Raw genomic sequence first — 72,089 nt, 5'->3', positions numbered from 1 at the left:
CAGTTAGAATGGGCATCATCAGAAAATCTACAAACAACAAATGCTGGAGAGGGTGTGGAGAAAAGGGAACCCTCTTGCACTGTTGGTGGGAATGTAAATTGATACAGCCACTATGGAGAACAGTATGGAGGTTCCTTCAAAAACTAAAAATAGAATTACCATATGATCCAGCAATCCCACTACTGGGCATATACCCAGAGAAAGCCATAATTCAAAAAGACACATGCACCCCAATGTTCATTGCAGCACTATTTACAACAGCCAGGTCATGGAAGCAACCTAAATGCCCATCGACAGACGAATGGATAAAGAAGATGTGGCACATATATACAATGGAATATTACTCAGTTATAAAAAGGAACAAAATTGGGTTATTTGTAGAGACGTGGATGGATCTAGAGACTGTCATACAGAGTGAAGTAAGTCAGAAAGAGAAAAACAAATGTCGTATATTAATGCATATATGCGGAACCTAGAAAAATGGTACAGATGAACTGGTTTGCAGGGCAGAAATAGAGACACTGATGTAGAGAACAAACGTATGGACACCAAGGGGGGAAAGCGGAGGGGGGGTGGTGGTGATGGTGTGCTGAATTGGGCAATTGGGATTGACATGTATACACTGATGTGTATAAAATTGATTACTAATATGGACCTGCTGTATAAAAAAATAAATAAAATTAAATTAAAAAAAAGAATTGGATAAAATGACAAAAGGAGAATTGTTCTGGAATTCAATGGCAGAACTTCAATTTCCTTTGAATAGACCCCTTATTGAGTTAAAAGAAATCAGAATAATGCCAGAGGATTATTACAAGAGCAGATAGTTTTCCCCTGGGAGTGAGAAGAAGAACTATCTAAAATAATTTAAAAGTCCGAAATGTCCAAGCAGCAAAACAGCAGGAAATAAAGTAAGGGATTGAGTAAACTAATATTAATAATAAAGGTATTAAAAATTATAATGGATTCTAGATATGAAGATCAAGATTAAATATCCATAAAAAAGCAATAAAATTCCTTTGCAAAACTTAATAAATCAAATTACAAAATGACAAAAAAAATGGCTACAATAGTAAATTTTATGTTATCACACAGACACACACAAAAGTTGGAAAAAAGTGGGGGGAGTACGGGGTAGGAAGAAGTGAGGTGAGGGGAGAGAAATTCAGACTTCCAAAGGAGCTGTTCTCACAGTGGGTCCATCATGTTCAAGGTGGGGTTGCCTGGCATGGAGTCAGCAAACTCTGCCTGAGTTACTGTGTGTGAAAGAGCTTAGTCAGTCAAATTCTATACACATGTAATATTTTTTGGTACGTGTGGCCGTCTGAGGCAGCATGGCCTCGTGAAAAGAAAATGGGTGTGGGCATATATATATATGTATATACACAATGGAATAGTACTCAGCCATAAAAAAGAATGAAATAATGCCGTCTGCAGCCACATGGATGGACCTAGAGATTGTCATACTGAGTGAAGTAAGTCAGAGAAAGATAAATATCATATGATATCGTTTATATGTGGAATCTAAAAAAATGGCACAAATGAACCTATTTACAAAACAGAAATAGAGTCACAGATGTAGAAAACAAACTTAGGTTACCAAGGGCGAGAAGGGGGGGGTGGGAGGGATAAATTGGGAGATTGGGATTGATATATACACACTACTATATATAAAATAGATAACTAATGAGAACCTACTGTATAGCACAGGGAACTCTATTCAGTACTCTGTAATGACCTATATGGGACTAGAATCTAAGAAAGAGTGGATATATGTATATGGATAACTGATTCACTTTGCTGCACAGCAGAAACTAACACCACATTGTAAATCAACTATACTCCAATAAAAATTAATTTAAAAAATAAAAAATTAAAAATAAATAAAATTGACATTGTAGACTAAATTCTGTGCTGAAAGGAAAAGGTAATTCAACTCCAGTTTTTATCCAGAGGTCTTAATTTGTAACTGATTTCCCAGAGCAATATGTCATTTTTTTTTTAACAAGCAAAACACCCAGTAAGCCATGTAAGTATCATGTTGATATTTATTAGTCTAATTAGCTGCGTTTCCTACATCCATTTAATATTCAATATTAAAAATTCCAGGATCCTCTAAGGAAGAAATATCATCGCCTATCATGAAATTAAGCAGAGCTTTTACAAAATCACATAGTTTTTATGTTTTAATATGCATAATGCATATTAGGTATTAAAGGGATTTGCATATAAGTGATGTTTAGAGCTTGCATCTTGTACCTTAAGACATAACCATTATAGCTTTCATGGAGAATGTCTAACTTATTGTTTTTCTCTCTCAACACAATGAAGGGCTTTGGATCATTAAAACTCTTCATATGCCCCACTGTCTGCATGCACGCATGCCTTTTGACTGTAGTGTGTTATTCAGTGTTCTCCACGGGCCTGAATAGAAGGTCACTTTGACCTGCTGCACATTTTTACTTAAGAACTGCTTTTAACAATAGGCCACTAGTGTACTTGTTTCTGGAGTGACTTGAGTTTTTGGCACAATATGAAAAGCATTTGGAAAGTGTAAGTAAAAGCCTTCCGTTTCAGAAGAAATAATGGCCCCATTTGCCATGGAAACCGGAGGACTTCATGAAATTGCACTCAACTGTTTTCTGTACTGAGCCTAAAATTATTCTAAAAATAAGTTGTATTCCTGGCATCTGCTAGCCAAGGCACCAAGATTTCATCTCAGAAGGCTTTCCCTTTCAGAGAAAAATGCTATGCCATCTGAATATTTCACTTTTCCTATTGTTCAGAAGGTATAGGGAAATATATGTGATACACACAGTAGGGAATCAATAATGAGTTTTTAATTAAATTAAACAAAATGTCTTGAAAGGCATGAGATGAACATTTGAGTACTGCCTCTGAACACAGACCATAATTAAAGAGACCAAATATAGGATTTTTCATAGAATAAGTCGTACTTACATTTTTTTCCCTTTTTGTACAGATTATTTTTTTATTAATGTCATGGGAAACAAACAAAATGAGATGCTAAATGATTATCCAAATTTGAGCAGACAAATATGAGTGAATAGAAACAGAGGACCATGGTCTCTGACCTAAAATCTCATCCATAGATCTTGTCATTGAATCTGAGTGCTTTAGTCATTTATGTGGGCAGAGCAGCTGTGAGGGGCAGAAGTCACATTTCTGATCAGTTGCAGATGTCCAGGATATTTGCAAGGGGATCTATCAGTTAATTAAAGTCTAAAGAGGCCTCATGCTAAGAGGTAAGATGCTGTTTGTTACCTAGAAAGCCAAGGTGGCAGGCTGAAAGCGTGAAAGGGCAGAGCAAATAAAACCCTCAAAATAAGATGCCCCAAGAGACAAATAAAGTCCAGACAGGCAAGAATTCACATTTATATCCACATGTCCTCACCGTCCTAAGAATATGTTCATAAAGTCACAGAACCACACTGGACAGATTAGGTCACTGATGAACAGAAATATTAACTCAGTTTTCACTCGATTAATATGTATTGAGTGCCTATAAGTTTCAGGCACCCGGTGAGCTGCTAGGAATAAAGTAATGACTGATCGTGGCCCTCACCTATGTATCGTTCTGTGATGGCAAAGGTGCCTAAGGACTCAGCAGATGTTATTACAAGAAGGGGAGAAAAGTGCCTTCCTAAACCAGCTTGAGAGGTGACCAAGGAATTTTACTGTGGACAGACAGGGCATGGTTGTAGAGATTTGGTTCCATTGTTCATAACTCAGGGGCCATGAACATAGAGTTTACCGTCCGTACCAGGATGCTTCCAGAGTGATCAGGGTCCCAGGTGTGAACTGGGACTCCTTGGTAGGTCAGCAAGTATAATTAATCTCTATTTAGACCCGGTGTATATTTTGCGAGGAACAAAACAGTTACTTTTCTGTAAAATTTAACATAATTTAATTGGCGGGGGTTCTTACTGTCCTTTATTTACAATTTGATTGGCGATGAATCAATTACTAAAATAGCATGCGATTAAAAACCTGGTGGTGAAACTTGCTCACTCAACTCCAGAGGCTGATGTCAGAGGTTCACCCTGGCAGGCAAGCTTGTGTGCCAGGAATATGACTCTGCTTTGGTCAACATTTTTATGACAAGGTAGGTGAAATTATGGCAGACCTGCTTGTCATATGTGCAAACAACCCAATGTTGGGAGAGTTAATGAATACCCTGGCTCCAGAAAGTTCTTAATAAGCTAGAGCAATGGAATGATATTTTTCAAGTTGGTACTTAATGTGGATAGATGCAAGATAGTGCACTTAATTTTATACAAACAAAATCTACTGCATACATAGGACAAGGAAAAAATGTGGTTTAGAAGCAGTATTTGTCAAAACCAAATACATCTTAGCTATGAATGCTAACTCTGGGGTGGCAAAGATTTTGGCAAAGATCTAAACTTTGGCAAAGATTTTGTAGAAGAGCTTCATCTTAGCTGGATAATTGGGCAAGAATGTGCTTTCTAGTCCTGAGATTCTATATTCTGGAACTGATCAAGCAGAAACTGTATCTTATCACATCTGTCCCCTAGCTATAGAAGGCACCAAAATGTATTAGTTGAACAAATCAGTAGATGCATTATGAACTATAAGAGCTTAAACAAGGGGGGTGACAGATGTTGTACACGTCTGCAGCATCAAATGTCACCCTTCTCCTTCCTTCCCTGAGGTCTTCATATCCAATCTCCCACCCCCTCATGGCCTGATCTCATTGCCTTCCTTTATAAATACAATTAGAAGATTGACTCTCAGCCTAAGGAACTGAGAAGGCCTAATAATTTTGTGAAGGCAGTTCTCGTAAATCAGTAGTAAGATATTTTTTTCTCTCGGTCAAAGCATTATTGACATAAGCGTTATCAAGCACATCTAGAAGATAACCAGTGGCCTCACAGCCCGTGAACAGACAGGTTTGAACAATGTATTCCTGAAATATCTTGTTATCCACACCCATATTTACTTTTGTTTTTCCTGGAGGCAGAAGGTTTCTCACAGATACAGGCTGAAGGTTGACTTGTGTTTTTGCACATCCAGGAGAAAAAACACTGTGCGTATGCTTCTAACCCCTGCTTTCCCATCCCCTCATGAAACTGAGAGTCGCTGTTTTATCTCCTTTTGCCCATCATAATTCCTCTTTCAATGAACCAGTTGGTTGAGTAACATGCAGATGACTAGGGTTTGAATTACCTTGACTGCCCAGTTCCACGTCTTAATTCCACAGGATAATTATGGATTGTTCATTGCATTTCACACGCTGCCCAGTTGGACCTGGCTTAAGAGCAGTCACTTCCCCTTTTTTAGAGTTATTTAAAGATAGAGTATCAAAAGCCTATTTTTCAAAGTGGTTTAAAACTCTTGTACATCTATCTATTAAAAACTGGAAGCACCATTCTATCTGTAGACTATACATTGGATTATTATAAACTATGAATCATTTAATCTGTAAATTAGGTTTTCTAATTCTAGAGATAGAACTCATGTGAGAGGTATTCTTACTGAAATAGTTTAATTTAAACATTTTAAGCTATTTCTTAAGGAAATAATTTGCAGTGGAGTCTGAGGCAAAGTCAACTTCTGTCAAGCAGACCTATTGCACCCAAGATTTTTATTCTTTAATGTCAACTGGTTTTGTTTTTTCAAGTTTTAAAATTTTTAAGGTAGACATGGTTTTGAAGAAATTATACAATTTCGTCACTACATAGACAACCTTATTTTTATTTATTTATTTATCTATTTATTTATTTTTATTGGAGTATAGTTGATTTACAATGTTGTGTTAGTTTCAGGCATACAGCAAAGTGATTCAGTTATACATACGTATATATCTATTTTTTCAAATTACTTACTCTTATAGCTTACTACAAGATACTGAGTATAGGTCCCTGTGCTATACAGTAGGCCTTTGTTCATTATCTATTTTGTATATAGTAGTGTGTATAGGTTAATCCTAAACTCCTAATTTTTCCCTCCTCCCTCTCTCCCCTTTGGTAAACATAACACAGACATAGAAGACAACCCTATTTAAAAAGGGCTTTAGACAGGTTTTAAACAATGGCAATCTCTCCAGACTGTACATCTATGATAAATACGTGTGTATATGTGTGTGTGTGTGTGTGTGTGTGCACGCACCTGTGCATACTGGTCACATTGCTAGATGTTGAGGCTGCTTTCTATACAGCTCTGCCAGAGAATATCCTTTCACTTGGCAACAGTCATTTTAGACAATGGGAGAGAGCAGTTCATGAAGCTCTGAAATATCCATTCTTGCTTATGAATGCAGATTCATCCCACCATTTTCTGGAATAACAAATTTGGATACAGGCTTTGGCAAACTATTGAATGTAACTGCTCCTGAAACAAATAATTTTTTTGTTTGTTCAATGACAAGTAAACTTACTGGGCATGGACGACATGTTAATAAAGGGGAATTTAGCAAGACGCTGGCCATTTCTAAGTAAGTTTGATGTCTTGAGCTTGGAAGTGCACACTGGCACTTTTAAATCTATAGGACCAGTGTTCCTCAAGTAAGAGACATTTGCATTTGAAATTTTGCTAAATTAGGACTCTTCAAGAAATCAAGATGGATACAGGCATTTTGTTGGAATGTAGACCCAATGCAAGTTCGCAGTGGGTAGGTGACCACCAGGTGGGGATACGATAGAAGAAATTCAAGTGCAGTACACAGTAGGTGCACAACAATCACTTGCAAAAATTGTTTACTATGTCCTAATTGATTGTTCTTTTCTGATAGGTCTTATTTTTTACCACTCTCCCTTGAAAGATACAACAAATCGATGAGTAGAATAATTTCTGTCTTCAGAGAAAACAAACACATATTTAAACAATTCAAGAGGCAGTCGCCAACTAAACCACACATTATAAACATTTAGATTTAAATTCGCATAGGGTTTAAAGCAAAAAACCTGGTACTGAATTTCCATTGAAGACGAGAGAATTTTCAGAAACTTCAAAACACTGTATTATAGGGTCAGCTGTGTGACTTTGGAAAAATTATTTAATCTCTCTGTGCATTCTTTTCTCATTTTAAAATGAGGCAAATGATAGGCAAATGATAACCTAATGCATAAGGTTATTTTGAAGGTTAAATAAGTTCATGTAAGAAAAGTGCTTTGAACAGTGGCAAATACACATTATATGCATGTTTCTATTATCAATATGAATATATGTTAAAATATCGAGATTTCAGATGTTTTCTGTTACCACTCTTGACTGGAGCAGCATGGATGAGAGTTCTAAAGAGTGACTTGATCTGTGAGAAAATAGTAGTAGCGTTTTATTGAATCACGGCGATGGCAAATGAGATCTCAATTATGCAGTATCATCAATTTTGTTTTCTTAATTTGAAGATATTATTGCCAAGTGATCTCCCCTGAAGTGTCAAAACCTATGTAAGAAAATTGATGGTCATCTTCCTAAGTGGATTATTTATTTCACTGACTTGATACTGTGATACATATTTTGATAGACTAAGGTTACTTTATAAACATCAAGTATTTTATCATACTCTTCCAGTGCTGGTATGAATTGGTGAAGCTCTTTGCTCCTACACAAAATGGCCAATGACGCTGTAATTTTAGGTTGTTCTTCTCCTCCTTCCTCTCCTCCTCCCTCTCCTTCTTCCTCTCTCTCCTCTTGTTCTCTCCTTGGGACTAATACTTACTGTCTAATGCTGTCTCAGTGACATTATATTTCCAGACTTTTCCAGTACGTACCAGAGAATTAAATGGGCTCTCAAATGGCTCTTAAATTTAAGTTTTAAAGCAAGTAGTGTTAGTTTTACCCACAATTCTAAGTCAACGGCTCCTTCCTGAGGACATAAAGGACTCTATTTCTCCACTTTCAAAGAGGATACACTCCATGACTGTTATTTCTACCCATTTATAAAACTTTTCCCAGTTCTCTCATGAGGACTTATGAGTCCATGGCTTTCTTTTGGGTGGTAGACATTTGTGAATATGTTTATTGCTAGATACATGGAGGAAAGAGCTTCTGGATTTTATTTTTTAAATGCTGGTGACAAACAAAAAACAAACAGTTCACAAAATATGTGATCATCAAAGATTTGGAAACCAGTATTGTCTCTTTACACCAGCGATATAATGTTTGCCATGAATAGACTGTTCCAATAAATGCTTATTTATTTTATAAAGACATCACTGAAAGATCTGCCAACATTTTCTGGGCGCCAGGCTTCAGGCAGCACAGTGCAGCAGTTACACGGGAGACAAAAAGACTCAAGCTCTGCAGTGATGATCACAGCTAGGTGGAAGGGTCCCTGAAAGGCAACCAAGACTGAGGAAGATACTAAGGGGGAAATCTAGCTTTTTCTGTTGGACTTGTGCATCGTCACGGAATTAAAAGACTGTTGCCAAGAAAATTCTTTCCTAAACAGCTTTTCAAACCCAGGCTTAATTCAGTAGTTTGTTTTCCTTCGGTCCATTGCTAGCTTGAGCACCGGCGCATAGCTCCACGGTGCTCCATTAAACGGTTCTTTTGCATGAACAAAACTGGGAAATCATTCTCAGTCGTTCTCCCCTCAATGGGACTTTTCAGAGGGGTGCTGGGTATAATTATCTTGTAATTTCTGGTCACAGGTCATTGGAGCCTGCAATCGGGGTTTGTAAGGTGAACCCTAATTTTTTCCATCTAAGCAGGTATCACGTGGGAAGATGGTGGTTTCAGCATAAAAAGGATGAAGTTTATGCTTCGGCCCAAGACTCACTGAGGTTTGGCACAGTCTGGGGGTTGGCAAGCGAGATTCAGGAGAGACCGGAGTGAAAATGAGTCAGAACAGGTCAATGCTGCCTTAAGCCCTGGAGGGCTGAGAGTCCCAGAAAAAACAGCTCCTGAGCATAAAAGTGCTAAATCTCAAGGCCCTGGACTCCTTGCAAACCATTGATAAAGGTGATTTGTTACTAGAAAACTGGGTTACAAGAAACACAATCTTGAAATGTTTTAAAGGCAGGCAATCTAAATGTCTGCATAATAAAATGATTTTAGGAAAATATTTTCTATGTGAAATAGCAAAAATAATTTAGCTGGTATGCTTCTTCCACTTCACTTTAATTTAAACTATGTGAACCCTAGATTGTTCTAATTAAAGTCTGTCATTAAGTTTGAAATTTCAACTTGGCATTCAAAATCTGGCAAAAAGTGACATTAAATGTTTGTACCTAGTCATAAACTGTCAAATTACTTCATGAGATGTTTCTCATGAAAAACAAGATGAACTCAGACATTGGATTAAGTCATCTTTATGATTTGGGGTAAGTATATTATGCAACTGCAAAGGGAAATTTGTGTCATTTATTTTTTAACGGGGAAAGAAAGCAAAACATTTCTGTAGTTTCTAGATGCAGAGAGGATTCTAGAACCTCTGCCACTGGCAGAGGAGGAAGCATGGGACAGATGCTCATAGTTGTGAAAATACTGAAGTAGCATCAAATGTCCAAATGTAAGGGCCCATCTCCCTCTTACCTCGAGGCCTTGAGCAAGCGTACGGGCTGCACTAGCTTTCTTAACTTGAATAACTGTCCTCAGCACTTTTATTGATAAACATGTATTGAATATTTCCATATACAAGGTCACTTGAGAAACATAAAGGTTACTAGGTCGTGTTACATTACCCAGGTGGTGTGCAGGGTAGTTGAGGTGAAAAGACATAGGAATGATACAAATGAACTTATTTACAAAACAGAAATAGACCCACAGACATACAAAGCTAATTTATGGTTACCAAAGGGGAAAGGGGGAGGGACAAATTAGGAGATTGGGATTAACAGGTACACACTACTATATATAAAATAGATAGGGGCTTCCCTGGTGGTGCAGTGGTTGAGAATCTGCCTGCCAATGCAGGGGACACGGGTTCGAGCCCTGGTCTGGGAAGATCCCACATGCCGTGGAGCAACTGGCCCCGTGAGCCACAACTACTGATCCAGAGCGTCTGGAGCCTGTGCTCCGCAACAAGAGAGGCCGCGATAGTGAGAGGCCCACGCACCGCGATTAAGAGTGGCCCCCGCTTGCCACAACTAGAGAAAGCCCTCGCACAGAAACGAAGACCCAACACAGCCATAAATTAATTAATTAATTAATTAATTAAAAAAATAAATAAAATAAAATAGATAAACAGCAAGGACCTACTGTATAGCACAGGGAAACATATTCAATATCGTGTAATAACCTATAATGGAAAAGAATCTGAAAAAGAATATGGATATGTATAAACGAATCACTTTGCTGTATACCTGAAACTAACACATTATAAATCAAGTATACTTCAAATAAAAAAAGAAAGGAAAAACATAGGTGCATGAACAACAGCTCTAAAGAACAGAGAGCGTACGTGTCCAGTTCAGACAATAAGGACCATACGTGCTCTGAGCACTGGGGAAGGTGACCCTCACTCAGCCGCATAAGGTGGCCTGGAACACTTCTTCACCAAGAGCTAAAGAGCCCTCTCAGTCTGGGCTGGGCTGATGGCCTCGCAAGGGAATATCTTTCTCTGCTCTGTTCTCCTGTGTTCTGCTGAAGTGCAGGTGTCCACGGCCCTTAGACACGTCCCCAGCTTGCTGTGTGTCAGATCCCACGAGGAGAGGGACGGGGTCCTTCCACCGCAGCAGGAAGTGGGTGGTGTGGGCTTCTGTGGAGTGGATTAGAGGGCCTGGCCCTGGGCGAGCAACACAGTGTGCAAAGGGCTGAAAACAAACTCTGCACCGGGACTTCCCTGGTGGCGCAGTGGTTAAGAATCCGTCTGCCAATGCAGGGGACACGGGCTCAAGCCCTGGTCCGGGAAGATCCCACATGCTGCGGAGCAAAAAAGCCCGTGAGCCACAACTACTGAGCCCACATGCCACAACTACTGAAGCCCACCCGCCTAGAGCCCGTGCTCTGCAACAAGAGAAGCCACCACAATGAGAAGCCCGCACACTGCAGTGAAGAGTAGCCCTCGCTCAACGCAATTAGAGAAAGCCCGTGCGCAGCAATGAAGACCCAATGCAGCCAATAAATAAATAAATAAATAAATTTATAAAAAATAAAAATAAACTCTGAACCAGTCACTTGATCCTGGTGCAGATGTCTCTTCCCAGCCATCTCCAATCCTGTCCTGGTCTCTTCCCTATGTGGCATTTACCTGCCTTTCAACCTTGGCCTCATCCATGTGGAATTCTACCCCAGGGCACAGCCGGACCACCCCATGAGCAGTGGAACAATTAGAGTTGAGGAGAAGGATAGCATTCAGTACCAATAGTCTAGTAAGATTCGTTGAGGAAGTCGGCTTTGAGCTGGACATTGAGAATGGATTGGATTTTGATAAATATATCCCCAGAGGCCCCTCCAGTTGCGTGTTTGGCACCTGGAAATGTATGGAGAGTGGAAATCAGAGTGTGCTCAGAGAGTGGAGGCTGGTCTGACTGGAGGGGAGAATTTCTGTAGCAAAATAGAGAGCAGAAAGGTTGGAAGAGTAGACCAGAGCTGAGATGGTGACTACATCAGCATCTTGAAATCATGCCCTCGATCAGCAAATTACAGTAGAGAAAATGTACCAGGGAATCATTTTCAGAAGACATTTGCCCAATGGCTGCATGAGAATTTTAGCTGGAGTATATAAGTTTAGTTTGAAAAAGCTCCCGAAGATGGATGTTGACGCACTCCAGTGATACTTAAAATACTTAAGCGCTGGTAAGGGATGTGCCCTGACCCATCAGAGGGGGGCAAATCAGAAAATGAGCCCTGCCCCAACCCTGGGTAAGGCAGTGGGGGTCCCTTTAGGACCTTTGAGCTGTGGAATGATTCAACCAATGTGCTCCTTAGACAAGCTGATAACCCCCAGTGGAAGGATAAAAAAGAATAAAGCGCACAATGTAATTTGCCTGCTTTTTGCAACCATGATGAATCCAGAGACTCTTCAAGTGAAGGGAGACACATGAATGAATTGGAAGATGCATTTATGTTAGAGAGATAGAGGAGATAAAGGTCTTTCTAGGGACCGGAGCCTATTTATGAGGAAAGTCCATGCTACTCCTAACAGAAAGAGCAATCATGTTTTAGGTGTGTTCAGGGAAAGGAAAAAAGGCTATATAAGGGTAAAGATATAGTGTCACACAGACCTGCATTTGAATCTTGGTTCAGCCTCTTTCTAAGTCATCCTTGGACAGGTTACTGGACCAATTCAATTTTTTCACCTGAAGAATGTAAATAGAATAGTATGTCTCCCATAGTGTTATGAGATTGTATTAGTCAGGGTTCCCCAGAGAAATAGAACCAAAAGGATGTATATATATAATGTATATAACATAACACTATAGGAAACCTATTACTATATATGTATGTGTACACACACACACACACACACACACACACGCACTCACTCACTCACACACATGTCTACTTCCAATCTGAATCCAAAGGCCTGAAATCTTGGAAACCTGATGGTGTAAGTGCCAGTCCAAAAGCCATCAAGCTTATGACCCAAGAAAAGCTAAGGTTTCAGTTCAAGTCGGAAGGCAGGAAGGGACCAATATCCCATTTCAAGATGGTCAGGCAGGAGGAAATTCCCTTTTATCAGGCGGGGGGTTAGCCATTTTTTTCCTATTCAGTGTTCACCTGATTGGCTGAGGACCACTCACATCAAAGAGGGCAATCTGCCTTAGTCTACTGATTCCAATGTTCATCTCATCCAGAAACACCCTCACAGGCACATGGAGAATCATGTTTGACAGATGTCTGGGGACCCCATAAAGCAGTCAGGTTGATGCACAAAATAGACTCTCACAGAGGCAGGGTAATAACATGCACGTAAAAGCAGCGAACCGTGTTGCATCTGTGGTATGTTTCATACAGTAAACGCTCAGGAAGGTTCTGGTACTGCTGATGATGATCGTGACAGCCCTGAGAGAAAGATCCTGAAATATCTGCTGGTTGGTTTAGGGTTTGAGAGGGAAGCAGTTTGAATCACTCCATCACACTAAGATGTTAGAGTCCTAAAATTAGAATAAATGGGGCTTTTAAAAATGAGCATAAAATCATTTTGTTGAATAAGAAAAGGAAGCCCAAAGTGAAAAAGCGGATGGAGATTTATTGAATTTTTAACAATCAAGAGAAGGTCCACAGTGCTGTAAAAGTTGCAGAATGAGGAAAGGACCACATTTAGAAAATTAGCTGTCGTTTATGACCTTTGAGAGTTTAGTTTCCACTGAATTAAAGAGTGGTTTTGAAATGCTTCCAAGATCAAGGGGCAGTCACATATCAAGGTGTATTCCCGCTAATAACAATGGATATTGTAAGTCACCCACCACAGACTGGGTGGCTTACACAACAGAAACTTAGTGCCTCATGATTCTGGAGGCCAGAGGTCAAGATCAAGGTGTCAGCAGGATAGCTTCCTTCGGAGGGCTGTGAAGGAGAAGCTGTTCCATGCCTCCTCTCCCATACCTTCTTCTGGTGGTTTGCGGGCCATCTTTGGGATTCCTTGTAGATGTGCTTCCTGTGCTTTCACATCACCTTCCCCCAGTACATGTAGCTTTCTCATCACATGGCATTCTTTTTATAAAGACACCAGTATGTTGGATTAGGGATCCGCCTTACCTCAGTATAACCTCAACTAATTACGTCTGGAAACACACTATTTCCAAAAAGGTCACATTCTGAGGCACTGGGTCTTAGGACTTTAACATATAAATTTTGTGGGGACACAATTCAATCCATAATAAATACGATGTTTGTCTTCAAATATTTGTAATGTTCTTTAGGAGGAAGTTGATTTTTCTGCATGTTGGTACAAAAGGTAGAAATGAGAGAGAGGAAGAAGACAGGAAGGAAGGAAGTCAGGGAGGGAGGGAGGGATGGAGAGAGGGAGGGTTGGAGGGAGGCAGGGTGGGAGGGAGGGAGGGGAGAGAGAGGGAGGGATGAAGGGAGGGAGGGAGGGAGGGAGAGAGGGAGGGTGGGAGGGATGGATGGAGGGAAGAAGGGAGAGAGAGAAAATTTCAGCCAAGCACTTTTCCTGGTGGAGAAGGAAAGCCTTTTGCAATCAGCTCGTAAACATTGTCTAAAGAAGAATGTGGTTCTGTCCTCCTATTTTTCTTGCTTAAATCGTCAGACTCCTTCTTGTGCCATTTCCCCACCCAAGCCTTCTGTGGGCTTATGTTGTGACTTGGTTTGATTTGTGTGTACTTACTCAGAGTGGAGGATGGGTCAGAAAGAACTCATAGCATGATGTCTTCAAGCGTCCTGGGCTCCCAAAAGCCAACACATTCCCTAGTAAGGACTTCTTTATTGTCACCCCCCTAGAGAACTTCAGAGTATTTCTGTCTCTGAGGGTTTATGACAGCCTGACCTCTCCTTTGCAGGTCATAGATTCAGATAGTTCAGAAAGGAACTGTACTTCAGAAGTAATACATGCTTCGCAGGTCAAACAAACATAATCACTGTGAAACTTGTATCTGGGCAAAGAAGGATTCTTATGCTATGAGCTATTCTTGTTGTTATTCAATAATTGGAAAAGAAAAGAAATGTGAAGAGTTTAGACATAATTCTAAAATAAACTTGTTTTAAACCAATATGCAAGAATGTTTGGTGTAAGTTTTTGTGGTTGTATGTGAAACTCAGAATTCAGTTTCCAGACTTTCCACCATAAGCATCAATAACTCACATCATAATGGACTCATTTATGAGTAATCAAGTGTTTGCAGTACATCTTCTCCCACTTTATGGAGGCACTGACCTTTGCTGGAGTGAGAAGGTTTTAAACAGTTTGCCCCATCCCTCCCTCAGACTCATATTAGTATCCTCTATCTGAAGTCCATTCTCTTTTCCACCGACACAGTATTCAATTTCTTAGTAATGCATAGAAACCACCACTTAATTCTGCATGGTTGGAAGTTGCTATTTTATGTTTGGAAATGCATTATGTGTCAAGAAGAGTGTGAATAACAAATATCTGTGCTATTGGCCAACTGGTATTCTGACACTCTAAAATCTGAGCAAATGTCATAAGCATTGGCACTGATTTCTCAAAAACAGAGTTAAATCCAAAATTAACACCTCTGTGGCTGTAAAATGAAGCCTTCTTGTACACTTTATCTCCTCGGTGTTTTCCTTCTAACTGGACTCTCCATCTCAAGAAAATTGGCAGGTAGCAAATAACCACAACGGGCATTCAAATAACAGATTGCTGTTTGTCCAGATTTAGAAGCAAGACCACATCTATATCAGTTCAGGAAAAAGGCTTCAGATAGTTTGGTATTAAACAGAAAAATATTGTAGGAGACATGCTGAACAGAGAGATATTATTCTAGTAATGAAACTGTAAATCCAGCTATTCAATGAAAAGTGCATAGAATTTTGGAGAAAGGGAACCTCAGAAGTTTTCTGGCCCGAACACCCCACATTACATGTGAGGTCGTGGAAGTCCAGAGATGTTAGACAACTTGCCCAAGTGGAACTGATTGCTCAACACAAATGCAAACCAAACCTCCTGACACTGTTGTGTTTTCCTTCATTGTCTTTCTTCCAACTGATTTTTCTGTGCTAGATGGTAACACAGTGAATAACTCACATCTACAAAATGCTCCTATCTGAGAAAATTTTCACTCCCAGTTAAGGAACTTGTATTTAACTGAGTTTGGAATAGTAATTTTGCTTCTGCTCTTTGTGTGTGCACATGTATGTGCATGCGTGTGTGTAAAACTCTCTTATTGAGATGTAATTCACACTACATACAATTCACCAATTTTAAGCCTACCCTTCAATGTTTTCTAGTATATTCACTAATGGTGTGCATTAATTTCAGTGTATTTTTATCATCCCTCAAAGAAACCCTATACACATACCAACTATTCTCCATTCTCCTCCTCCTCTGCAGCCCTGGGTGACAACTAATCTACTCTCTGTCTGTATATAAGTGTTTACTCTGGACTTTTCATATAAATGGAATGATATAATATTTAGTCTTTTGTGAGTGGCTTCTTTCACTTAGCATGATGTTTTCAAGGTTCATCTGTGTTATGATATGTATTTGTACTTCATTCCTTTTCATTGCTGAATAATATTTCATCCTATGGCTATGCCACATGTTAATTATCCTCACATTACTTGCTGGCCATTTGTGTTTTTTCCACCTTTTGGCTACTATGAATAATGCTTATATAAAAATTCATGTACATGCTTCTATTTGGACATAGATCTTCATTACTCTTGGGTAACATATACCTAGAAGCAGAATTGCTGGCTCCAACTCTGTTTAACATTTTGAAGAACTTCCAGACTGTTCTCCAAAGGAACTGCACCATGTTTCATTGCTGCCAGTAATGGAGGAGGGTTTCCGTTTTTCCACATCCTCGCCAACACTTGTTACTATCTGTCCATTTGATTACAGCCAGCGTACTTGTTGGAGGAGGTCATCAAGAGGATATGGTCCCAAGAAGTGGACCTGGGGAATCCCATGCTCCTCACCCACTCCCCTGTCCTTGGAATGTACATTTCAGCCATTGTTCTCACACTAAGAGTTGTTTCAAAATCGCAGTCTTGAGAGAGTAAGATGTTATTGAAACCGTCTGGACTGAACACACTGCTAAACTCCATCAAGATCTCTATATAAACTTTTATGATTCTGGTGGGTGGGTGCAGAGATCTGCTCCTCTTGCTGTCACCCAAGATAAGCTTCTTAAGTAAGTTACCTTGTAATTGAAATTGCCACCTACCAATCTGGAGTCATCTACCTCTTTCTTTGGTCTATCCTTGCCCTCCATGTATGGGGCCAATTTGAGAGCCAACAGCAGTGGATAGGAAGTGGTATCTTAGTGTGGTTTTGATTTGCATCTCCCTAATTACTAATGATAATGATCATTTGTATATCTTTTCTGGAGAAATATCTGTTCAGGTTTTTATTTTTGCCCACATTTTAAATGAGTTATTTGTCTTTTTATTATTAGTTGAAATGTATATATTCAAGATACAAGTCCCTTATCAGATATAAGATTTGCAAATATTGTCTCCCTTTCTGTAGGTTATCTTTTCACTTTCTGGTGTCCTTTGAATCTAAAAGGTTTCAGGTTTGGTGAAGTCAATTTATCTCCATTTCCTTTTGTTACTAGTGCTTTTGGTGTCATTTTTAAGGTTTGTCTTATTCAAGACCATGAAGATTTACTCATATTTTCTTGTAAGAATTTATTATTTTAGCTCTTACATCTCTGCCCATGATTTACTTTGAGTTAATTTTTTCCATATTCTGTGAAAAAGGGGTCCAAATTCATTCTTTTGCATGAGACTCTCCAGTTGTCCCAGTGTCATTTATTGAAAAGACTATTCTTTTCACATTGAATTTTATTGGCACCCTTGTGGAAAATCAATTGACCACAAAGGTAATGGTTTACTCTGGATTCTGAATTATATTCTATATTCTCTCTCCATATATATGTCTATCCTTATGCCAGTAAAACACTGTCTTGATTACTGTAGCTTTGTAGTAAGTTTTGAAATTGGGAAGTGTGAGTTCTCTGACCTTATTCTTTTTCAAAATAGTTTTGACTATCCTGGGGACTTTGCATTTCCATATTAATTGCAGGATCAGCTTGTCAATTTCTGTAAAAATTTGAGCTGGTATTTGATAAGCGTTGTGTTTACTCTGTAGGTCAATTTGGGGAGTTTTGTCTTTTTAACAATGGTAAGTCTTCTGATCCATAAACGCAAGATTTCTTTCCATTTATTTAGGTTTTCTTTAATTTCTTTCAACAATGTTTTGTAATTTTGAGAGTATAGATTTTGTACTTCTTTTGCTAACATTTTTTTTTTTTTAATTTTACACTTTATTTATTTATTTATTTTTGGCTGTGTTGGGTCTTTGTTTCTGTGTGTGGGCTTTCTCTAGTTGTGGCGAGCGGGGGCCACTCTTCATCGCGGTGCGCGGGCCTCTCACTGTCGCGGCCTCTCTTGTTGCGGAGCACAGGCTTCAGACGCGCAGGCTCAGTAGTTGTGGCTCACGGGCCCAGTTGCTCCGCGGCATGTGGGATCTTCCCAGACCAGGGCTCGAACCCGTGTCCCCTGCATTGGCAGGCAGATTCTCAACCACTGCGCCACCAGGGAAGCCCTGTTAACATTTTTTCCTAAGTATTTTATTCTACTGGATGCTATTGTCAATGGAATTGTTCTCTTAATTTTGTTTCAGGTTGCTCATTGCTAGCGTATAGAAATAAAATTGATTCTTGCATATGGATCATACACCCTGCAGCCTTGCTGACGTTGTTTATTAGTTCTAAATTTTTTTTAATAAATTCGTTAAGACTTTCTGTATGCAAGATCATGTCATCTGTAAATAAGGATAGTTTTACTACTTCCTTTCCAGTCTGGATGCTTTTATTTTATTTTCTGGCCTAATTTCTCAGGCTAGAATTTCCAGCACAATGTTGAATAGCAGTATGGTATGGGCAAGGATGGTAAAGGCAACCATCCATGTCTTGTTCCTGATTCAGCCTTTCACCATTAAGTATGATGTTAGCTGTGTTCACACACACCCTTTATCTGGTTGACAAAGTTGCCTTCTATTCCTAGTTTGTGGAGTGTTTCTATTACGAAAGGGCACTGGATTTTGTCGAATGCTTTTTCTGCCTCTAGTAAGATGACCTGGTGTTTTTTGTCCATTATTTTATTGATAAGGAGTATGAGGTTAATTGCTTTTCACATATTATACCAACCTTGTTTTTCTGAGATAAATTCCACTTGGCCATGATTCTCTTTCATTTTTTTTTTTTTAATTAATTAATTAATTTATTTTTGGCTGTGTTGGGTCTTCGTTTCTGTGCGAGGGCTCTCTCTCGTTGTGGCAAGCGGGGGCCACTCTTCATCGTGGTGCACGGGCCTCTCACTATCGTGGCCTCTCATGTTGCGGAGCACAGGCTCCAGACGCGCAGGCTCAGTAGTTGTGGCTCACGGGCCTAGTGGCTCCGCGGCATGTGGGATCTTCCCAGACCAGGGCTCAAACCTGTGTCCCCTGCATTGGCAGGCAGATTCTCAACCACTGAGCCACCAGGGAAGCCCTCTTTCATTCTTGATTTTAGTAATTTGGGTTCTCTTCTTCTCTCTCTTTCTCTCTCATTCTAGCTAAAGATTTGTCAAATATGTTGATGTTTAAGAAAAAACGTTTTGTTTCTTTGATTTTCTTTATTCTATTTCATTAATTTCTGCTCCAGTCATTATTATTTCCTGCTTTCTGCTTCTGCTTGGTTTAGGCTTAGTGCACAATTCTTTTTTCAGGGTCAAGTTTACACTATTGATTTGAAACATAGATGTTTACAACTTAAAGTTTCCTCTGCATACTACTTCAGCTGTATCCTAAAAATTTTGATATGTTGGGTCTTCATTTTTGTTCATCTCAAAGTATTTTCTAATTTTCTCTTTAGATTTGCTCTTTGACCTATGTTGATTTCAACATTTGTAAACTTTCCAATTTTCTTTCTATATTGATTTCTAATCTCATTCTATTGTGTTCAGAGAATGTACTTTGTATGACTTCAACCCTTTTAAATTTCTGGAGGTTTTTATATGGTTTAGCACAAAGTCTATCCGGGAGAATATTTCGTGTGCACTTGAGCTGATATGTATATGATTTGAGACAAATTTTTATATAATGAAATGATGAAGTGTACAGATTTCAAGTATATAATTCAATAAATTTTGATAACTGTGTACACTTGAGTAACCATCACCTAAATCAGGATATATCATCAACTTTGAAAGTTTCCTTGTGCTTTCTTCTGGGACAAATGTACCATTGATAGGTAACTATCACTCTGATTTCTACTACCATATTTTAGTTTTGCTTGTTTATATGCATTAAGTACATGAACTCATAATGTATGAACTCTTATGTGTCTGGCCTTTTTTTCTACTTAACCTAATGTTTTTGAGATTCATCCATATTGGTGTGTGAATCACGATTTTATTTCTTTTTATTGTTAAGAAGTTTTCATTGTATGAACATACCACAATTTCTCCATTCTCTTGTTAGTTTTTAGTGTTTGCTTTTATGACTAGAGCTGACATAAACATACTTGTACACATCTTTCATATACACCAATTTTTATTTCTCTTGGATAAATGTAAAGAAGGGAACTTGCTGAATCAGAGTGTAGCTGTATCTTTAGTTTCATAAGGCACTGACAAACATTCTTCTGAAGTCATTGTACTATTTTATGTTCCCACAAGGAATTGTATGAGAGTGCCATTAGCTCCATAACCTCACAACTTTAATGTGTTCATGTGTTTTTCTATTTTGTTTCAGCAATTCTAGTAGGTGAGAAATGATATCTTATTGTGGATTTAATATGTATTTCCCTGATGACTTGAGCACTTTATGTGCTTTTTTGGACATGTATCTTCTTTTTTAAAGTAACTATTCAAGTCTTTTGCCAATTGTTTATTGAGTTACTTATCTTTTGCTATTGATTTGTAGTTCTTTTTCTATTTTGGATGCAAATCTTCTGTCAGATATGTGTATATATGTATATATTAAAGGTATTTTCTGTGTCTCTGTGGCTTGTTTTTACATTTTCCTAATGTCTTCTATTTATAAACAGAGATGTTTTCTTTATTTTGATGATGTCCAATGTATCAATATTTTTTTGTCATGTTTAAAAGCATAACAACATTTAAAGATAAAAACCATACATAAACATAAAAACATTTAAAATATGTTTTGTGTCTTCGAGAAAATAGTGCCTACCCCAAAAGATATGCACATAATTTACTATGTTTTCTTCATGAAGCATCATACATTTAGTTTTTACATTTAAGTCAATGACCTATTTCAAATTATTATTTGTATTGTTGCTAGGTAGGAGCTGAGACCCATTTGTTAACATACATCTATCCAAAACAAACAAAAATATATCTATCCAGTTGTTCTAGGAAAATAACTTTTCCTTGTTGAATACCCTTGGTACCTTTGATGAAAATCAATTGAACATATTTTCATATATGTTCTGTTTTGCATCTATTCTGTTCCATTGATCTATTTCTCTATCCATGCAAAAATACCATACTCTTGATTACTGTAGCTTTATGGTAAGTCTTAGAATCAATCTTATTTGTGAGTCTTCCAATTTTGTTCTTCTAAGTCAAGATTTGTTTGGGCTAATATAGATCTCTTGCCTTCCCTTATATTTTATAGTAAACTTATTTTTTTCTTAAAAAATACAGTTGGCATTTTGATTGGAATTGCATTGACTCTACATATTTATTTGGGGAGAGTTGACATTTATTAATACTGAGTCTTCAACCCATGAACATAGTGTATTTCTCCATTTATTTAGATGCTCTGTTTCTTCATTTGTCAATTGTGATAAGTTCTGTCCTTCAAGGCATCTGTCCTTTATATCTAAGTTACACATTTAATGGCATAAAGTTAGTCATAGTGTTCTCATATTATCATTTTAATGTCTATAGGATCTGTCATCATTTTCCCCTTGTATTCTGATATTGTTATTCATGCTTTCTCTCTTTCTTCTTCTTCAATCTTGCTGACAGTGTCTCAATTTTTAAAACCTTTTTATTGAAACAACATTCAGATTTATTAATTTTCTCTTTAGCCCTCTTAATTCTTTGTCTCACCAGGAAGGATCCCAGATTAGGGATCTCTAAATTTTGGAGTAGGGGTCTACTTATCTGGGTCTAAAAGTGGTACTTCGTGTTCCCTTTGATACCATTGGAAAGATCTCACCATTGTTTATTTCAGCAATATCCATGTGGCAGGCTGTATTATTGTTTAAAAAAAAACTTATTACCTCATTAAGGGGATGGCTATATTTCTTTGCCTTATTGACCAACAGCCAGTCAAACAAATAAGCAGCAACCACAAAAACCTTTTGGGGTTATTTGGGGTTGGGTGTTGTTTGGGGTTGTTATCACAACACAATGTAATCTATCCCAACTTGTCAGAATCAGTTAATGCCCAAGAGTTTTACACAGAAATAAGGTGATGGGTCTTCTTACCAACTTAGTGCTACACTTCATTTTTCAGAGCAAGACTGTTTGGTCCATGAGACCCCACTATCTCCTGAAAATGGCCCCTGGAGCTGTTGGCATTCAGCCCTCAACTCATTGAGGTTTAAATCTAATCCAAGAGGCTGGTTGGAAGATGTATAATAGGCGTTGAAACCTTTTTGTCCTTATCCATCTGCTAAAGTGAGCAACTGAGCTTGGAAAGAATATTGCTTCTCTGCAATAATTTAGCTTTGGGTTGAAATCAAGCCTAGAAAATTAATCTAAAAGACAGCTTTTTGGGGAAAAGTTATGAATAAGTGTAAAAAGCAGAGTGTGATATGATGTGCTTTCAGGTATACCACTGTGTTTTCCTGAAAACACTCTAGTAAGAGGGGAAATATAAAATTAACAACCTTTCCAGATAATCAGCTTCATTTATAAAAGGAGCATAAATTAGTCTAAGGACAGGCTTAGTAACATCTCTTGCATGAACCAACTAGTCTCTAATATACATTTTATTAAAATAAGAATTCAGAATATGAGTTTCCCATTCATGTTTTCTTTTGAGCAGGCACTATCTGGCCTTTTTTTTTTTTTTTTTTTTTTTAATAAGGAGGAGTATGGAGAAAAACAGACTTTGTGGGGGGAAAAGTTTCAATTTTTGCTCTTCTAAATTCAATAAGAGAAAATGTATTCTTTTAAATAATGTCACTGCCTGCCAACCTGGCTGTCCGTATGGGTGTTGTACTATTGGTCAGTGTAAACTGTAAATCTGTCTTGTCATTCAATCTTTTGTACTTCTTTTACATTTATCGTAGTTTTATTTTATCATAGTATTATCATAGTTTTTTCGGTATTATTTTATCATAGTTTTTCCAAAATTTTCTTTACCTTTGCTTCTAAAATTAACCAATGATTGATAAAATCATTACTATTAAAATGTATGATACATATTAACCTACCTACCGTTTATAAAAGAAAACCCCATTAGATCTTCTTAACATTAATTTTGTTCTTTAATTTCCTTTCATAGACTCTGAAAGAACAGAGTGCTACCTAGGGAAAAGGTAACTCTTTTTGTTTTGCTTACAGTTGAAAAATCACAAAATTTGGAAACATTTTTTTCTTGTCTTGACACTATTTAAATTATAATTCTCATAATTTGATGAAAATACATGTACTCATTTCTAAATTACTAATGTCCCAGAGTATTTATGTTTAGATTGTTTTTAAATCGACAATGGGTTTTTAAAAAATCATCTAAATCAAATACATCTTGTTATATTTTCTTCAACTTCTCCAAGGCAATTTCCCTTTGGACTGAGACCAACTCTTGAAATTTAATCTGCAAAAGGATTGTGTTGTGTAAAGGCGATGAATAAGGTAAAAGAGCAGAATATGCTAAGCTTTCATGTACACCATTGTTTCCCCCTGCAAATACTACAATAAGAGGGGAAGTTCACAGAACATAAAGCAAATAATGAAAGGAAATGCAGACTGTTCCCATATCCTCATGTAACGCTAGTGACTGAAACAGGAAACGTGATGGCATATGATTACTTAACTGTATATACTGTGCGTGTTGAAGTGTGACATCACTGGCCAACAGGGATTCCCTTTGCTAATGGTTGTAAATCTGTTTTTAGCCATTTTTAGTTTTCTATTAAAAAAAAAACCTATTTCTGTAAAGTTTTTTTCAAAGTAAATTGCCTTTGGAGTAGATGAAAATATGGTTTTTTTTCTATTGTTAAATTGGTGGAATTGGTTTTAGACACTTCAGGTGCTATGGAAGCATCTATAATCAGGGTTTTTTTCTGAACAAAAGGTAGTTATTGAGCAGTTATTAATAGTATTATGAAATAATAAAGGATTTAATTCTCATTTAAATTCAAAGCCTAAATATAGCCAGCTTGTTTATTTTTACTGATTCAGATTGTCATAAGGGATCCAATCCCTTTGTGCTAATTGTCTATTCTACAGCAGGAAACCCAGAAAAGATGAAAAATTGCTTGGGCTGTGACCTCAGCAGCAAAGCCAGGGCAACGTATAAATATCTGTCTTTATCTGAAGGGATTCCAAGGAATACAGTCCCTCCCTTCCCCCTCATGAACACTAGATGCTCAGCCTCCTTAAATATAGCTTTTGGGGAAGCCATTCAGGTAGATTCCAGAAATTCACATGGGCACTTGCATAGCCTGTAATATTCCCCACAGGATCACGCCTGTGTCTTACAGTCAAATATTATGAATTTGGGAATTGCTTGAGGCCAGAGCAGATTGTTTGAAGAAGGAGAGAAGATAGCTTTTGTCTGATGGAGAGAGCAGGCGATGCAAGGTCCAGAAGCTTCTAAAGATGGTATGTATCTAGGGAAACTGTATCATCCGTTTGGAAATGAAGGACAGTTACTGTACGATTCAGAGTTGGTACTCAGGAAATCTTCCACAGTTTTCTGCTCCTTTTTCTATGCTCTTGTTATTTAATAAAGATAGTTTGGAAAATGCCAGCCATTCTTGCAGTCCTAAGAAATCTCTTGGTCCAATTTTAGATACCAGTTTTAAAGGGGCAGAGGCATTTCACGATGAGAAAAAAATGGCTGGTGATAGCTAGGTAACTGCAATGTGAGAAACTCAGACAAAGAAGGAACCCCTAGGAGTAAACTCCAGGGCTTGCCTGAGGTACTTCTTGTCACCTTGAGAGTGCCACCTCAGAACTCTCTGCTTAGCTCTTGACCTTTTGGTTTTAAAAACAAATGCCGCTCTTTTTAAAGTTACGAACAATGGTTAAGTGGGACCTAATCTTTGGCTCAAGCCATGGAGTAAATGATTAAAAGAGACAGCATGGTATTTACTGAATTTAATTTTCAATACTGACAGTATTTACTGAATTTAATTTTCAAGAAAAGAAAAACCAATTTAACTCAGGATAACACCCCGTATCGCCTTGGGATGACTTTCAATTCCTGAGAGAGATGCCAAGTGAAGTTCTTCCCCAGCCCTAGACACAGCTGTTGATTTGCATGATTTGTCTTCAGAATCTTTGTCTTTCCTGTGTCTTCTCCCCTGGTAGTTTCCATGTGTTCTGCCATTCTCGACAGTCTCCCCTGTTCGGGTTCACCTACTTCTTTTACTCCAGGAAAAATATGGTGGTCCTATTTGCCATTTCCATTTTGCCAAGATAGTGTTACCTCATCCAAATAAGCTTTGAATTTTAAGAGAGATATTTTATGCATTCACTCAGACTGGACACTATTGCAGCATCAGTATGGAAAATCCTTTCTGGTCAGACTGACAATGATCCAGGGTTCAAAGCCAATACTGACTGACATTTCCCTGATTATCTACTAAGTTTCTGCTTGTGTGAGGCCTGTCTGAAGAGTAGACATTATCCAGAATTCCTTCTTCCCAATCCAGGACATTTTGAAATCTCTATGCATTCTAATCAAACATATGCAGATTTATCTTTTAAGAGGAATTGGGTGTAACCCACTTAAACTGAAGGTCACTTTCTGAAGAAGGATCCAATTCTCGCTCTCCTCAAATAATGCCATCACCCTAACACTCTAGACTCTTTCATGTGCCAATTCCCAAAATTCGACTGAAGATCCTTGCAGCCAGAGCTGGTTTCTATCGTTTGTGACCAGCTAAGCAGTGGTCACACTGGTATGTGGGGTGGGGTTTGACTGAAGCCACCATTTCCTATCAATCCAGCCATATTTGTTTGAGAATGTCCATTAGTTAATTTTTTTTCCCTCTCCAGTGGGAAAGTGTAGAATGTGTGTTGCATTTTATAGTCCCAGTAGTTGCTCATTTTTCTTGTAAGAGAATCAGTTTCTTCAGGGACCATTTAACTACCTGCAGTCTTTAATTAAACTTATATGTTTCTAAAAATTTTTTAAGTGTATATATACTAAGGTATTAGGGAGCTTCTTGGTAACTGACATTATGTTTGCTTTTTTAAACAAAGTATATGGATATCTGAGATTTTAAAAACCAACCTTTGATTCATCACTTAGTGAACATTGACACAGCAGGACGCTAACCTGTAAGGCTTAGAATGGCAGAGGAGTGTCCCCAGCCCATGGTACAGGTACTAACATACTGTAGATGGTCAGTCAATTCTTGTGGGATAAAAGAACGAGCGTGCAGGTGATAAGCCAAGGTCGGAAGTCTCTTTATTTCCAAAGTTGATTCTGTTGACTTGGCTGGATGGGCAGACTCATATTTGCCTCTTTGACATTGTCCCAGGTGGACCTCTGACATATTGCACAGTAAGTAGTAAGGGATGGATCTTCAGTTAAGGGCACAAGCTAGCAGACAGGTTCTATACTTTACTTGGGGTAGGACATCCCTTTGAGAAAATAAGATCAGGAAACTGATAACTTGTCTTAAGCGTAAGTGCCCCTGTTGGAACCGAATTTAAAATACTTATGCCTTGATAAGTGCCCCGAGCCAAGTTATCTTGCTAGTTATTGCTGAAACAATCTCTGAGGAAACCACGATCCAGACAGTATCGAGTGGTGTAAAGGATGATGTCAACACCTTGAATTAAACCTTGAACATATATGTGTGTATGGTCCACCATAGAGAAAGTTTTGTTTAAACATACATATAATATTATGTTTTTTTAGCCATACAGGTGAAAATAAATAGTCAAAAATCACTCCACTCTTAGATTAATGGCATTTCAGGATATGGACTTACTTCTAGCTTGTATTCATTCTGCTTTCTTTTCATACATGTGTGTAAAGTGACTGGCAGTGGACTTTTTAAATTTGTGTAGTTTCTTTGGAGAAATAGTGACCTACAGGAGAAAAGGATTATTTTTTTTTTTTTTTAATTTATTTATTTATTTATTTATTTATTTATTTTTGGCTGTGTTGGGTCTTCGTTTCTGTGCGAGGGCTTTCTCTCGTTGTGGCAAGCGGGGGCCACTCTTCATCGCGGTGCGCGGGCCTCTCACTATCGCGGCCTCTCTTGTTGCGGAGCACAGGCTCCAGGCGCGCAGGCTCAGTAGTTGTGGCTCACGGGCCCAGTTGCTCCGTGGCATGTGGGATCTTCCCAGACCAGGGCTCGAACCCGTGTCCCCTGTATTGGCAGGCGGATTCTCAACCACTGTGCCACCAGGGAAGCCCAGGATTATTATTTTTTAACTATGGAGAAACTTTTTTTATGTAAAGCCATGGAGAAATAAATTTCAATGTAATTCATAAGAGATCTTTTAGATTTTTAAAACAAGATAGCATTTATGTGAAAAACCATGATACGCCTTTTAGTGTTTTTGTGTACAATATTTAGGAAGGCCTATGATGGTAAGTGTTTCTCTTGGCTTAAAGGGGGTATCTAAATAGCTTCAGTGCCAAGAATAATTCTCAGAAATGTAAGCATTAGTCACTGCATTTAAAAATCCATATACGGTAAAATTCATTTAAGAGAGACACGTGTTTTATGAGTTATCCAAAATCAAGTGTTAAAAAGACAAACTGCCTGAAATTTTACTCTTTCTTTTGTTCTCTCTCTCTTTTTTTCTTTTGTCATCCACCTGAAAGCTGTTTACAGCAATAACTTATCTCTTTCAACATAATTTTCTCTTCTAGAAATAATATATGAAAAATTTGACTTAATTTGTAGCTTTAATTGCTCAATTTGAGTACCCCCGAACCGGGAATTCTTGGATCTGGAGTCCTTAGAGGGATGCATAGGGCTTAAATCTTCCCTGTAATTAGTCAGAAAGAATATTTATCAGTGCTCGGGAAGCAATCACAGAATGGATATTACCAACCTGTAGAATAGAAATGAAAAAATCCCTTTGTGCGCAGAGCCTGGGTAGGCTGCTTATGTGGTGGCATGATCCTAGCTACCTACTAGCAGAGGGGTCTTGATGGGTTGACTAGGAGGGAACATCAAAGTATTCGGAGAGAGAAAGCCTTAGGGGTAAACTTGAGCCAAGCCCTTGATCGTTTTGACTCCAGGGAGTCAAAACCTGGAGCAATCACATTCAAATGCCAATTTTAAAAATAAAGAATAAAGTCAATAATCCGAAGAGAACAAAGTTATAGAAGAAGCAGATTGGGAAGAAATAAACAAGAGTTGAAGAAATTACAGTGAATTGCTAACTGGGGAGGGGGCCATTGAAGCAAGGGCTACCCTCATTTTTTGTAAATGTATGGAATGCAGTTTGTTGGGTTGGTAGAGCGCCATTGCTCAACCTTGGCTGCATATGGCAATGACCCAGGGAGCTTTAAAAGTGCTGCAGACCCATTCCTAGAGATTATGTCATAATTGGTCTGAGATATAACCTGGATATTGAGATTTGTGAAATTCCTCAAATGATTCCAACACAAAAACAAGGTTAAGAAACACCACCTTTCGTGATAGTCAGGGGAACTAGGAAGGAAATGGAAATCAATGTTTCAGCATGACTTGCCCCAAGAAGTCTTTCAGGAGCCACAAGCTGAGCTGGGGGTCTTTGGTGTAGACTTCCATGTACCTTCTGTATGGCTCCCTTACAACAAAACTCACACGAAAACCAATAGTTGTGAAAATGTTCAAAGTTTTACAAATGAGCCACTGCAGCCAGGTGGCATGTTTAATGGTATTTCGTGTGAAAGATCATGCCTCATGATTCATCCTGCTGGGAAAATCTATTTTTCAGTCTGGTGTCCCTAAGAGAAGCCACTCTGCCAAAAGGGTTATAATGTGTGTTATCGTAGGGTTAGTGGAACACAGTTCATGTGGCATAGGATTTCCGGATACAAGATTGCCCACTCGAATTTGAAATTCTGATGAAGAATAAATAATTTTTTTAAATAAAGTATTTCTCTTGCAATATTTGAGACATACTTATACCAGAACATTATTAGATATCTATCAGAACATCAAATTTAATTGAGCACCTAGTTTTTTCATATTTTAATTTTATTGAAGTATAGTTGATTTATAATGTTGTGTTAATTTCTGCTATACAGCAAAGTGATTAAGTTATACATATATGTATTTTCCATTATAGTTTATCACAGGATATTAAATATAGTTCCTGGTGCTGTACAGTAGGACCTTATTGTTTATCTGGGCACCCAATGTTTTTGTCTTTCTAAGTCTGGCATCCCAATGTGGGAAGAATCAACAGCCAGCTGAATAAGTGACCTTCAGAGATAAAGCTGATGCGGACCATTTATAAAGTCTTTATTGAATTTGTTACAATATTGCTTCTGCTTTATGTTTTGGTTTTTTGGCTGTGAGGCATGTGGGACCTTAGCTCCCCGACCAGGGATCGAACCCGCATCCCCTGCATTGGAAGGCAAAGTCTTAACCACTGGACCACCAGAAAGCTGAGAGATGGATATGCATTCATAGATAACAAAACCCCATTGCTGGAACAGTAACTAATGGGTAGTAGGTATTTTGTAGATTGTGTTCAATAAATCCAAGCTCAAACCAACTGTCAACACCACAATTTGGTATTAAAACGATTTTTAAAAAGTTTATTTTATTAAAGTATAATTGATTTACAATGTTGTGTTAGTTTCCAGTGTACAGCAAAGTGATTCAGTTACACATATATATATACATTCTTTTACATATTATTTTCCATTATGGTTTATCACAGGATATTAAATATAGCTCCCTCTGCTATATAGTGGGACCTTGTTGTTTATCCATTCTGTATATAATAGTTTGCATCTGCTAATCCCAAACTCCCACTCCATTCCTCTCACACCCCCTCTCCCTTGTCAACCACCAGTCTGTTCTCTATGTCTGTGAGCCTGTTTCTGTTTTGTAGATAAAGTCATTTTTTACATCCTACATATAAGTGATGTCATATGGTATTTGTCTTTCTCTGTCTTGTTTACTTCACTTAGTATGAGAATCTCTAGGTCCATCCATGTTGCTGCAAATGGCACTATTTCATTCTTTTTTATGGCTGAGTAGTATTCTGTTGTATATATATATACCACATCTTCTTTACCCATTCATCTGTTGATGGACACTTAGGTTGCTTCCATGTACTGGCTATTGTAAATAGTGCTGCAATGAACATTGGGGTGCCTGTATCTTTTTGAATTATAGTTTTCTCTAGATACATGCCCAGGAGTGGGATTGCAGGATAATATGACAACTCTATTTTTAGTTTTTTGAGGAACCTCCATACTGTTCTCCATAGTGGATGTACCAATTTACATTCCCACCAACATCATAGGTGGGTTTCCTTTTCTCCACACCCTCTCCAGATTTTATTATTTGTAGACTTTTTGAGGATGGACATTCTGACAAAGATACAAATGAAATTATTTACAAAACAGAAAGAGACTCACATACATAGAAAACAAACTTATTGTTACCAAAGGGGATAGCAGGGGAGGGAGGGATAAATTAGGAGATTGGGACTAATATATACACTCTAGAATATATAAAGTAGATAACCAGCAAGGACTTACAGTATAGTACAGGGAACTATATTTGATATTTTGTAGTAACCTATAAGGGAAAAGAATCTGAAAAAGAATACATATATACACACACACATACACACACACACATAGGTATAACTGAATCACTGTGCTGTATACCTGAAACTAACATGATATTGTAAATCAACTATACTTCAATAAAAAATATTATTCAAAAAAAAGAAAGATACCTTCATAACCTAACTGGACACGTAGAGAATGGAAGACTGTAGCTGGCCTACTGCAAAAAGAAATAGGCTGTTTTCAAAGATATCAATTAGACTGTGAGGTCCAGAAGTAATGAATAGAAGCAGCAAACACTAGCAAAAGGAAATCACTAATAGGGCTGGATATATACTGATATTTTACACACACAGACACACACACACACAGAAACAACAGAAAATTATTACCTATGAAGGATATGGTACAGAGTTGCTTCTTACAACATTTTATCTTTTCTTAAAAATTTTTATTGGAGTATAGTTGATTTACAATGTTGTGTTAGTTTCCGCTGTACAGCAAAGTGAATCAGTTATACATATACATATATCCACTCTTTTTTAGATTATTTTCCCATAGAGGTCATTAAAGAGTATTGAGTATAGTTCCCTGTGCTATACAATAGGTCCTTGTTGGTTACCTATTTTATATAAAGTAGTGTGTATATTTTAATCCCAAACTCCTAATTTATCCCTCCCCCTTTTCCCCTTTGGCAACCATAAGTTTGTTTTCTATGTCTGTGAGTCTGTTTCTGTTTTGTAAATATGTTCTTTTGTATCATATTTTAGATTCCACATATAAGCAATACCACGTGATATTTGTATTTCTCTGGCTGACTTACTTCACTTAGTATGATCATCTCTAGGTCTATCCATGTTGCTGCAAATGGCATTATTTCATTCTTTTTTTATGGCGGAATAATATTCCATTGTTGTAACAACATTTTATCTTATCATGTACATGAGGAAGGCCGAGCACAGCTCTTATCTTCAGATAGATAAAAATCTGTGAAACAGGAAGAAGGAAAGGTAGCAGTGAACTCATTTCTTGCAATCATGTTTTGAACTCAGGGAAGGTGATAAGAATATTTAGCCAGAAATAATATCTTTCATAGAACTTACCTGTTGGCTCTTCTCCTCCACCTCCTGAAACTGACAAGGAGTTTCTTTCCAGCAACGTCGACTTGTCCTTACAGGGCTTCGAATAGTTCTTGGGAGCACCTGAGAATTCCGGAGACAGTGGTAACTTCAACTGGGGGATCCATTTGGATGGTAATTACTTGGGGAGGGAGAATAAGTCTTATTTCTCCTTTATGTTTCCTCATCAAAATTTCTGATTTTAGCTACTGTGGAAAAAGACAAGAGGCTCAAGGAGTAGGGCTTGATAGATGTTATCAATGTGACATCATTAGAAAATACCAAGAAAGCTCCCAAAACTTCACAAAGAAACCTGTGTTGCATTCCCTACAAAAGAGCTGTTCAGACTGGCCTTTACGCAATTAGGAAGATTTTTTTTCTAAGTTATGGATGTTCTACCATTCACGGCATGTACAAACAGTGGTATAAACTTACTGATAAATTGTACATTTAGGAAAATGGATAGGTATGGGAGAAAATTAGTGGTTTTAGATATTGTGAGAATATCTGAAATAAATCCTCAATCATCTTCAATATGTGGTTTGCTTCCTTAATTAATGAATTAATTAGAGTTTGAGTTGTTTATACTTTATGTTATATTGCTTCAAAAAAGGAAGAACAAAGCAGCAACTAGCTCAGTCTTGATCAAATGGCTGTAATTTGGCTTAATTTGAGAGTATATGATCAGTAATTTTTTTTCATTTATTAAGAAGAACAACATTACGAGCTATTAATTCTTTTAGTCAGCAGAGGGTATTAGGAATATCAAGCCCTTGATGTAAATGGGTATTTTTGGAAGTTAATAAAGAGTGAAGAGAATCGTAATGCTCTGAAATTCTCTTCCAGTGTTTGGGAAACAAACCTCATGTTACCCTGTAGTAATAACAATATGAACTCATCCTAGCCATTAGACTTAAGAGAAGGTGAAAGAAATTTCATCAAGTTTTCTTCATGCATTTTTAAATCAAATTTGATATTTGACAAATATTTGGGAAAACTAAAATTTTAAAACATTATTCTTTTTAACAAATGTGGAAGGTGAAGAATTTTATAATAAATCGTGTGATGTTATCATATGCAGCTATTGAAATATTTTTAAATAATTTAAATAATTAAAAAATGCTTATATTATTATTTCAAGTACTTCCCATGTCAGCACTATTGACATTTTGGGCAGAGAATTACTCTTTGTGGGGAACTGTTCTGTGTATTGTAGGGTATTTGACAGCATTCCTGGCTTCTACCATTAGAGACCAGTAACATCACCAGTCTCCAGACATTGCCAAATGCCCAGAGTGGGGCAAAATGGTTTTGGCTTGAGAACCAATGTTTAAAATGAAAAAGAGAAAAAGAAAACATTTCTTTTTATGTATATTATATTTTCAAAGAAAAAGGACAAAAAGGAGATGTACAATTTCATAGATTTCTAAGTGGTAAAATTAGAAGTGTTTATATATATTTAAAAAAATATTTTCTATTGTTTCTTTACTAAGTTTTCTATTTTAGTTATTTATTCATTTTATAATAAAATTACCTTAAAAAGCAAACATGGTTTCCAAATTTAACAACTTGTAAGACATAGAAAACAAACTCATGGTTACCAAAGGGGAAGGGGGTGGAGGGATAAATTAGGAGTTTGGGATTAACAGATACACACTACTGTATCAAAAAATAACCAACAAGGACTTACTGTATAGCACAGGGAACTATATTCAATGTCTTGTAATAACCTATAAGGGAAAACAATCTGAAAAAATAGATACGTATGTGTGTATAACTGAATCACTTTGCTGTACACCTGAAACTAACACAATATTGTAAATCATCTATACTTCAATAAAAAAATCCGCGTTAAAAAATTAAAAATCATTTTAAAATGGAAGTTTTCTCTTTTTTTAATCTTATGAAATTGACAAACTACTTTTGTTTTCTGCAGCATAATCTAAAATATTATAGAAGCTTGGAAAAATCTAATGCATTTTTAAAAGTTATTCCTCCTTATTTCTGAATGTTCAGAATGCCAGTGTCATCTTAAAGCCATCCAAAGATCCATTCTCATTCACACGTTTGTATCAGAGGAACATGATGGTACATTTAAAGGATATTATTCCTGCTTCCTTTCAATCCTGTGACTGGTTTTGTCTTCAAGAGGAATAATCGATCTGACTTATTTACCATATCATGTTTGTAAAAGCTTTTTCAGATAGTCACCTCAGCTTTTCTTTACTTATGCTCTCTAGACTGAACTTGTCCAGTTTTCTAATATTTATAAAATCCCACATTATTCTAGATTTTTATCAGTTCAAATTTTCCTATGACCTCCGTTGTATTAGTTCATGGTTTAATTATACATTATGTAAAAATGAAAGCTTTAATATAAAATAGAACAAGTGGAGTAATTTCATCTTCAGTATAATATTCTGTTAAATAGCATTTCTTTAGTAAGGTAAACATCCTTTTTTACATAATAATTTTATCCTATTTACTAAATTATTTTTTATTAATATTCTTTTACCTATAATTAAAACATCTAATTATTATTCCTGTGGGACCAACTTATACTCTTCTGCTTAAGATCTTCATTCTTTCCTTTTTTCTAAACCTCTAGAGATCAACCTATAGTTCATTTTTTCCCTACAATAACAATAATAACTTCGGAATTCTCTTTCTTCCATCAGTTATAAATATTGTTTAAAATGATCTTTCCCACCTTACTATCATTAGAGATGTTAACTTTATCCATATTCTTGCCTAATTATGCAATCTGTTTTATCACTAATAAACCATTTTAATTATTTTTGTTCATGTTTCCCCCATCAGATAGTCATTTGTTCAGTTGCAATAGGATTAAAACATATATTTTCTAAAATTCCTAAACAAAATGTCATGCAGAATATCTATGGTAATTCACAGAAGTGAAAAATAACAGATTTCTGTTATTTCTTTGTCATTATTCAAATATTTACATTTGCTATAAAAAAAAAGTCCTCTTAAAATTATAGGCAGAAATGGCTATTTCAAGTATGTATGTGTTAAAGAGTATATAGCATGCAATGATGTGGAATCTTGTCCAGTCTTGCTCAGGACTGGCCAAATTGTGAAGTTACTCCTATCAGTATGTAATTCATTGTCTACATTTCTTCTATTCTATATTTGGGAGCTTCTCGTTGTTTTTTTTTTTTTAATTGAAGTATAGTTGATTTACAATATCATGTTAGTTTCAGGTGTACAGCACAGTGATTCACTTATACACACACACGCACATATATAAGTATTCTTCAGATTCTTGAACTTCCTGTTTTATTCTTCACCATCTTTTATATCTTCTTCAACTTAAAAAAAATCATTGAGTTTTATTACTAATCCTGATAAATGTTTAAATATTTGAATGGTTTGCAGTGATATCATAAATTTGTTCATTCATTTATTCAACAGACACTTTCTGAGCACAGACCGTGCCCCAGACACTGAGCTAAGCGAAGAAGTACCACAATAGCTAAACCCTCGTCTCAGATAGAAGCTGTTTGACTTTTCTCCATGTTGAAGAAGATTTTTTTCTTGCCTCTTCTGGCTGGGCACCTCATCCATTTCTCATTAACTGAGATTATATTAAATATTCTGTTATTAGCAGTTTTAATGAAGCCTAAAGTAAAGCTTCATTCCACCTATAATTTTCTCCAGTCCCCCGAAACACTGCAGTTAATCATCTAATGTACACTATTTATAACATTTTTTTCTCATTACTATTATCACCCCAGCAATGAAATTGCTTAACCATCACTTGAATAATTTTAAGTCAGTTAAACCAAGAATTACTACGAATTTGAGGAGAAAATGAATTTCAATTTCCTTATTTTCCCACCAATTTGAATTCAAAAAAGGCAAAGGAATGAGAGTATGAGTACTTTGGAGTATCTTAGTAAGTTCACATGTTTGTTTGCAAACTCCTTTCAGTTAGAAGAAACCCTGCACACATTTAATATATGCAAGTTATTTATAAATTATATAATAACATGTGCTACTATATCAATTATACATGCAGTGTAAAAATCACAAACCGAAATTAGAAAAGAATGAATTTTTAGAATATAAATAGAAAATTTGCATTTTTTAACCACACCCCTGTGCTGGTTTCACAGACCCTAGTTCCAGAGTGGACAGATTGTGCCTTTGGAAACAACTGTAGACCCTGTTTTCTGTCTACAGAAAATTCTTGTAAGTCTGCTCAATTGCAGAATCCCATAGAAATGATTGCATAAATCAACGGTAAAATTGCATCAGACATGAAAAAACAAGCAGGTATATAGGAGAGCTAAGTACATTAATATTCAGATTTTCCTTAGAAGACACTATATGGTTTCTGGTTCAAGATCAATGAGAAACCCCTTCTAACAAAAAGGTTTGCTACCAGCTTAGGTGATAGTCTAACCAACACAATTTTTAAGAACTCCAAGCAATAAAAGAGAATTCTTGGGCTTCCCTGGTGGTGCAGTGGTTAAGAATCCACCTGCCAATGCAGGGGACACAGGTTCGAGCCCTGGTCCGGGAAGATCCCACATGCCGCGGAGCAACTAAGCCCATGTGCCACAACTACTGAGCCTGTGCTCTAGAGCCCACGAGCCACAACTACTGAGCCCGCGTGCCACAACTACTGATGCCCACGTGCCTAGAGCCTGTGCTCCACCACAAGAGAAGCCACCGCAATGAGAAGCCCGCGCACCACAAGGAAGAGTAGCCCCTGCTTGCCGCAACTAGAGAAAGCCTGTGCACAGCAACGAAGACCCAGTGCAGCCAAAACTAAACTAACTAAAAAAAAAAACCAAAAAAAAACCCACCTCCAAGCAAGCAGCAGATACCTGAAAAAGGACACATACACATGTGAGGGCACACACACACACATACACACACACACACACACCCCACATCTCTGAGAATTTTAATTAGAATCCAAATCATCACAGCACAAGAGATATACTAATCCTTTGAGCAAGGTGTTAATTGTTAATCTCATTTTTCCTGTCTGGTAGCCTTGTATAACACTGTATATAATAGGCTTCCTGTGGTAGAAGAATGGGCTACTAAACCTCAACACATGCTTTCCAGTAATCATTTCAATGGCCATGGGTCCTTATAATAGAGGCTAATCTCCATAACATCACCATTACTGGATGAGGGTACCTAAAATTATAGAGACCCTTTGCTCTAATTATAGACTCTGAATTGCAAATCCATTCTTTAATCAACTGTAAATGCATTGTAAAGGGAATTGTAAGTTCTTTCCAGGGAGCAATATGCATTCAAGCTAGCAGACTAGAACTGAGCAGAGTAATGTGTTTGGGGAATAATAAAGGAATACGCTCCTCCTAGAGCCTGCATTCTAATATGGCTCCGGGATGGAGAGATTGTAGCAGTAAGTCATATGTTTCCAGTTTCCTAGTGTCATTACAAAGGCGTGGCATTCGTGTTTTACTTGTCCAGAATCCTCCATAGTAAGCAAGTCAAGTATGCTCTCAAATGTCTACTTTTTTCCATTATTGTTTATTCTGATGTTCTTAAAGAGAGATAATGTGTCTCTCAAAAATCCAGAAGCCCATGGACTCCATTCAATTCCACGTATTTTGTTGGTATAGAGATGAATTCCCATTTGCTTTAACCTCTAATAGACAAAGCCTAAAACAAATGTATTTCTTTAATCCCACAAATATTTTATCATTTACCGTGGAAAGTGAGACATACATTTTTAGTCTATTTGAGTCACAGGCAATTGCTTGATTTTAAACAAGTGCTTGGCAGTTCATGGAAATTCCAAAAAATCTTACTGTCTTAAGAGAATTTTAGCGATGAATGGGTTTGTCCAGGGACTGCTGTCTTTATTGTCTTATTGATGGAATAGAAAAACACAACGCTACAACATTCCTGTCTGAATGTAAGCAGTGCTTCTACATCAACTTCTGTCAGTAGATGAGACAAATGCAAAAAGGGAATGAAGTGTCAGGAGGCCCATTCTTAGACTCTCAAGTATTTAATATCTTCCCATATGAAAACAAACAAACTGCTCCCCCTAAACACCTTTTCAAAAAAATTTATTTTCACTGTGAGATGATCTCACGTCTCCCCTGAAGGAACCCAACCAGAAACCAAACACTTGTTCCTAACCAAACCCTTGTTTTATTGAAGTATACTACATCAAGATTGAGCTGGTTGTTCAAATAACCCAGAATTTTTCTGGAGTTTGTTTCTTTCCTTAACTGAGTTCCTTACATCTGTTCCTCTCTCCCCAAACCATCTTTCACCTGTGAAATTAAAAGAAAGACCATCATCTAACCTCCGCCCCTTTCATCTCATTCTGTCTCTGTGTTCTAATTGGTCCCTGACATTCTGGGGGAGGAAATATAATTTATTTGTAATTATATAATATTCACTCCTGCGAAGTTTTAATACCTTACTTACTGTGTGTTAATAGAAAACCCCAGCTAAGCCTCTTGCATTTGATTTTTAAAATATTATTTTCTTTTCTATATGGTAGCAATTTTTGTTTTTAAGCTTTGGTGTTGAGATGTTTTAGGTTTTTGATTGAAATAGATAATTAGACAGAAACAGTCTCCATTTTCCAGTAAGTCCAAACGACAAAGAAGAATGGCACTCAACATTAATAAAGTCTTGGGTTTAGCTTTTAGTGTTAAAGTAGAATAATATATCCTGCCAGTTTCCCGGAAAACTGAGGGATTCATTTATTACCATGACGTTCTTCTCTTTGCTTAATATGACTATGCTTTCTACAACAATTTTCCCTATACTCAAATTATTACCGAAGCTACAAAGGTTAACATTAAATATATTAACTTTTTATGTTATTCGGCTTTTCAGCCATTCGTCTTCCTCAGATGTCTGCCACTATTTACATAATATTTTGTCAATCTAGCCACAGCTTTTACCTTCAGAGTGTAATACAATGAAGTATTGATATTTCATTCTGCATAAAAAGTGTCCATTCATAAGGCTGACCTGAAACAGATCTGCAGCTTGGTGGGAAAATTGACTTTAGATCTACAGAAGAGAATATGGGGCTAGTGGGTTTTGGGAAAACATATGTCATGATAGATACAAGATTTAAATTTTTTTAAAAATGCTTATTTATTTATTTTTATTGAAGTATAGTTAATTTACAATGTTGTGTTGGTTTCAAGTGGACAGCAAAGTGATCCAGTTTTATATATATATGTGTGTATATATATATATATATATATATATATACACATACACACACATATATTCTTTTTCAGATTCTTTTCCATTATAGGTTATTATAAGATAGTGAGTTGAGTTCCCTGCGCTATACGGTAGGTCCGTGTTGTTTACCTATTTTATATATAGTAGTGTGTATCTGTGTTACTCCCAAAGGAAATGCCTACTTTAGCTCTCGTACACTAGTGAACCATATTTTTAACTTGAATAATTCAGACTTCTGTAGAAGGAAGAGCTTTTACCTTTAGTTTCCATTTTGGCTAGCCTGGATCTCTTCCGTGGCTCTCGTTCGCTCTTGCTGAGTAAATCTACCTGGTGGCACTGAGATTTAGCAAGGCGGCTAATATCCAGTTGGTACCTTCTTGACATCATTCAATCACTCTCTGTGTTTTTGGTCATTATCTGCTGAGGTTTATGTGCTCATTGAGTACAGCCAAGGGGCCACTGTGACAATGCCCTGAGCTATCTCACCCTCCCAAAGAAACAGTCTTGGAAAGGCAGACTTAGAGAGGCTTTTTAAAGCTTGGTTTCACTCTTTTATTTCTCATAGAAGTACCACAATAACAAAGGAGTCTATTTAAGTTTCAGACCCCACTGCCAATAGAAACTACTAAAACATGATGGAGTATCTTATTCCTGTCTGACTTCTAGTCTAAAATTTCCAAATGCAGATTCTAAAATGATATCTAGCCAAAGTCTGAACAAACATGGTGGATCTTAAGTTTTTCTTTCCACATGGTTTTCAATGCTTCATTTTCATTTTTAACTCACCTTCGGGAGAAGAATATAATTATGGAAAACAGTGTCTTCAGTCAGGAAACAAAAAATGTGCTTTCTTTAAGCCAGAATTCCAATCATTGTGATTTCTGTCACCACTCACATCTGCTTATCTTTCTTCTCTGAAGGATTTTGTTCAGGATCTTTGTAGCTTTAGAAAAATGTTTCTGCAGCTCATTTTAAAGTTGGTAACATTTATATTAACCAAACTAAGGAAGCTAGATTTTCCTCTGTTTTTAATTCATGAAGAAATACTATTCATTTAAAATATAATTCTTTTCACAATGAAGAAATATGGCCCTTGTATGAAATATAGGGAGAATGTAAGCTGATGACCTGATTGTATTGCTTGTGGTTACTGTTCCATTACTGCTCTATTATTTACATTAAATCCAGAAAATAATATTTACTTTAAAGTGGGAATCAAGACAATTTATTGCAATGATCTTTTCTAACACATGGCTAAATTCCATAGCCCTTCATCTTCTATCCATTTGGCCTCAACAATCTTTGTTTTACAATTTTTCCCTTAAGACCCTGTCCCTGGCTGCTACTGCCAGGACTATTTACCCTCCTCAAACTCATTCCTCATTACTTTCTTTGAACTTATTCCACCCACTTCTCATGTCTCATGAACCAATTAGAAAAACCAAAAATTCCTTGGTAAGAGCAGAATGAAGAATAACACATCCAGAAGAGAAAGTATCCATAGACAAATATTACTCAACTTTAAAAACAACACTTTGCAAAGCAGAAGTAGAGACACAGATGTAGAGAGCAAACGTATGGACAACCAAGGGGCGAAGCGGGGTGGGATGAACTGGGAGATTGGGATTGACACATATACTCACTACTATGTAATAAAATAGGTAACTATGAGAACCTACTGTAGAGCACCGGAAACTCTACTCAATGCTCTGTGGTGACCTAAATGGGAAGGAAATCCAAAAAAGAGGGAATGTATGTATACGTACAGCTGACTCACTTTGCTGTACAGCAGAAACTAACACAGGCATTGTAAAGCAACTATACGTCATAAAAATTAATAATAAAAAAGATGCCATAGATGTATATTTGATGATGCATAAGGAAGTCATGATCTACATTAAGTAACAAGGCACATATAAGTGAATTAACAAATGAGAAAAGACAAAACAAAACAAACAACAACAGAACACTTCAAATGCTTTCTGAAGCATGGCTGCGTACATTATCTCCCGGAATCCTTGTAAATATGTCTGCGGAATATTTAGGTGTGTTGGTTATTTTCCATTGGTCTTCTCCTTAGTCCATTCTGGGTAGTTTTTATCCTGGCTGCTCGGTCTACACCAGGCTTTCTTGCAGCTGGCTTTCCAGGTTTGGTCTTCAGGTATCACCAGGAGGATGTCTGAGGTGGATGGGGAGAGATAGGGCTTAGGTACCACTCTGGGCATGGCTTCTCCCCCCAACCAGGCTCCAGGTGCCAAACCACCCCTTCTCCACAGCTCCAGGGATCAGTGGGCTACCCTATAGGATTTCCCTTGTTCATCCTTTCAGTCTCAGGGTTGGCAACAACTTCCTTCTGTTAATATTCTTACCATCCCTTAAATCTGCCCACACATTTATAAGTAGTGTCTTATCCACATCGCCATTTCACTGATCTTGTGTGAATTCCATTTCCTATGTGTACTTTGACCAACCAAACTGGGCATGTTTTATTAGTTGTGAACTTTGTTGATGGGGAAATTAAAGCACAAGGAAGTAAGAGACTTCAAAGGAGTTGAGGATGGAATAAAGCCTGAAGCCAACTCTCCCAGTGATAAGTTTATGCTCAGCACCCTTTATAAAGCCTAATGATGATCTCAGTCAAATGGGGAGTAAGTAGCATTGTTCCATCTTATTCCCTCAAGTATCCCAAGACCCTAGAACAGGCTTGCCCAGCATATACTCAAGCCCCTCCAGCTTGCCTTCATGTACGACTGAGAAGGGGACGTTGAGAACATGAATTTGACCTAGTTTCTGCACCTAGATGCTGCTGGATGAGTTTGGGGTGTGGAGGTGAGAATTATAAAGCAGTGCACACATTGGGCGGGTGCTTTATTTTCAAGCTTGTGATCAAGTATCTGTTTCCTCTGCAGCACCGTCTCAAACAGCACAGTTGGTGACCAGCAGCTCACAGCACAGTGGCCTCTCCGCAAGCAAGGATCAGTCCAGGCTCAATGTCTGTGACTACAGCCAAGTCCAGTTTCCTAATCCTCCCAGAGATTTTTTGAGGCGTTGAAATTTTTTTAAAAAATAAATTCCATTATACCTGAACTAGTAAGAAAACTGGATATTCTATTGTCTACAACTAAAAATATTAGTCTATGTCTTCTGGGTGAAATGGTAGTTAGTGCTTTTTCCCTCTATTGAAAGCTTCTACCTTTATACTGAAACTTTTCCCTCCTATTTTCTATGCCTTCTTTCTTCCTTATTGTAACAGGAGATCTTACACATCCATTTTTTGAAAGAGACCTTTTGTTTATTATCAGGTTCAAGGTCCTCGCCTTTCTGTCAGCCATAATTCACCATCATTGACTCCTTTATTTCCTCCTTTCATGCAGTAAAACAGGGTTCAAAGGAAAGATCTCCTGAGTTTTTTTCTTGTGGCTGCAACTAGAGCTGGCTCTCAGGCAGTAATGCTAAATATAGAAGTTGGAAGTTGTTTGGAAATTTCATCCCTCCCCTTTCCTATTGTGGATAACATCCTGTATAACTAGACTTTGTTGACTTTTATCTCTCCCCTCTACAGGCCTCTGCCTATTTTCTTATAACTTGAGATAATAGAGCCCAAGGGGAGAATAAAGCAGAATAACAGAACACTTGGAATTTACATATGCTGAATCAACCTTGTTTTTCGAAAGAAGACCTAGAAAATAGAGATAGACTTGTACAAGTTCCACCAAGTAGCTGGAGAACCCGGAAGTATTATGAGGTTTCAAGACTAGCATTCTCTTTGTTGACAATCCCAGATGCTAAAATTATTGTTTTAAAGATATCCTTGGAAGTCATTAGGAACTGAGGCTTATGATTTCATTATGTCCCGCCCTTTGCCTGCTGTTTTCATCCATCAGCCCTCATGATGTTATATTTTTAATTTTGATTCCTTAATAATTTTATAAGTAAAATTAATATCAAGACAGTCTTGGGACTTCCCTGGTGGTCCAGTGGTTAAGACTTCGCTTTCCATTGCAGGGGGTGTGGGTTCCATCCCTGGTCGGGGAGTTAAGATCCCACATGCCTCCCGGCCAAAAAACCAAAACATAAAACAGAAGTAATATGGTAACAAACTCAATAAAGACTTTTTAAAAAAATGGTCCACATTAAAAAAAAAAATCTTAAAAAAAAAATGTCGAGGCAGTCTTGAAAGTAGCACCACCCCGACACACACGACACACACATACAATGGTAACATGTACGTGGATATGTGTATACAAGGTATCTACAGGAAGATCTCTTTCGTCTTTCTGCCGTTGACAGAGGAACAATTGTGTTTTGTGGGTGGATCATTGTATGTTTACACATAACATTCCAGGTTTCTCTTGTCAAGCTGGTGGTGTTTGTCCTTTTAACCAACAGCTGCTTCTGAGTTATTGCCCAGCTCCCAGCCCCGCTGGAACAAAAATCCTTCACTCCATCCCCATTCTCAATAAAGGGTGATCTCGACGTCTCTGCTATTGAAGGACCTACCTAGAACTAGTTAATGCTTTTAACAATTTTTAAAATTTATACGTTCATTTATTTCACAAACATTTATTTTGTGACATCTCCAAGATGCCAGGCACTTGCTGGGTGCTAGAGATATGCAACTGAACAAGAAAGATGTGGCTGGGAAAAGATGCTGATAGCCCTAGGATGGGCAACTCCACCAACTGTAAATCATCTGCTGCACGAACAATGACAAAAGGGATTGAAGGAGCAGGTTTTGCAAAATAACTGTGTACATCACGTCCTTTCCTCTTGCTGTTCTCAGTCAAAGCTGAGAGTTCTACATCTCAAATGAGGATGGATGTAAAGCACTAAAGCACTCATTTGAAGAAAAATTATTCATTAGAATTCCGTTGAGAAACACCCAAACCATACATCCTTTGAAAATGAGGACCAGACATTTATATACAATTATATTTGAAAAGAAATTGCATAAAATATTTTTTTATATTTCAGGATGGAAACAATTGTCTTTTTTTGTAAACTAATATATGTGGCTTTAGTCTTCATTTATGAGCAGAGTTAATATGACTGTCTGCAAGATGGTAATGTGCTTTATAAACTGGTTTTGTGCATTTTAGTCATTAAGATTTTGGAAGATGTGTACAGAGCCCTCCATGTGTGCTATCTTATCAGCCTTCGCATTCCTGCAGGGATGTTTTGATTATAAGCAATTAACATTCATTTTGCCAGTGTACTGAAATTAATTAATGAATATCAATATATTTATTAATATATTATTCATATATATAAAAATGTATCTCTGAAATATACATAAATACATTTCACTATATTTCTGACAGTGGCGTTCAAGATTGAATTTACTGACTAGTTTTTGATTTCAGCCTATAACCATCCAGTACTAGCTACTGATAATAACCCTAAAAGAATGCAGACATTTATAATAAGCTTAGAAATTCAGCATATTTTCTTATGATGGCAATTTTGAACTTAAGTTGTACATTCTCTTTGGTTCTTTTGCCTTAAACTTATTTTCCAACACCCACTACTCTGGTGTGTATATGAATACAAACTGTCCTTATGATTTCAGATGTGCAGGACATCAGATACTTAGGGGCAGATACGAAGTCAATCTCTGTTGCCTTGCTCAGGATGCAGTGGCGGGACCTGTCCCAACAATACTTGCTTCTGGTCTCCCGGAAGTACCTTCCTGAGTGAAATGACCCTATATTCACAGCTCCAACATTTAGTATTGCAAGTAGCTGTTCATCGTACTCTTAACCCTAATGATATAGCAACTGCACCTATTTACCTTGTATTTGTCAGCATGCCTTTCAAATTCAGACAATAGGCTATCCATCTCATTACAGGATTTTAGGAGCAGCAGGAGTGATTTGGTCAAGAACATGAGTTGGACAGATTGGTATGTAAATCCTTTTCACTCACTTGACACTTCTTCCATCTTGGCTTTAAAGGTATGAGAGGTTTGTAAAGCAACTATGCTCCAATAAAAATTAATTAAAAAATTAATACCTAAAAAAAAAAGAAAATACCAAAGTAGAAGAGTGAAATAACTTTCCCCAGGCATACAATTAAGTTGATTAGCTCACTGGCCATGAGAAAGAAATGGATAAAGATAATAAACTGTAATCTATGTTCAACAACAACAACAAAAAAAAGGTATCAGAGGTGGGTGACCTGAGTGGACCTTACACAGAGAAAGCCAGGAGGAAGAAATGCAGTGTTGGCTTCACCTAACATCAAGGTTTCTGCTGAAATGAGGCTGGTCAATCGCTATCTTTCCTGGTATTGATCAGCTATTCTTCAAACACATCAAAAGGTATTGTGATTTGCCCTTTTTTGCTTTCAACAATTTCGAAATTTGTCATTTATTTTTTTAACAGGTTAGAGGGGAAACAAAATCTATATTTAATGTTTTTAAGTACACAGAAATGAAAGTTTTACAAGTGACACTTTGTTTCCAGCAAAATAATAATGTAGTTGGTTACATCTCTAAACATATCAAACATCTCATTTTCAAAAGTATATCCCCAGGGGCTTCCCTGGTGGCGCAGTGGTTGAGAATCTGCCTGCCAATGCAGGGGACACGGGTTCGAGCCCTGGTCTGGGAAGATCCCACATGCCGCGGAGCAACTGGGCCCGTGAGCCACAGTTACTGAGCCTGCGCGTCTGGAGCCTGTGCTCCGCAACAAGAGAGGCAGCGATAATGAGAGGTCCGCGCACCGCGATGAAGAGTGGCCCCCGCTTGCCACAACTAGAGAAAGCCCTCGCACAGAAAAAAAAAAAACGAAGACCCAACACAGCCAAAAATAAAAAAAAATTAAAAAAAAAAAAATTATATCCCCATAACAAGTTTCTTTTAAAAATAAAACATTATTGAAAAGTCACTAGTACTTCTAAAGAGCAGACGAAGCCTGTGGCTTCTGTCAAAGTAAGAGAAGTATCAGCTTGGTTCTCTGCTTTGCTATTTTCTTATTGTTCATGTATGTTTGGATTAGTCGTACTACTTTAGATCTGGAGGTTGCAGGGTTTTTTGGGTTTTGTTTTGGGGTTTTTGGGGAGCATTATTTTTTTTCTATAATTTTTTTTAAAATTTATTTTATTTATTTATTTTTGGCTATGTTGGGCCTTCGTTGCTGCGCGCGGGCTTTCTCTAGTTGCGGCGAGCGGGGGCTACTCTTCGTTGCGGCGAGTGGGCTTCTCATTGCGGTGGCTTCTCTTGTTATGGAGCACAGGCCTCAGGAGCGCAGGCTCAGTAGTTGTGGCACACGGGCTTAGTTGCTCCACGGCATAGTGGGATCTTCCCAAACCAGGGCTCGAACCCGTGTCCCCTGCATTGGCAGGCAGATTCCTAACCACTGCGCCACCAGGGAAGCCCTGGGAGCATTACTGTTAAGGCGTTGTCTAATTTGTAAGGGTTAATTTATTAATACTAGATCTTATGATCTCTCAAAACTCTAACTCACAGACATGAAGAGAGCAAGGCTACCTGAGTTGATATACACTTTAGATAAAACTTATTTTTTCTTTTGTAGATTAAAAAGCATAAGTAAATGCTCTGATACTTTGTTCCCCTACTCTATGGATCCAATACCTGCAATCTGGAATGCATATACCCCACCCACCCTGGGGACCTAGGAGGCTACAATTTAGCAAGAAGTGTGGTGGGAATACAGGTAGGTGTTCAGGGCTCAAACTGAGAGCTGAGAAGTTTGTTTCAATCCACGTTGTCTTTGGCTCCAGGTTTTGTCAGAGACTTGAGCATTTCAGCCATTGGTTGGCTGGTTTGTTGGTACTGGGAGCCTGAGTCAGAACTTCACAGTGTGGCTTCAACATTTTTGAAATGGATTCTCAAATTTTCAGATATTCACGTTCAAGTGCAAGGAAAGTGATTATACATCACATAGCACTGTGGTTGCTGGAAATCCAAATTGCCCTGATGAAACTAAACCAAGTGGGCCTGGTGAATTTAAAGCTCTTTGAAAGATTCTTCCCAGCGTAGCAATGCCACTTCTGAGCTTTTGCAATTTTGCGTCAAATCATAAAACAATATAAATTCCTTTTTTGGATTGCTCATTTGGAAAATTCATTTTGGATTATACCTTGAGTCTTTCTGCATCTCTCCATTAACACAAGCCATTTATATAAATGTTGATACATCTGATTAATTCAGTGAGAGAAACAATACTCCTTCATATGTTATATTGAGTACAACCCCATCTTTTTGTTTTTCAATCAATGAACAGAATTCACATATTATTGTGCGGGGGCGGGGGGGAACAATTGTCTGATTAATAGGAAAAGATCACATAATCATTTGATTGTAGCTTAGGTTTAATGCTAAGGCTCAGCTGTGTTAATACAACTGACATTGACAAGCAGCTGGAATGATAATTGGGCTAAAAATCTTTCTCCTAACCCCCTTCCTAATGACAGGATGGCAAGAGATGGTAACATTGTCACAGTTAACTTTTCCACAAATGATAATACACCAGGGCAATCAAGTGGTACTAACCATCAAAGCTTCCTGGCTTTACAATGTAAACTCTTTTGTATTCGAAATATCTCTTACCTATGAACAGATAAAATTAAAATGGTATTTTAAAATGCCAGTGTTTAGAGCCATGAAAATTTAATTTTCTGATCATTCTGTAATAAGGTATAGAAATATTGAATCACTCTGTTGTGTACCTGGAACTAACATACTGTAGTAGGTCAATTATACTTCAATTATTAAAAAAAAAAAAAAGGCACTGGGAGGAAATGCATCAGAACACTAATGGTGGTTATCTCTGGGGGTTGGGAATTTTAGGTGATTATTATTTTTTACTTTATGCTTTTACGTATTTCTAGTTGTCGGCAATGAACATGTAAAATTTGAAAGAAAACAATAAAAGTCATTAAAATGAGGGAAAAAAAACCACTCTAGACTCAGTACAGTGGAGGCGTGTCCTTAGATTATGTTGACATGTTCTTAAGCACAGCGCACGGTTTTCCGGTTTAAAAAACCCTCGGGGTTTGATAACCCTGAAACAGACCCATTGACTGCCCTCATTTCCGAGGCTCTCTCTTTGAGCTCCCTTTCCACAAAAATACCAAACCTTTTGCTTAGGGCATGAAGGAGTGGTAGGCATGAAAGAGAAGAAGACAAGCGTGAGTTCTCATTCTCCTTCTGCCTCCTTTATTTTTCTCCCCTTTCCTTTGGCATCTCTCTTGCCCCCCTCATCTCTCTGAGGGCACGCACGGCTTCATGCAGCAGTGATTTGTTTTCCTGTCTTTTTGTGGGTCGTAATGAGCACCACTAAAGCAGGCATTGGAGGAACCCACTGGTCCTGGAGTGATCTGGAGTCCAGGTTTTGAATTTGCTGGCAGCAGGGTGAAGGTAGAAGAAGGGAAACAGAGGATCCAGCCTCTTCACCTGTAAACAGGCAGTAATACGACTTGCCTCCCAGGTTGCTGCCAGCCTTAAATAAGTGACTTTACAAGAGTTCTATTACTTGTAACTACTGGGAAAGCTAAGGCACTCTGGGAGCCTGGCGTGCAGTATATATATGGACATGGGGTGTGTGGGCTTGCTTTCGTCCTCTGGGGGGGGGCTCATGAATACTAACTAGCATGAAAATAAGAAATAAAAAAATTTTTGTAAGTTTAAAACTTTTTTGTTGATCATTTGTAAACATGATTCAATAAGTAGTGCCAACACTATTTTGGGCTGTTAATGAAACATTGTATTCCACGGTGGCCAGTCCTAGAAGACCATGCTGGGAGGATTGTAATCAATTCTCGCTGCCATATTTAAGAGGTGTATTAATGTACTAGTGTGTGTTCATAGATTATCTTTGAACACTTCTGCATTTAAGGGGACAGATTGATGACAGTTCTCAAAAACCAGCTCACCAAGAGAACAAGCAAAAGAATATGGTTTCTCTGCAGAAAAGGGATGCTTAGAGATGGTGGTGATGCGCTAAGAATGGTTCTTACATCTTTAAATCGAAAAATCTCAAAAAAAGAAGAGTATTTTGCAGAATGTGAAAATTATAAAAAATTCAAATTTCATTGTCAATAAATAGAATGTATTGGAATATCTACAGCTATGCCCATGCGTCTCCATATTTTCTATGGCTGCTTTCATGCTACAAAAGGAGATTCAGGTACTTGTGGCAGAGACTGTATGTCCTGCAAAGCTGAAATATTTGCTATCTGTCCCTTTGTGGAAAAAGTTTGCCGATCTTGTCTTAGGGGATCCAGGGTTGTGGACTTTTGACACATGAGCATTTGAAGGAGAGAGGTCTTTTGGTCTCTAGGACTTCATCCTGGTGAGCGGGCAGCCATAAGCATGAATATGGGGTCATGGGCTGTCTCTTGGGGTGTCGGAGAGACACTGGTGGACTTAAATTTTCAGAGAAGTAGACTCAGCAAAACAGTTAGGCTTAAAATTTTGAAAATTGTGGTATTACCAAGCACGGAACAGATTTCTGGACCTTCAGTTTATTTCAGGAGACCTTACGATTAGCAGATAGAATTATTCCCCTATTCTGGACACACAGAGGTTTTTGGTTGAGTTCCTTAGAAATGGCATTTCCTCTTTGGGCGATGTCCTTCTGCACGTCCCCTGTCACTAGCCTTCCTGTGTGGGAGGACATAATGATGGAATCTAGGGTCAGCTTAGTGGGGATTTACAACCTTTCTCCCCGACTCACTGTCTATACACAAATAACTTCACCTCTCTAGACCTCGACCTTCTCATCTGTAAAATGGGAAGACTGAGGGAACACGTGCATACATGCTGGGTGCATAATAGGACAACTGCACAGGGCAGACAGTTTCTTCCTCCTCTGTGTTCCCACATATACTCTGTTCTCACCTCTCTTCCTTTCCTTGAATTGTCCTGTTGTCATTTTTACCTGTGTGCGAGATTGTCCCTTCCCTCAGGCAGAGAACCCTTTGAAAGCTGGAAACTCGTCTTATGCCTTCACCCCTTCCAGAACACAACACACCGCCTTCTACAAAGTGCATCCACAGTGCATTTATTTTTTTTATGACTACGTGGATTTGTTTTAATTAGTATACGTCTATAGAGTGTTAGACTTTTTGCCCAGAGAATGTCAATCCCATGCAAAAGGCTACAGATCTTATCTGACGTAGAATAAAACTGATGAATTCCTAATTCAACAGCCTAAAAATCTACTTTGAGATTGCGTAGAAAACTTAAATAATTTCCGATTCAGCTGAAAAAGTCATTGTATTCGGCATGGCTGTGAAAATTTAAAAATGGATCTTTCTAGGCTTGAAAATTGGTCAACTGTTCTATAGTAGCACTGGCCAATAGAATCATAATATGAGCCACAATGACAAGCCACAAATATAATTTAAATTTTTCTGGTAGCCACATGAAAAATATACATACCAGTGAAATTAATTTGAATATATTTTGTGTAACCCAATCCATCCAGAGTAGAATTTTAGCATATAATTAATATAGAACTATTACTGCTATATTTTACATTCTTTGTTCATACTAACTCCCTAATTGCCTGAAGATTTGTCCCCTGCGTCTTCCTGGGGACACATGAGGCTGCTCAGAGGACCCCTTGCTGGTGAAACTCACACAGGCAGTGGCGTTACAGCGCCCCTGGGACGGCTGTTTCCTGGGAGCTGCTGATTCTGGCAGATTAGGTGAAGTGATGCTTAGGCATGTGCCTGTTCTTGATGGGTGCGTCTGGGTGCAAGTCCCAATTTGTGCTATTTGGCATCTATGCAGGCAGGCAGCAGGTTTCTGGTTAAACTAAACCAAATCCTATGGTCCCAGCTCAGTTTCATTGCCTGGGGTAAACATGACCCTAAGATATGCTTTTCTACGTAGCTAAATTTATGTTCATACTTTTCAATGCAAAACAAAGTTAATTATCATACTAAGTGAAGTAAGCCTGACAGAGAAAGACAAATATCATATGATATCACATTTATATGTGGAATCTGAAAAAAAAAGATACAAATGAACTTATTTACAAAAGAGAAATAGATCCACAGACATAGAAAACAAACTTATGGTTACCAAAGGGGAAGAGGGGGGAGGGATAAGTTAGGAGGATGGGATTAACATATATACACTACTAGATATAAAATAGATAAACAACAAGGAGCTACTGTAAAGCACAGGGAACTGTACTCAATATTTTGTAATAACCTATAAGGGTAAATAATCTGAAAAAAATAGATATATATGTATGTATAACTGAATCACTTTGCTGTACACCAGAAACTAACACAACATTGTAAATCAACTATACTTCAATAAAAAATAAATATATTAAAAAATAAAAATAAACATAAAAAAAAGAAAGAGAGGGAAAAAATAGCAAGATATGGGTCATGGTTTTTGCTGAGAAAACCAGATATTGGTGATTTAATTTACCTGTTTATTCACAAACACCTTATTAGTTACCCATAATGGGATTTTTTTATTTGGTTGTTTTGTTTTCCTTTAGAAACCATATCCATGAAATGTATGCAGCTGCTATTTACATATTTTATAAATGAATAATGGAAGCTTTTATATATTCTATTCTGCAGACTTTGAAAACCCATTTTGTTCTTGGTAGCTGTTTGGAAGGTTTTTATGGGCTGACAGCCAAGCCTAGACCTGGATTTTCTGGGAAAGCAAAGGAGCGATGAAAAAGGCCCCTTGCAGTTCCCGCTGTCTGTGATTCTTTGACTCAGAGATAAACATTTTGCGATATGATGACGTCCTAACGTGTGAAGTGAAAGTGGCTTTAGAACACCATAAAGAGAAAATATCCAGCTGCAATTTATTGCTGTCAGGTCAATTAAATAGGATCCGAGCATCATCATCTTGTTTATATCTATTATGGATCATTGGAGATGAAAAAAATGTCTCTGTGGTCTCAGCTCCTGTTTTCCCCCTTTCAGAGAAAGAGCTGTAGAGACCTATAAGTAATTGTTGGAATACATTTCAGCAGCAGGTTCTCCACATAGGCAAGCGATTACATTTAAATTGGTTAATATCCTATTGTTAATGGTCTGCCTTTTATATAGAAAGACATTCAGGAAAAGGATTGGATCACTGCATAAATAGCATGACTTGGTCTTGGCTTTGTCCTGTGAAGTTCCTGCCAAAGACGACTGGAGTCTTCACGTTTGTTCAATAGGTAAAAAAAGCTTTTGCTTGTCACAAACGGTGTCTCATTTATTTATCGAGATCCTTTTCCTTCTGTTTCTCTGCATCCTGTTCTAAAAATATAAGCATATGGACGCTGACAGTACTGGTTTCTGCCCTGCCAGGGTTCTGTTTATGCCACTTGTTTCCTTTAAAGAAAATTACCTGCCTTCAATCTGACATCTCTTGAGACTACTTTTACAATCAAAATATCGTGTTTAGATGGCCAAGTGATTAAACTGATAAGCCAGAATAATAGCTGCGGTCTTTAGAACTTCACATATTTTTCTGGTACTTCAGGAGAAGGGTTAGGAGGCTGTAATTTGAAAACAAATCCAAATATGGATGAAGAATAATTTGAAAGAAATGTGTAGCTCAGATTCCAAGTGTCTTTCAAAATTTTAACCCATTAGTTTTCAATTCTCAACTGCTACCTGTAAAAACAGGGCTTGTCATCATGAGGAAAAGTCCTTGAGATGGTGCCTGACACTGTGGTTTTATCTTTGTTTTATTAACTTTATAATTTCAGAGTTCTCTTGCCTAAAGGTGAATGTCAGAACTCTGAATCGCTATTGAGATGGCTGATTTTTTTTTTTTTTTTTAGGACCAACGCCAGCCCAGGGCAGTTGTCCTTAATACCACTTATGGACAATTTTGACAATTTTTCCATTTCCACTTTGGCCCAAGTCCTTATTCCTACTCCATTTGCTTCCCCCATCTCCCAAACTTGTGCACAACATTTCCATTTAAGTCCTCATTATGGACCCTCTAATTCCCTTCAGTGGCTGAATTAGAACTGAGTAGGAAGGCAAAATCCAAAACAAAACAAAACAAATAGACTTTCAAGATGGCAGATAGACCACGTGGTTCCAAGAAGGAGCTCCTCCCAAACCAGACCTCAATGTGCTGCTGTTCAGATTGTTAGTGTGTCCTTTTGTGACAAAACTCCTGCCAAATGCCACCTTGAAAAGTCTCCAAGCTGCTACGTAGAGCCCCGGGGTACTGCTGTAGAGGGAAGGGACGCCTACAAATGGACATAGGGGTTGGTTCTGCTTGTACCTGTGTCCCCTTGGACACGACATTTTAATTATCCATGCCACTGTCCAATTGGGACAATTATATTTCCTCTCCCTCTTTTCCAGAACTCTTAAGGGGATCAGATGAGCACGTGAATATGAGAATGCTGTGTAGACAGGAAAAAGTTATTGTGATGAAGGTACTCACTCTGTGGACATTAGTTTGGGTATGTGTTTTGAGGCTGATGATTTCCTATTTTTGTTAGTGCCACCTTCCGTCCTTTCCTTCCAGAAATTTCTACTGCCCTTCTCTTGCTCAAAGGATACCCCCTGTGACAGGCTCTAGTCAATCCTGTTTGTAAACCTTGTGGCAGGATAGAGTAGAAGCTTGGGAGGGCCACCAAGCTTCATCCACGGCACCTTGAGGAATTCAGTGCAGAGACTGGTTCTTGCTCTTTCTACCACCAGATCAGTGTTTGAAATATGGCACATAATAAAAGTAAATAAAATAAAATGTGGCATGTGCTGAAAGTGATTCACTGTGTACTATGTGTACATGTTAGTATTTTACATGTAGTTATCTCTTACTTCAAGTTACCAGAATTACTCTAGTAATAAGGACTCAAATTAATTTGATTTTGGAAATCTAAAGCTTTGAAATAGAATATTGAAGATCGTACTTCTTGGGAAATTAAGATTTCATATTTCCAACTATTCTTGTCTCAAATCATTTGTGTTTAATAGGTTCTAGCTACTTATATTCAAATCATACTATCAACCATTTGAGCCCTGAAATTAATTATAGTCAACATTATAATTTTTATATTTATTTTAGATGTGGAGAACACTATTTTTTATTAGATCAACTGGATCATTTAAATTTTTTTAAAAAAAGTCTGTCCTTTAACCAGTATTTACTGTGAGTCTACTCAGTGCCAAGCACCATGCTAAGTTTTGAGAATAAAATAATAAGAAAGACCCAGTCCATACATTTCAACGTTTTAAGGTCTAGGAAGCAAACAAATATGAGATAAGTAATTATTATGTTACTGGTTGCATGAAAGAGTTATTAATAAATGTTATAAGAGCCTTGAAGAGACAGTACCCTTTCTGCTATGAATGGAACATGGCTAGCTTTGAAAGGGGAGGCAGCCTTGGGGTGACCCCGAAAGAAAGGCAAGAGTTTGTCATTGGTGGAAGAGAGAGAGAGAGAAGTGTAGATGGAGGGAATGATATTGAAGATGGGATAACAGACCTGTAGGCTTTGGGAAGATTATTTTGTTGTAGTAGGTAGGGAGTTTTGAAAGGGAAAAAAACTGGTAGAAAAAAAGACTGGTTAGGTAGGAGATAATTAGGAAAGTTTGGGTGAGTATTATGAGGTCAAACATAAGAGAGCGGCAAGGTGCATAAAGAATAGGGCACAGATCCAGGTTCCTTAGAAGCTGACTTCACAGAAGTAGGCTATAAATAGGATTTGTCAGCAGGGTGTAAGGCAGGGAGGGCAATGTGTATAATAGTGAAGTAAAGGGAAGTGTGTAGTGGTGCTGATGGGTGAATGATAATGCTGTTATCTGAAAGATGGAACACAGGATGAAAATCAAGTTTGGGAAAAAAAACAATTTTCTATGATCCTCCTATGCAAAGAGTGACCCTTGACCCAGCAGCATCAGGGTTAGGGTTAGGAAGGCAGACTCTCGGGCCCCACCCCAGACCTACTGAATCAGAATCTGTTTGATAAGATCCCTAAATGAATTCCATGCACGTGGAAGTGTGGTCCAGGAGCATCTTCTACAAGACGGACTGAATTTCAGACATCTGCATATTGTAAAACAGTGGCTACAAAACCAGCTTCTTACAAATAGTGGAATATGAGGCCTGAACACAATTGTTCCAGGAATTAAAGATGTCAAAATATTATTTTAAAATGAAATTGTCTGCAAAATTCAGGCAAAATGGGAGCCTAGCCTTAGAAGTTCTGGACATTGAGGAATTTATAAACTCTGTTTTAAAAGGAGATGCCTGAATTAATCAGCCATCAGCCCAATTAATTATGGGCTTCTTGGCCTTCTCGCTCACATGTAAATTTTAGGTGCTTACATAGTAAATAGAAAGGGATAGGCTCTGCAGTGTTTTCTAAACACCAAGGGTTTCATTTGGCAGGGCTGTGTTGAAAGCACTTATATTCTGAGCTCTGTTTTTGGCTTGAAGAAACTCCATTTCAAAAGCATTGTTCAGAATCATGACTTTGACTTTGACTTTTACGTTTGGACTCAAAATGGCTGCAGGAGAATTTTCTGATTGCCATTTTTTGGGTTATTGTGTCGTTTCAGTCTTTAGTTACAATAACATGCAATGTAAAGCAATGACAAGCCACAAAAGATGTTTTACAATAACATACAATGTAAAGCAATGACAAAGTCACAAAAGATGTTTTACAATAACATACAATGTAAAGCAATGACAGAGTCCCAAAAGATATTTTACATTAACAGTCGTACTTCACCTATTTGGCAAAGTTTGATTTTATCAAGCCATTCCCCACCCCACTCCGCCTCCCCGTTCTATCCAATTCCATCAGCATTGCCAGCCCTGGAAATGAATCCCTTTATTAAACTAAACCAGGCAAAGCCAATCAGGGCCAGTCATATGCCAACTGGTTACAATAGCTGATTCTAATGATGAAATATAACCCAGTGTTAAAGTCAGACCCAAAACAAACAAACAAATTCCTCCAGATTGGATGCCACATGGGCTCACTGGATATTCAGGATGAATTTTCTATTGGATGGAATCAGATTAAGTATGAGCATTACTTTCAAGAACCATGTAATTTCTGTTCTCTGAAAATAATTCTAAAATATGCTCCAATATCTTTGGAGTCTCCCGGATTCCTGAGCTTGGCCTCTTTACAGTAGTTAATTATATTTATTGTAATGATGTGATATTTGGAACTCTACTTGGTCTTGACACTTGTGGGTTTGATCCAGGCAAAAGTCTATGACCACAGGAACCATATTAGCCTGGCTCAGAACCCCCATATTTTACAAAGTAATTCAGCACTCTCCCCTCTCCCTAAAAAGCCTTCAAGATAATAATCTATTTTTTAAATATGTAACATTTGAAAGCACTTTCCTGTCTCCCTAGATTAACAAAAATGGAAAATGTTTTCCATTCTGAAAGTTTGTGATGTAGGCTAGGGATTGACTTTCAGTCTAGGCAATCATTTTTCTGCAAAAATAAACATACCATCACATACATTTTAAAATATATACATATAATATATATATCTGTAATATATTATAGATATATATTTTAAGATATATTTTTCCTGAAAATTTTGTGGAACTTTAAATGTTATGATGCCATTCACATTCATTCATTCATATATAGCATTCATTTATAAATGAATACACATTTTTGGGATTCTGTTCAAGGATATGGCTAGCTCAAACTATTTGGCCTGCTTTGTCATGCTGTTAGGTTAAAATGGATATGTTTTGAAATATGAATTAAAATACAATTTGCCTGGACCAAGACTTTGTCTCTTGAGGCCTAACTGCTCCTCATGTGGACGTCAGGGGCTGGCAGGAAGCAGAAAAATATAAGCTGTTAAGATTCAGTTTACAAAAGTAGAAAGCCATGTACCTTCTTCCTTCTCCATAAACAGCTCTTAGTAATCCGGTCCCTTTAGCCTGGCCTCAGGAGAATTCGTGTACACAGTGAAAGCATGTTACAAACTGGTCTTGTCCTGAGCCACTGAGAAGGCTTGGCTTTGAGATGTGGGTCCATAACAGGGTGGTCTTGTAAAGAGCTTAAAAAATCCACAAAAACCAACCCTGACAGTATTTGGCCATCACACTTTTTACTTGCCTAGTCATATTCATAATTGTAATACCCTCTTTGCTTCCTACGTGGTGTGAAATGCATTCCAATTAAGACCCAAATATAAAGCGTGCCCAATGATAGTAGAATCAAAGATTTAGACTTGTAAACCATATACTAATATTTGCAAGTACCACAAACAATATCCTATCACCTCTTTTGTGTCACCAGGTTGTCTTCTGAGCCATAATTAGTGAATTGGACTTAAATATTCTGGTTATGTTAGATTTAGCTAACATACGTATACACAACTATATGCATCTAGAAATAATAGCACATCAGGAGGGTTAACAACAAAAATAGAATTCATTAATATTTTTCATACACTCTAAAAATCTTTCAGGTTCTTCAGTTGAAATCTCTCTCCTGATCCCAGACTCATCAGACTAGCCATTTTCTTGATACGTATTCTCAAATGTCTCATAAGGATCTTGGATTCATCATGCCCAGACTAACTCCTGGTTGTCCCCCCAGACCTGTTTATGCCCTGTCTTCCTGTTCTCACTATAACCCCCCCATTGCTCAAGCCAGAAATCTAGGAGTCATCTTTGAAGTCTGTGTCCCTCATCTGCACATCTGATGCCCAATCCACTCCAAGTTCTACTGCTTCTTTCTCCAAGATGTTTGTCAAGTCCATCAGATTCTCCATGGCAACCACCTCTGCAGTCCTCTCCCCTGGACCCCTGCAGTGGCCTCTTTCCACACTGCCACTCTTGCTTCCAAACAAATTAGTCCCTTCACAGCATCTAGAGATTATTTAAAAATGTGACCTGTGTCATGTTTCTCCTTTATATGAGGGCTCTTGTTCACTTAGAATAAAATCCTAACCACTCGCCAGGAGCTGCAAGGCTGCAGCCGATACCTATCTCACCAGCATCAACTCAGACCACTCTCCAGCTTGCTCACCAACTTCTGCCATGGTGGGTTGTGGGTTGAATTGTGCCCACTCCTCAAAAATATGTTGAAGTCCTAACTCTTGGAACCAGTAAATGTGACCTTATTTAAAAAGAGACGCATTGTGGACATCCAGTTAAGACGTCAGGGCTGGTCCAGTAGGACTGATGTCCTTATAAGAGGAGAGGCTGGTCATGAGAAGACACAGACTCACAGGGAGAACACCACGTGATGACCAGAGCACAGACGGGCGAGATGCAGCTGCACGTCAGGGAAGCCAAGGATGGAGAGGCACCACAGGAAGCCAGCAAGAGGCAAGGAAGGATTCTACCCAGAATCTCAGGGGGCGTGGCTTTGGTGATGCCTTGAATTCCGACTTCTAGTCTCCAGAACAGTGAGAGGATATATTTCTGTTGTTCTAAGCCCCCAAGTCAGTGGGACTTTATTCTGTCAGCCCTAAGAAACGAATCCACTTCCTTTCTCTTTTCCAGACACACGAGGTCCTTTTCTATCACAGGGCTTCCACACATGTGGTTCCCACTGCCCACAATATTCTTTCCCACTCTTGTTTTCCAAACTTGAATCCAGTCTTTCGGGTCTTTGCTTAAATGTTACTTCTTAAAAGATGCCCTCTGAGCCTACTCAACGTGAACTTATTGCCTGCGTTCATCTTCTCCTGGCACTCCCTCAGGAGAGACCCAAGGTTGACGGGGATCCCTCAGGAGCTGGCTCTGTGCCTGCTCTACCTCCCGGACCTTGTCCCTGACCACATCCTCATACGACTCTGCCTGGTTTCCTCTTGTTCAACATTGAGCTTGGGCTCCAACATCACTTCCTTAGGGAGAGTTTCCCAGACTGTCCCAATCCACTCACTCCCAGATTCCATCACATCGCCTTGTTTTATTTTTCCAAATAGCCTCTACGCTACGCTTACTTGGTTTTTGTCAGTCACCTCCTCACTCCACACACACACATATGTAAGAGACTTAACTACGTACATAATTAAAAATAACTCTTTTCCAGTCCCTAGAATAGTGACAGGCAGTAGTAAGTATTCAATAAATCACTGATCAAGGGGTGGCTGAATGAGTGAATGAATACTGATTATATCCGCCTGGATTTCTTTTAAGTCTTGCATACAATGGTCAGTGGGTTTTTTTTTTAATCACTGGAAATGAATTATTAAAGCATTTTTCTTTTCTTAAAGGAACTTTGACATTGAAAAAGCCATCTTAAAAAATCAGTTGTTTCCACTATGAGTTACTGTAACACAATACCCAGCAGAAAAAGATAAATCAGGGAATTTACATTCTGACATTATACTTTAACAACGGAAGCACCTTGTTTTGTTAATCAAGATTTCTTACACCTTTGTTGAATGATAACTTTCTAGAGTGAATGGAATACTTACCAGCACATTCAGGGTCTCACTGAGTTTGCCTGGATAAGTGTTTCCTGGTTTTGTTTTTAGCCAGAAACAGCGGTAAGAAAATGCCGTCTCCTGCTAATTATGGATCTCGCTTATTTTAGTACAAACTTAAAATCCCTGGATGTTTTTACAAGTGGGATTCCTGAATACTTCTAGGCTTCAAAGAGTTTAGTTTAGCTCAAATAGCAGGAAAAATATGAGGTCATGGGTCTTCTTTGCTAAATTGTCCCATGCATCAAACATGCTTATCACATAGTAATACTGGGGTTTTTTTCTTTTGTTCTTTTGGTGAATCTTCATATGTTCACACACTAGCACTGAGGGAATAAAAAATTGATTAATAAAGGGAACCAAGTTGAGTACAATATTTTTATACTTGGTTTGCAATATGTCAGTGTTGGTGAGCGTATTATACATAGGATTTTATTTTCTGCTCAAATGTGTTATGGGATATTTAGCAGTTGTATTTACAAATATTGGGAGAAAAACACTAAAATTCCATAAATATTCAGAAGTATTAATACAAAGATTACATATATATATATATCTCCCCCCATAGGTCTTAGTTAAAGGCTAAAAGTCCACATAGCTGAGCTTAAGCTTTTGCTTTAGAATCTGTGGTCAGCTGAAGTCTAGCTGTCCCAGTTGTGAGCTGAGATTTTATTTGTCTATCAATACCTTGTTTTTCTGGGTGGATCTCAAATGGGCTGCACAGATGCGGTTGAGAAAGAGTGAACGATGCTCGGCCAGGCTGAATGTGTTTTACCATGTAGAGACCATGGTGTGGTGAATAGAACGTGGCGTGTTTCAAGCCCAGCATTTCTTGGTGGTCGTGGACATTCCTGGGAGAGGTGTTTTCTGCGGATTCTGTAACGAGCAGGTGGAATTTCCTGGGTGCGGGTCGCTGGCACCTTGGACAGAGCTTTTCTAGGCTGGTTGAGTTCAAGAGCGATCACGTTGGCCAAGTGCATCTCCGAACATTCATAGGGCCATTTCTGTTTGGGGATCAGTCTTTCTTAAGAAAGAGGGGAACTGTGTTTTGTGCCTTTCTTTAGAAGACTGGTAACTCATCCCAAATGCAAAACGCAGCTGCCAGGACCACTGAGGAAGCATCACAGGGGTGGTGCACTTTTCTCTGCAGCTCCCTGTGATCCAAGGACCAGGAGTTAATGGGGAAACTTCAAAAGCAAGAGAAAACACAGTACACCTGTGAATAGAAATCCAGGAAGGACACACGTGCTTCATTACTAGGTGCCTTAGGGCCAAATAGGATCCAGGCCTCCACCACCTGTTCATAAGTCTCCCCCTCCCCATCCTCCCCCTCCCCCTCCTGCACAACTATTTTTTTTTTCTTGTGAAATTGTAACAAAGGGAAAAAATAGACCAAAGAGAAGAGTAAGTATGAGGCTTGTGGCTCCTAGGCTGTCATTCTCTCACATACTTTCTTTCCAAATCTTTTTTCCTTTGAAGTTATCAGCCCAGGTTTGCATGTTGCCTTCTTAAGTCTATTATCCTAAGAAGTATCATCGATAATCTATAACCTTTTATTCTTAGCGTGATTGTCCAAAGGGATGGTAGTTCTTCAGACATATTTAATGCTCTTATTTTTTCTGGAGTACTAGAAGAAAATAAGATTTGATTGATCATACTAGTTCAAATAGCTCCAAATCAAATTCATGATAATTTTGCCATTCAAAGGTGAAGCGATTTGGACAAAACTTTAGCCAATATATTTCCAGGCAGAATTTCCCTAAGAAAATTCCTGGATCCAAGTAACATTGCAAACGTGGCCCCAGAACTTTGCCTACAATAAGTTTAGGGTTCTCTCTCCTGAAGATAATAATAACGGGCCTTTTTGAGGAATTGGGACACTTTGTGTACTTATGTGGAGATATCATTTTCACTAGTTAATCTTGTTCCTGACCTGGCTGGGGGAAATTTAACAAATTACACAGAAGAATTATCACTATCTAGTAGTACTCCAATGTAGCACTCACAGAATTGTTGGAAATATTACAGAAGACTTGGCCACAATAGAAATCCACATTCTTATAATAATATTTTTTTTAAATTGGATAATTACCCCACTTCTGATCCCAATTCTATAACTCTGACTCCACTCTCTTTTCCCAGCATTGTGCAGCAGAAAACCATCCTGTTTGTGCTCTGGGGCTGCTAATTTATGAGGTGACCCAGCTCCTCTGGGGCAACACCTCCAAAAAGGGGCCAGTTTGTAACCAGAGCCCATGCTTGCACCCTCAGACACATCCATCGCTTCTCCCAGACTTCTGTTTCCCTTCTGGAGTGTTCTCTTAACAAACACTTTCATCAAACAGAAAACAGAAACAGGACCCGCTATATCCATCACAGAAATATGAGGTCTTCAGAGATGGTAGCAAGTTCTCATTTGCTAGAAATCTAAGTGAGTAACATTTTCTTTTAAATGATGTGAAAACTATCTTTTTTCCCCCACTGCAGGGTTACATTTGTCACACATGTAAATTCTATTCTTAGTCCCCAGTGCAATCCATTCATTATTTTCGAGACCCCAAGTTTTCTAGTAAGTATTAGAAAACCACATCACAGACGGTTTGTGAGGCCTGCATTTTGCATATGGGTCTTTGATTTGTCTGACAGCTGTGGAGGAACCCACAGCCAGACGAAGCTCTGGGGAGCCCACATGTGCGGGGAGAAAGGCTGCCTGCAAAGGTGAGGGTTAGCTTACATGCAATTTTTGTCCCTCCTGATTTTCCCCCTTTCTCCTAGAATAATACACCGTAACTGGGGAGGAAGCACGGTCCACCCGGCAGATCCTCTAGTGGCGGAGAGGAGACTCAGTTTGGGTCCCAGTTCTGCTGTTTCTCGTCACTGTCACCAGCGATGACAAAGTTCCCAAACTTCTCTGGGTCTCAGTTGCATCCTCTCCAGAGTCTAGAGGTTTCAAGCATGAGAATTCCTCATGTGTATTTTAACGCGTCTGCAAGGTGATGTGGGAGGATAAGACATCCTTCCAGAGAATGAGATTGTCTTTGGGGTCGTTTGGATGTATTTGGCTGCTTCAGATTTATGCACACGGTAGGTGTTAGGTTGCCTCTTTACCAATAACATTCTAGCAAATTAAACGTGGAGAGAGAAAGAGTGAGAGCAAGGCTACCGAGCCCCTACGAAGGGCTGCCTGTTTCTTGACTCATTAGATTGTCAGGACAAGTTTGAGAAATAGATGCTCATTGTTTTAGAGATGAGGAAAGGGAGGCTCAAATAAGCTTGTTACCTTGCCCACACATCACAGATCTGGTATAGTCCACGGATTTTGAATCCAGATTCCCCTCTTTTCCCAACTCCATGTCAGGCTTTGCCAGCCATCAGGAAGTTGCCCTGGGGATGAACTCCTTGCTCCTGCCCCTCCCCTCCCAAACTCCATTCAGGTGACTACATCCTGCAGCTCCATGAACTTGATGATGGAGTTAATCCCCCCACGGCTCTCAGCCTCCCATGTGTGTGTTTGGGGCTCCCTTGACTCTGACCCCAGGCCCTGGTGTCCACAGCCAGCAGCCACCGCCTGGGGCCCGAGGTCAGCCGGGGGAGACGGGTTGAGGGGGGGAGCCATCCACGTGAACCAAGCCGACAGTCCGAGACAGCAGTGCTCGTGACGACCCCGTCCCCTCATCCAGTCAGACCTCAACAGTGGATCTGAACCCAGATTTGCCCTCTTTTCCCGCTGCCACGGCTCCCAGCCCAGCTCTCTGCCCCTTACTTCAGGGTACACCGAGCGGACAGAGTTTGCTTTAATCAAACAAGGTAAACGGGTATGAAAATACCACGGTGTCCTGCCCAGGAGGCAGGTGGCCATGAATTTTTGGTCTGGCAGAGATCCCCTGGTTTCCCACTTTTTCCCTTTCCCTCCCTGAGAGGTCAGGTTATTTTTCTCTTTGTGGGAAGCATGTTTGATCATTTGAGAATGTGCTTTGCCTCACGCCTTGCAAGATGAAGCCGCTCTGGTGATATGGAAACAAAAGCCTCATTCCGGGGTCCAGCTTCTTCCAGGATGACCTTCATGGTGTCTCCTGTGAGCTGCTGCACCAAAATGCCCCAGGAAAGAAGCAGCCCAGGGAGAGGGTAATGTTTTCCCTTAAACCATCTAGCTGGGTCTTATTGGTTCATACTTCCTGAGAAACAACAATTCAAATTCACTGATGATTCTTCAACACAGTCCAAAGAAAATTTTTTTTTTTATTCCAGCACACGTTAGTGAGAGGCTAATCTGGAATCAGGAATTTGCCCCAATAAATATCCATAACAGAGCAGTAAGTATTAAAGGTGACTCTTAACTGAAGGAAGAAATGACTCAGAAAAACATCTTGAAAATGATTACTACTTGGATTTCATTAACAAGAATTCTGACTGTCCTCAGAGGCCAATCAGTGCCCTGCCTAGGGGCCTGGGAAGTTTCCCAATTTTGACAATTTTTCCACCGTATAAAGATATTGAGACAAGAAGTAGGAGTGGCCTGCCTCCCTCATAACAGGATGTGAATTTACCTTACTCCTAGTTAAGCCAATAACAGCACCATGTAAAATTAGTAGCATTTTTAAAATTAACAAATTAACTATGCACAACTCCATGTTTTTAACTGTGAACATTCCCATTGTAATTCAAAGGATCTCAGATAATTAGATTTAATAGAATCTGGTGAATACTCAGTCGCTTTCTAATTCATTGTATTTGGTAGCAATTTTGTGGGCAATTACATGTATTGCAGTTTGGGATGCCTGAAAAATCCAAGTATGTTTTTGGTATCGGAGCAGAATTAACATAAAGTAATTAAATGGCATGAATAAATATGCAAAGAGATGATCAGTCATTAGGGAAGAGAGCCATGGAAGAAAAGCAAAACAGGCAAATGAGAAGAATGGCCAGGTGGCTAAGGCAGGTAGAAGGGAGAGATTAAGGAGGTCAGGCTACGAGGTAACAATTCCAGTGAATTCTCTGAGGTCATCTCTTCGCGGTGTGTTGTCAAAGTAGTGAGAATAAGTTTAAATTCTGGACTGAAATACATCGGAAGCATTCTCTTTTCCTTTATTAATGGCAGTTTCCTAACTAGGCTGTTCACCTGCACAGGTTTTTTGAGGCTGCTCGATGCACCATGCACTGCATTCAGGTCACTAGTTTTCAAGTTTCTTTAGTCTAAAAGGGACATCCTGCCATTCGCCAAACAGGAAAACCATCAGGAGGGACTAGAAGGGAGACATTAGTTTTGAAGAGAAACTGATGAGGGTGTAGCGCACAGGAGATGACTCATTCTTATTAGTTAAAAAAAAATCAGTAAAGACGCTGTGTGCCAAGCATCAACACCGCCCGTCGTCAGCTTGCGGAACGCAGATCTGAGACTGTCGTTTGAAAGCTCACTCACGTAGAACCTGGTGTAAGTGGGTTTGTGCTTAGTTTACTCTTAAGCAGTTCCAGCCCATTTTGTTCCCTGTACTCAGGTCCTCTCTCCATCCGGTAAGTGTTCAGTTTTTAAAGACACATCTCCCAGATTTCAGAGCACCACACTGTGACAAACTTCCCCCAATCTTCTTCAAACCTGTATTATTTTCACTTAATATTTTTCTTCAATTCGATTTGCTTTTTAAAGTGCATGTCTTTTATAAGAAACTGCTATAAATGAAAACTCAGTATCATGCTTCATTAATAGGAGAAAACCTTAAGTGTTAGGGTAACGCAAGTGATGTTATTAAACTTTAAAATAGGAGCAGCAGGCAAGAGAACACAGGGAATAATCAGTCGAATTCATTTTCAGTAAGGTATATTCTTGGGGAATTGGCTGGCTCGGAGAGTAGCAGGGGGCCTGTGGAAAATGAGGGTAACAGGCCAGGAAGGGTCTGGGATAGAGCAGTTTAGGTGGAAAAATCTGGATCCTCTCACAACTCTGAATAGTCGAAGGGGCTTTACCACCAGCTGCCATATTAAACCCACTGCCCGGAATTTTTCTAGTACGAAATGACAGCCAATAGTGGAATAAAATGCTGTTTAAAGGGAAGAATATGGGAAAACGTCACATAGTTGAAACAGCCAAACCAAGACCAAAAATTATTACCACCAAAGTCCGTTTCTAAAAAAGTTCTAAAGTTTTATTCCTGGAGATTTTACTCAAAAAGTTGTCAAAAAAATAGTTCATTGCTTTTTTTTTTTTAATATATCTTTATTGGAGTATAACTGCTTCACAATACTGCGCTAGCCTCTGTCACACAATAAAGTAAATCAGCCGTATACATACATACATACAACCCCATATCCCCTCCCTCTTGCATCTCCCTCCCACCCTCCCTATCCCACCCCTCTAGGTGGTCACAAAGCACCGAGCTGATCTCCCTGTGCTATGTGGCTGCTTCCCACTAGCTAACTATCTCACAAGGTAAATAGCATTTTCACAATAATATCTGTGAAATCATACTGGATTATGCTAGTTATAGATAAATGTGTGAAGATGAAAGTCATCTTAGAAAGTTTGTACCCCATCTCTTACAATGTCTAGTACCATGTCCAGGAAGCCCCATATGGATGGACATTCATATTCGGACCCGTTGCCTCTTTCTAATCACTCTTCTTCCTTCTGACACATTCTACGTCAATTCTTCCTCGTCCAGTGAACTCTGATCAAAGACCTGCCCCTCTCTCCTCTGAGGGTAGAGGATGTTATTTTACCAGCCTGTTTGAAACTGAGCTCTCTTCAGTGGTTGCATCCCTTGAGGAATATAAGAATCTAGCAGAGACTCAAATCACTGGATTAACTACCTATGCAAGTTATCTGGGAAAAAAATATGTATGCACTGGGAATAAAAGTGTGCATCCATCTTGCTTCCTTTTAGAGCAAACACTTGGATATCAAGTCTGGGGGAATCGGGGAGAAAATGGTTTCACAGTGAAATAAACCAGTCACAGAAAGACAAACACTGTATGATTCCACTTATAAGAGATATCTAAAATAGTCAAATTCATAGACACAAAAAGTAAAATGGTGGTTGCCAGGGCCTGGGCTGAGAGGGAAATGAAGTGATGTTTAATGGGGATAGAGTTCCAGCTTTGCAAGATGAAAAAGTTCTGTATTCTGATTACACAACAATGTGAATATACTCAACACTAACAAATTGTACTTAAGAATTGTACTTAAGAGATTGTAAGAAATTGTACTGTAAGAATTGTACATATAAAATTGGTTAAGGTGGTACATTGGATGCTATATGTGTTTTACCACAATTATAAAAAAACCTTTACCATATAAGAACACCCGATCATTCCTGATTAGGATCAAAATGTGATTTTGTTTTTACCTATTGAAATAAAAATGTTACATCAATTAAAAATAATAATAATAATAAGGACAACACTACCAATCACACAGGGTAAAGAAACAAATGGAATAACTGTGTCTGGGTTCTACTTAGCTCAATAAAAATGCTTGATCACTATTATGCTGATCTCTTTTTATTGTTTGTTTATTTCCCCCATAGTACTTAGTTTAATTTTCCCGTTTCCTGCATTTAAAAAAATCGAATCCTTGAAAGTATATGTTGCTTTTTGTTGTTGGTATTATAATTGCCCAAGGGAGAAACAGGCAATAAATAGCGCATTGGCTTCTACTTGTGGACGGTGGGACTGAGACCATCCCAGCTTGCTAAAAATAACACTGAGGAAAACACAAGATTTGAGCTTGTAAAAACACGCATGTGAAGTTCCCTCGCTGACTGGCATTAAGCTAAACCACATATAACCTTTCAGATGAGACAGAGGGAAGGCAGCTGAACAAGAATATTTCAACAAACCATAAATCTTATCTTAATTGGAAATTTAAAGTACTTGAAGCAGGGGAAAAGTGACAGAAAAAGAAATAAAACTAATATGATCAAGCTGAAGTCAACCCTGGTCACCAGCAAAGACACTAGCGTTTTCAAGGGAAACGCTTCTGGATAATATTTCCTGGAAACCAGATGGGAAGTTAGATTAGCTCTTTTCTCTCCAAAATAACTTGTGTTTTTGTCATTATAATGTAACATTTACAGAAATGCAACAATATGCTGGCCTTCTGTTAAGCAGGGCCCTGTAAGAAATGGTTGTATTCAGTGTGAGACAAGGATGATCACAGGAGAAGCCCAAGTCTGGGACCACATAAAAGGTCAGGGACAGAAATTAGGACAGGAAGGGACAAGAGAGAAGAAAATTACAGATTAAAGCCAAGTGAGCAACAAAACTAATCTAAAACTACAGTCATAAATTATTTTTTTTAGTGATAGCAAAATTAGAGCGTGTTACAATAACACTTCACTAACATAAGAACTTCCTACGTGAATTTCCAGATAACTGAGGTTTATACAGTTGCTAGGTCAGTTTTCAACCCAACAATTTTTGCTGGATCTGACCAAGAATGCTTGGTATATTTCTCTTACCTTCCTAAAAGAGAGGATTGATCATATTTTGGTCCTTAATTGGCAATTCAGAGGAAACACTATCAGCATGTATTATTATTATCATGAGTGCCAAATACATTATGAAATAAGGATACTTTTGAAAGTGAAAGGGGAACTTTTAGTAACTATGCCAGAACTTGGGTGGAAACAGCTCTGTCCCAGGAAGATCGGGGGTGTGGTCACTGAACAATTCTAGGCTGACACAGTTTTCTGCATGCAGTTTTTTTTTTTTTTGATTAATTTTTATTGGAGTATAGTTGATTTACAATGTTGTGTTAGTTTCTGCTATACAGCAAAGTGAATCGGTTATACATACACATGTAATCACTCTTTTTTAGATTCTTTTCCCATATAGGTCATTACAGAGTATTGAGTAGAGTTCCCTGTGCTATACAGTAGGTTCTTATTAGTCATGTATTTTATATATAGTAGTGTGTATATGTCAATCTCAATCTCCCAATTTATTGCCCCCCTTCCCCTTGGTAACCGTAAGTTTTTTTTCTACATCTGTGACTTTATTTCTGTTTTGTAAATAAGTTCATTTGTACCATTTTTTTAGATTCCACACATAAGTGATATCATACAATATTTGTCTTTCTCTGTCTGACTTACTTCAGTCAGTAGGACAATCTCTAGGTCCAACCATGTTGCTGCAAATGACATTTTTATGGCTGAGTAATATTCCATTGTATGTATGTATCAAATCTTCTTTACCCATTCCTCTGTCGATGGATATTCAGGTTGCTTCTGCACACAGTTTTATTTTTCAGCATCTTCTGCCCCTGAGAAACGGTGTGGTCACTTGGCTACAATCTGACAGGACTCATGCCCCCAGTTTCCTCTATTTCACAGCTTCAAATTGTGGGCACTCGAATGGGAAATCAGATTGCCAAGCTAGTTTAGAAATGTGCATTCAATAAGGAGCACATGTCTCAGAGTCAGAGAGGAAGCATAGTATAAATGGCCCTATTATGTGAATTGAATCAGGTATTTTCGCTCAGGATTAGAATCCAGGGGAGTGAATACAGGTCTGGGGTTAAGTAGGAGTGGGTGTTAAGTAAAACTCTGTTTCTGAAATCAGGTGAAAAATCAGGCATCTTTCTTTCTATAAAGTACGTTTTGTTTTGTTAAAATCTTTCTTGTTCTCTGTGATTTATCATGAAAATAGGGGAAGCTGTTGCTGGCGTCTCTCCTGGAGCATTTCAGTGGCCTCAGGGATGGGTACAAGCTGGCAGTAGCCCTTGGTCAACGTTTACACTGCCTCACTGCAATGTCTTGTCTGAATAAGTGGGAATAATGGCAGAGAGATAACTGCCAAGACATGCCCCATGCTTACGAGATGCCAGACGCTCTCCCGAGCACGTGCATCAGCACACGTGTCCAATATTTTACATGGAATAGTGTCATTTTAAAGCCCAGGTTATATCAATGAATTCTAATAATACTATAAATAATGCTGTAGTGAACATTGGTCCCAGGCAGGAGATAGAGGGGATCCCAGTGGAATCCCCAGGTAGCTGGAAAGCCTGGAACTGAAACACTCTGGAAGCAATAGTGCTTCTTGAAAAGCAAGTCTTCCTTTTCAAAAAGTGCCCGTCCCTGATGAGAATGTCAGGATTCAAACATCCTGAGTAAATCTTGTCTCTGTCATCAATGTTTCAGGGACAAAGAATAAGAATTCAACGCCTTAAGATGTTTATCATCAATTATTTTGACTTTACTACCTCTATCTGTGGGTTATTAAGATAGGCACTTAATCATCCCCGTGATCATGTGTTAGGCAGGTGTTGGCAAGAGCCAGCTGGCCTCACACCTGCTCTTTAAAAGCAAGACGGGAGTAAATGAACTCGGCAGACTGTGTACTCATCTCTCCATTACTTTACATTACAGAAAGACATTTACTTTACTTTTATATGAGAAATGGTTCTGTGATTTCAATTCTCTTTCTTACAAAAATCTGACTTTAGGAATTCATGTCTCGGTTACCATAGAGAGAGAGAGCAGCAATTTTGCCATTCAATAAACAATCACTTTTTAAGAAAATTGGGTGGGTCAGTAGAAAATTCTTCCCAGAACCCAAGGCTAAAATGTCTTTAGGTCAGTAACACATAGTATATCACATCACACAATGCTCAACTCCTATTTCTCAGATAAACCCACCACAGCACAAGGGGATGTCAAAGGCACAGCAGAGCCCAGGCGATTCTGACAGCTAATCAGTCAGCTGAGATAAGTGGTTACTTAATAAATATAATCCTTGCCCCCTTGGAGCTTTCAATCCAAACAGAAATGAAAGACTTAGCACAGACATAGAAAACGAACTTATGGGAGATTTTGAAGATGGCGGAGTAGAAGGACGTGGGCTCACTCCCACTTGTGAGAGCACCAGAATCACAACTAACTGCTGAACAATCATCGACAGGAACACACTACACTGGAACTCACCAAAAAAGATACCCCACATCCAAAGACAATGGAGAAGCTGCAATGAGATGGTAGGAGGGGTGCAATCACAATAAAATCAAATCCCATAACTGCTGAGTGGGTGACTCACAAACTGGAGAATACTCATACCACAGAAGTCCACCCACTGGAGTGAAGGTTCAGGCTTCCCAACCTGGGGGTCTGGCAATGGAGGAGGAATTTCTAGAGAATCAGACTTTGAAGGCTAGTAGGATTTGATTGCAGGACTGTGACAGGACTGGAGGAAACAGAGACTCCACTCTTGGAGGGCACACACAAAGTAGTGTGCACATCAGGACTCAGAGGAAGGAGCAGCGACCCCATAGGATCTGAACCAGACCTACCTGCTAGTGTAGGAGGGTCTCCTGAGGAGGTGGGGGTGGCTGTGGCTCTCCATGGGGATGAAGTCATGAGCAGCAGAAGCTCTGGGAAGTACTCCTTGGTGTGAGCCCTCCCAGAGTCCACCATTAGCCCCACCAAAGGGCCTGTAGGTTCCAGTGCTGGATCACCTCAGGCCAAACAACCAACAAGGAGGGAACCCAGCCCCACCCATCAGCAGACAAGAAGATTAAAGTTTTACTGAGCTCTGCCCACCAGAGCAACACCCAGCTTTATCCACCACCAGTCCCTCCCATCAGGAAACTTGCACAAGCCTCTTAGATAGCCTCATCCACCAGAGGGAAGAAGGCAGAAGCAAAAAGAACTACAATCCTGCAGCCTATGGAACAAAAATCACATTCACAGACAGATAGGTAAAAAGAAAAGGCAGAGGACTTTTTAGCAGATGAAGGAACAAGGTAAAACCCCAGAAAAACAATTAAATGAAGTGGACATAGGCAAACTTCCAGAAAAAGAATTCAGAATAATGATAGTGAAGATGATCCAGGACCTCGGAAAAAGAATGGATGCAAAGATCGAGAAGATACAAGAAATGTTTAACAAAGACCTAGAAGAACTCAAAGAGCAAAAACCTAGAAGAATTAAAGAACAAACAAACAGAGATGAACAATACAATAGCTGAAATGAAAAATACACTAGAAGGAATCAATAGAAGAATAACTGAGGCAAAAGAACAGATAAGCGACACATGGAGGCTAAACAATATGTGACTAAATAACCAAGAGATCACTGAAGAAATCAAAGAGGAAATCAAAAAATACCTAGAGACAAATTACACCAAAAACATGATGATCCAAAACCTATGGGATACTGCAAAAGCAGTTTTACGAGGGAAGTTTATAGCAATACAAGCCTACCTCAAGAAACAAGAAAAATCTCAAATAAACAATTTAACCTTACACCTAAAGGAACTAGAGAAAGAAGAACAAACAAAACCCAAAGTTAGTAGAAGGAAAGAAATCATAAAGATCAGAGCAGAAATAAATGAAACAGAAACAAAGAAAACAATAGCAAAGATCAATAAAACTAAAAGCTGGTTCTTTGAGAAGATAAAATTGATAAACCTTTAGCCAGACTCATCAAGAAAAAGAGGGAGAGGACTCAAATCAATAAAATTAGAAATGAAAAAGGAGAAGTTACAATGAAGAACGCAGAAATGCAGAGCATCCTAAGAGACTACTACAAGCAACTCTATGCCAATAAAATGGACAACCTGGAAGAAATGGACAAATTCTTAGAAAGGTATAACCTTCCAAGACTGAACCAGGAAGAAATGGAAAATATGAACACACCAATCACAAGTAATGAAATTGAAACTGTGATTAAAAATCTTCCAACAAACAAAGTCCAGGACCAGATGGCATCACAGGTGAATTCTAGCAAACATTTAGAGAAGAACTAACACGCATCCTTCTCAGACTCTTCCAAAAAATTGCAGAGGAAGGAACACTCCCAAAATCATTCTACAAGGCCACCATCACCCTGACACCAAAACCAGACAAAGATACTACAAAAAAAGAAAATTACAG

Source organism: Balaenoptera musculus, chromosome 18 (assembly GCF_009873245.2).
Source record: "Balaenoptera musculus isolate JJ_BM4_2016_0621 chromosome 18, mBalMus1.pri.v3, whole genome shotgun sequence".
Classification (NCBI taxonomy): domain Eukaryota; kingdom Metazoa; phylum Chordata; class Mammalia; order Artiodactyla; family Balaenopteridae; genus Balaenoptera; species Balaenoptera musculus.
Note: the sequence above shows the minus strand (reverse complement) of the source record.